Raw genomic sequence first — 60,948 nt, 5'->3', positions numbered from 1 at the left:
TACTGACGTGATCTTTTTTTTTTTTTTTTTTGGTAAGTTAGTCCTTGCATCAAACACATTTAGAATGAACACTGCTGTTTATCTAACAAAAACAATCTGTCCCTGTCACATCTCTACACCTTCATACCAAGCTGGAGGGGATCAATCCAAGGTCGATGCCGAGTTTTCAGCGCAGGCTTAGCGGGATGAAGACTGTGGCGTGGTTTTGTTTCCCCTCTGCAGTAAACTTGTTTTTGTTTCTCCCTCTTTAGGAGGTGAGCTTGGAGTAGCTGGGGGGAGAGAAGCGTCTGCGGAGATACTTGAGGATGTAGAGCGGCAGACAGCTCACCAGCGTGATGACGGTCACCTTCCACAGGAACGACACTGTGGTGATGAAGTAGACATCTGGACACAAGACCAAGAGCGGAGGGTCAGAGAGAGAGAGGGGGACAGAAACCAATTCTGAGCTACATTATACAGTCCCAGTGGCTCAAATAAGTCTGCATTTAATAAAGTGGTAATAAGATATGAATTTATGCCTTTGTGCATTCAGTCAAAAGACAAAAAAATGCTTTGCTAATTGACCATGAGGTTGCAGGGTTTCTCTGGCTTATCCAGGATTGGAGTTATAAAATCTAAACTAAACTAAAATGTGAAGTTTTGATTTATTTTATATTTGAATTGACTGGCGCTTCGCACAGAATACTACGGCACTGTGCTCACAAACAGAGGGAGCAGACTGTGGAGCAGCATTACTGCTGATCTGAACGAGCAACGACTGAAAATAAGCGAACACAGATCATAGCGCAACGCTGAGACGCAGAAGTGATCATCGGGAAGCTCATGGTGGAGAGAGCAGAGGTGCAGCATTGATAAATACTTCCCCATTCCTACTGTCTCAGAAGTCTGAGCAGATAGTCGGGCGGTGGTGGCCCTGCAGGCTGGAGAAACCGGCTTGAAAGGAGAGCTTTGCTGGTTTGAATCCCACTGTCGCTGCTCTTTGAACAAGGAGCCGAACCACCAACTTCTAAAGAAGGAAATCCACTTCACACTCTCTCTTAATCTGAAGAAAAACACTGCGGCTCATGGGATGTCAGATTGCACTTTACGCAATAAAAAACTTTCAAGTTGTTGAGATTTTGTAAAAAGTTCATAAAATGTGAACATGTTCAGGATTTGGGAATCTTTTTTCCTTGGACTAAAACTGAGGAGAAATATATGAGTTGCGTTATAATAAACAGCTGATGTTCCATTCATTGTTCAGTTCCGAGTGTTGGCTGCACTTTTGCCTGGGAGTGGTTTTAGCGCCACCCACCAACACGCCCCCTCCATTTCATTGCAGGGAGGAGAGGATTAGAGAACATGATTCTGTGACCTACTTTATTATTCTCGGGGATTCCTTTAGTCATTCACATTGGGCCTGGTGGTTAAGTCATTCAGTTTTCCCTGGAGAGGGGAAGTCACAACACTTTTATTTGGGCTTTACAAAGACTTTACTTGCTCCTATGAGTCAAACTTCAGCTGCTGACTGTGTCCATAGATGGGCCAAACTGCAACCACGACAATCTCAATGTTTTTAGGACACAAACAGCCCCCAACTCAACCGAGAGGCACACCTCAGTTTGGACACTGCTAGTAAAATCTAAAAAGTTCTTTCTGACTTTAAATGTTACTGGCGTGCTTTGACTTCTGGAGGCAAGGAAAACAAATCTTGGAAAATGTCCAATTAAGTGTGTAAACTGCAAGTGCAACAGAAGAATAGCCTTTAAAAATCTATTCCTGTCTGACTTCAAGAAGGAGAAAATACGTCCAGAAAGCGTGCCCTTGACCACAGGCCAGTCATGGCCCTTGGCGGTGGAGGTTGTCGGCTGAAAATGGAACTCCACACCCAACATAAAGCTGAAAATAAAGACTTGAACAGCTCTCGGTCAGAGATTCGTATATGTCACGCATCTTAATATGGCATGACTATAAACAGTTGACTTTTTTTGTCAACTGAAGTAAATAAGACGTCCAACAGCCTGGCAACAAGTGGAGTGTAATACAGTGAGATAAACTGTAACAACAGACTCTTACTCTGCTATAAAACTTGTTTTTGTCTAAAAACTCCAACGTGGCTGAATGTGTTCCTATCTGCGTCTGTTTTTCTACCAGACACGCTTCGCCTGTGATAAACACATAAACCTCAGTAGTCTGCAGGAAACTAACTGGACTTGGCATTTCCTCTTTGGAATTTTATCCACACCAGGATGGTTTGTCAATACGCTCACCTTTACACTTCCTATCTAACATACCACAGCGAATTGTCCACCGGAGACACGATGTGAACGAGCGGGACGAGCTTGCTGGTGAATGCTGACGCACTATTTCAAGGTCGACCAAAGCACAACAGGCGCCGGTCGTTCTGCAGTGAACCGCACTCGTCCGCTCGTCTCCATGAAAAGACAAAGCCGCAGTCGCTCACCGATGAACTCGTGCAGGAACACGAGCGAGGCGACGTAGCACGCCAGGCTCAGGAGCTCGCCGACGATCATGAGCCAGTGCCACGTCTGGATGGTCAGGGCCACCATCAGCAGCTCGGTCAGGATGAGGGAGGTGAAGGAAATGGCTACAATATGGACGAACTCTGACTCGAAGAGCAGCATGGCCCCGTACATGATGATGCTCCCTGTGGAGGAAAGCAGAGGCCACAACGTTTCAAGTCGAGTTCAAGATCCGCCATCGCAGTAAACCTCGATAGGAGAGACACCCGGCGGCTCTTGAGCGGAGCCAGTTGAGTTGAAAGTGGATCGGCAGGTGAAAGGTTTCAACTACTGCATGTTGCGTGATACCCTGTACGTAGTTTTTAGTCATTTTACAGAGTTTTGAGCTTCATGTTTCTGACTTCTGGCCTGTTGTTGGCACATATAAATGTGATGTTGAAATAATGAAGTGAAATATGACCTGTTGTCGACATAAACCAGGACTCCATCTGACTCAACAAATATGTTGACATGCAGAGCATGAATGAAAAAAAAAACCCACATCATTTACTGCAGTTATTGTAAAGTCAAATAAAAACAGCAAGTTGCTGAGCGTCTCCGGTAAGTAAATTCACTCACAATTGTCAATTGCGTAAAAGGAAAAAACTAATAAAAAAACACTGATTATCAAGTTTATCATCAATATCTGTTGTTGTACAGTGAGAACAAACTTGGAAGGCTATCAAAACTTTGTAATGAACATTTTTCACAAAAGAAATCATCTCAGCCCTGACACATACAATAAATCTGCCAGCTGGTGAGAAAGGTGATATGTATTGCTTCATTTCTAAGGCTTCTTACTGTTAGAAGACCTTCTTCATTGAACCAAACCTCTCTCCTTTTCTTACTCTTATTATATTCATATGCCACTAACCATCTCTGCTGTAGTCCATGGACTCTCTTCTGCCCTGCTGGATCTTTAGAAGTCAGCAGGGTGCCGACCGATATCGACCTGTTTGTTTGTGTTATCTGTTCAATCGCTTTCTTATTTACTTTCCTCCAACTGCTCTGGGCAGAAAGCGAACACCTCAGATCTGTTGGAGGTTTGTTAAAAATGAATTGTCGCCTCTGCTTTTTAGGAATCGAATTGTCAAGAAGTGTCATATTTCATTGACTCGAACGTGCAGTGACATGGCTATGTTATAATAAAACCTATAAATAAATACAGCCAAAAAGAAATGACTGACATGCTCCTCATCCTTGTATGCTCGGATGTATTATACCTCTACAAACTGTTAAGTACAGTATCAATGGGCATAACTAGAAGAACATGAATGCGAACACAGGGGGTGGATGATTCCGTCTGTTCTCCTCTTACCTTGATAGATACTTATCAAAACCCAAATTAAAAATGTCTTGAAAGATAGTGGGCGACCCTGTAAAGAGAAAACAATAGAATCAGAATCCTGGCTTCCTACATAATGTTGCTGGACAGTGACGGAGTCAGGTTACATATTCCAAACCTTCAGGAGATCTTTATATAACTCTGGGTACAACATGGCAACCTCCGACTTGACATCTTTGTCCAAGACCAGGGAGAAGACTGGGAACATGGTGTAGATAGTGGAGTAACTGAAACAAGACAAAACAAACAAGAGTGTGATGGATATTGCCCAGATTAAAATGGCAAAATGCGTCACGTTGTAAGATTCGGAGTTATTTTTCAATTTTTCCCCTTTTCACATTTAACCAGTGCTGCAACACGCAGAGGAAATGCCAGGGGAGCGAGGCAGCCAAATGCTCGCTAGATAAGTCATCGACATTCACATCTTGATTCTCACCCAATAATCAGGAATCCTTGGTAGAGTGGGACCGAGGCAAAATAGAAAACAGAGGAGAAAACCGCCTGGGTGGGAAAGAGAACCAGAGAAAACAGTTTTTTATATTAATACCAAAACGAAAGCTTCAAACATCACTTTTTTTAACTGAAGCAGCAAGAAATAAAATTGAATGGTTCATGTTTTATTATAATCACAACGGCATCTCGGCACATAAATCCAACAGTGACCACACTGACGGAGCAAGCCCACACTGAAAACGCAATAATGTTTGTTCGAGCATTTCACTGCTACTGCTGCAGAGAATCATACTACAATGACTAATTGGAGGATGAGTGTGAGGACGATGCCAACAGTGAGATGTCAACTTGTGAGCCAGTCGTCCAGGCTGCCGTCCCAACGCAGACAGGTCAGGGCTGCAGCTGTGGTTGGTGTTAATGTGACACATGTGGAGGAGGGCCTCCCTAAAAGCCCCAAAGTCCATGTTGCAGTGAGTCATGAGCTGTCCCTGTGCAGCGGAGGCTGAGGTTGGACTGGGACATGGGAATTGGACAAGGGAACGCTGTGGGGTGGGAGGGCCGTGGTGGAAGGGCACCACTGGCTGCCTCCTCTGAGTCATCGCGCACCCCGCCCTTCCATGACCACCCGTGAAACCCGACCTGCCATATCCCTCTTTTTCTCCTCAAATGTAGATTTTAGTGTCGCAAGTGAACAAAATAGCTATGTCTGTGCATAAACTTGAGGGTTTTTCTTCTTCTTTTACTTTGTTGTCAGTTATTTTAAAACTTTATGCTTCGGTTTGGCTCGTGTTATCAAAATGTCAGCAGTGTCTGGACAATTCTTTCAGTTTATACACTCTTTAAACCCCCTTGTATTAGCTCACGAGTGAATCCAAGCATTAATGTAATCTCATTTTAACTTTATTACCAAGGTGAGGATGTGTAGTGAAGAGATTAACGCGGCTTTTTATTGGGAGGGAGGAATGCTTTAATGCATCCAAATCAATACAGAGCCAGGATACTTTCAAATTAAAGCACTGGGTGGTTTTTCAGGTTTTGGGGGAAAAAAACAAACAACAACAAAAAAAACTTTAGTGGTTTTTGTTGACATCATCCAATCAGGAGGAGACTCAGGCCCCCTCTTAGAGAGCCTTCGCCAATTCGTTGGGAACCAAATGTTGTCCGTGTAAACTACAGGGTTTTTATGAAAAACATTATGAATACAGACTTGTCAATGCAACTAAAGCCAAACTGTGCGGTTGACGAAGTAAAAGGAAAAACAAATCAAATATGTGATGCATTAACCTATTCCATACAGAGATTCCACAGATGTCAAGGCTAAAATTATTGGTCCAGCATGTTCCAGTCGGAGGTTTTGGAAAATTAACTCGAAATTGAGCCAAATCAATTAAAAAACACTCAGTTATAATTCCAGCCTGAGTCATGCGCTCAGACATAAATGACACGGTGTTCTGGTTGGTTTTTACCTGCATGGTGCTGATGCACAGACTCCTGTGGATGACAAACTGGCTGAGGGCTGCAGACCTTTTGTAGCTGTTCCGACCGTGGACCATGAGGAGACGGCCTAAATGTTTGAACTGAGTCACGGAGAAGTCAGCCGCCAAAGAAGCTTGTTTTCCTTCCTGACAAACACAGAGGACAGAGGACAGTGAGGACACGCCACCAAACCTCTCATCCCATGAAGGGCAGACGCAGAGAAACTGAGAACGCACATAAAAAGCTTTGAATCAAAATAATCACATTGATTTTCAATGACTACTAATGTATAAAGAAGCTGAAGCATAAACTGCAATTACAATATGACATTTTATATATAATCCAGTGTTTTTGGCAATGTTGTATTTCCTTGACTCTGTAAGGAAGTTAAGAACTCACTCGGTGCACTTAAATAACCTCTCAATCTACTAGTTTCTGTATTTCTAAGTACTGTTTGGATTTGGTGATACATTAAGAATAAAAATGGCCCAATGTTGGGAATACAGTTAGAAAGAAAATTAAATACACAGGCAAGATGAACAGATATGAGCATATCAAGTGCCTCTCACCAAACTATTGGGAAAAGATGAGCTTCATTAAAAGGATGACTTGGTGCTACTGTAATTGCATTGTGCAATCATCCAGATTAGTAAAAATTGAATTCAGATAAAGTGTACAAAAATGTGTAAGCATGCCAAAATAAGAAGCTTTCTGAGGTAACAATTAAAAGAGTCGGTTTGATGAGAAGTACAAGAGCATCCTGCCATCTTTGTTTCCTCTGCTCAGACAATAGATGCTCAAAAAGAGGAATCATCTGTGTGCACGTCCCTCCACAACCCTCCGAATGTTGAGAGAGATCTTGGCAGGAAACACCGAGTGAAAATCTGTGAGGCAATGAGATGGACAGAGACTTACTTTTCCTTCCACTCCCACGCCACAGTCCGCTTCCTGGATCATGCTGACATCGTTTCCTCCGTCCCCTAAGAGACGACAAAAGCCACGGAGGTGTCAGGATTCACATGAGTAACTCACCAATACATACTATTTGCCGAGCATTGTGTGCATGTACATTTCATGTACTGTCGGGATCAAAAGAAAGTGAGAGGCAGTTCACATAAGTTCACAGGGGCCTGTTTCTGTCCCTCTGACTGGATTTCCTCTGATTAAGAGCCCACATTGTCCCGTTTACATGAACTCTGGTGAGCGTGATCAGATTTATATGCACAAAGAATATCATCTCAATTGGTCAGTGGATCAATCCCATAATGCTTTGCACTGTGGTGTTGACAGTTTCTGACATCCAGATTCATTCAGAAGCCCAGCACTAATAAAGATGATACCTGCATTACTCAACCATCACCAAAGGATCATTTGTACAAACAAGTATAAGGTGTAATTTCAAATGATGCTTAATTAGTCAAGACTATCCCAAAAATGGAGGTGTCAGAGATGATGTGTCTTTATAGCCTCGGATTGAGATTATTTGCTGCGTGAGATTGTTGCACTATACTGCAAAGTAAATCAGAGCCAGTTGGATGTTTTGTTATTCATATTGCATGACTCAACAGTGCCGTTTCAGTCAGATACGCCTAAACCTTTGCACAGTACTGCAACTGCATTTTTATTTTCAAAAAGGATGAAGTTTATTTTAAATAACAGCCAACCATATTGCTCCCTACTGTTAAAGTAACCCTGCCTTTTAAATGGTTTGATGATTTAATGATGGTAAGTCAACGACAAACACAGAATACACAAACACCACAAAGACAGGTGATCTATATAGTGGAAGTGAATGACTTCTGCTTTACACTTCCCCTCATGACAGAAACACTGTTGTCCTTTGGAAAGGCATCTCTCACTTCCATTTAGTGGTCTTTACTTTAAAACTATGATCAATCATACATCCATATTCAGTTAAATGCACGAGTTTGCACAGAAAACCAGAGCAGGTGACAGTATGTTAAATTTTAAACAAATGTCCAGTTTTTTGGAAACAATACATTTTATGTAGTGCAGTCACATTGAAGTATACACTGTGCAGGATCTAAAGGTAAATACAAACTAAAAAATACTATCAAAATGTTGCTTTTAAAAAAAAAAACCCAAATTGCATCAATTATACATTTGTAGCACACATAACACACTTAAATAAGTCACAGTTCAATCAGCTTGAGTGAAGCTAAACATAGTAATTAATGACTCATGCGCGCAGGATGTGTGCAGGAAGTCAAAGAGTTAAAATGTCCTAAAATATCCTTTAAAGGCATTCCAATTGTTTGTTTGTGTAAGTGCTAACTAAAGGGTTAAAGCATGATAAGTAGCCTAATGCCTGCCTTTGGCATTTATAGAAACTCTCTATGGAGAATAAAAAGGGGCATGGTGACGGAGAATGGATGGAGAACATTGCCTGTTGTTGGACGAATACTGAGACGGCTGGACACGAGGCTACTGAAGAGGAGAAGATCAAAATGAGGGTGGTTTGTGGCAGAGATGAATAAATACAGACCGATAAGAATGTGGGGAAAGTGAAATGCTGTTTAAAAAGTCCGGACGCAATACATTCTTGACAATTAAAAAAAAAAAAGACATTGGATGGTTTCCATTTTCCACTCACCGACAGCACAGGTGAGTTTGCCTGTGCGTTCCTGCAACAGCCGGACTATCTGAGCCTTCTGCGTGGGGGTGCATCGACAGCAAACCACAGCGGGACACTGACATGCAAGCTCCATGAACTCATACTCGTAGTATTTCAGGCAAACCTGCAAGAAACCCCCCAGAGAACGGACAGGAGAGGAGCTCAGGCCACCACATTTAACCGATCTCAGCTCAATCTTCAACATCTGAGCGCAAGTTACAGTTATTTGCTCCTAGTGTGGTTTTTAAGAGACTCTAACCACAGACACCACTTCCAGATATCGCTCAGTAGAAGCGATATTATCGTGCTTCACAATGAAAATACGTCACAGTTTTATAAGAAAAGATAAGTCGATCGGATGAGGGTTAGACACGCACAAAGCGGAGTTACCTCAAGCGAGTCGCCCGATATCACCAAAGCGCAGTCGTGCTTTCTCCTGAAAGCGTTGAGCTCCAGGTGGGCTTCACCTCGTGTTGTCACCTGCGGAAATGCCGACCACTTTTAAAATGCATGCGTGTGCGAACACAAACCCACAAATATCAACAGAGAACAATAATCATCAATGACAGTCATTTTATTTGGCTTGAATTCCTAAACAGAGCACTCACTAAACCGGTTTATTCAAAGCTTTTTTTTTTTAAGTGTGTTTTGTAATGCACATACTTCATAAATTATACATTAAATTGTGTCTAAATTGTATATATTTCTATAAGAAGTTGTAAAAACCAGTCAGCACTACAGTGCTGTAATGTCATGTGTTATTTGCAACAAAGGTTGCTGAACATGTGTGTACACTCAGTGTGTACATTGAATTATGGGTACTGCGGTTAAATATGATATCGGCTTTTCATATTTGATGTGTATAAATGAGAATCAGAAGTGTCATGCTTTGTCATTATTAAAACAACTACTAACAATCCAACACAAGCAGTTTTGCAAAACCTGTGTGATTATCATGAAATTGTTGTTGATAGTTTGAAAGAAAGTGGAAGAAATTAGGTTACAAGTTGGAGTTAATGTGGGATGGCAGTTCTAACCACTGCCTTCTGCTTTGTCTTTCTAGAGATGGAACTGCAAAAACTCCCTTGTGAGGAAGATCAACTCCCTTTAAAACATGGGTCATATTTTAACTTAATTAGAGAGAAAAGATAAAAAGTAAACTTTCTCAGCATGTGAAATTGAAACTTGCCTACACAGTATGCAACACTGTACCATCGCAGATTATTTGACTGCACATTGAATTAAACTGTTGTTATTTGATATCGATTAAATCAGGAAAAATAATCTCACTGGGAAAATGAAACAAATTGTGATTGTTTCCCACAATTTCCTTGAAGAAATTAAATAACATTTATATAAGAAATTATATTTATGATGGAAATTTTCATCTTAAGCTTATTGTTGCTTATTGTGCTATTGTACAATATAAATGGAAAAGAGGGAAGCAGGAAAATATACTGCGTAAAGAGTTTCCTCACAATTGCGTGGGGTTCAAATATAGACTAAGAAATCCTCCAAAAATGCTGCCCTGACAAGGCACTGTGTGAATCTGTCAACAGGAGCTGTGCTCTGGTACAAATATCCTTCTACCACTGAAGATTCATACGTCAATCCAGATCAGGCCATTGGTGGCCACCAGGAAACTAATCCAGATGTATGTGTTGCAGGCCCAGTCAGCACTCCCCCCCGTCCGCCGGGACGGAGGTTTTCAAGCCGTGCCAACCATTGTTATTCTCTTCCAGTAACCGCAGTTGTACGCAAGTTTTAACCTTCCTACATGGCATGCTCTCCTTCTGCTCTGGCACGGCTCCAGAGGGGAAGGCAGAGGGGGACTATCAAAGTGGGGAGGGAGGCGAAAACCTGCAAAACAAATTAGGAAGTGAACCCTCTGCGTGTTCCCTCTGGGAGTGGTTCAACTGGTTTCTCCTCTCGGTTTTGAGCGAAGGCCTGTTTGTTCTCTTGACAGTGGTTTCGGATGCTTGGGCTGGTGGGAGGTGATTTATTCAGCTGCGGACGCTGGTCTGGTTTTGCGTGCGTAGCTCTGCGGGGCGGCATGACCACCAGCTAATGGGCTCTGGTTGCGGAGCATGGATGGCCCGTGAGGCTGACAGGGTCAGGAGAGTGTCGCTAACTGGGATTAGCTATGTTATCAAATGAATTTTTATCCACTTCAAAAAGAAGATGAGACTCGGCATTTCACTTACGGGTCTAAAGATGTGGATGTCCTGGTTGCGGGTGATCAGATGGGCGTTTTTAGCTGTGCATGTTGCAGTTTCAAGTTTGTCTCCTGTCAGCATCCAAACCTGACCATAAACCAAAAAAACAAACATGGGCATACATTTTTGAGGTAAACTTATTTATGGGCATATTTATCAATTCATGCATTCACATTCAATAGGATTTATTTAATTTGCACTGTCGGATTTCACTGCATGTTTTACAACTAAATCAATTTTCTATTAAAGATAATCTATAGCACATGTATTTATCAATAAAGATGAACTTGCACTATTTAATATCAAAGACACATCAGTGACTTGATCAAACAACTTAATTACAAAAAGTATGTTCTGTTAGAAACAACTTCATAAAGAGTTATGGTACTGCTTTATGCTCAAATTAATAATACGTATGAAAAGTTCTGCGATGTTTAAAAAAAAATTTAAGTTAAAGAGAATCTACAAAGAGGAAAGTGAATTATGTTATATATATTAGCCACATGGACATGAAAAACATGTGTTTTGTTTATATATTTTGGTGTTTTCGTCGTTTCTCTAAAATTTCTCTAAAATTTCTCTGAAGTCAACATTATGCTGATCTCCCCTTCTCAGACCTTAATGCCTGCGTTGCGTAGGATCTCCAGGGTGGGCCTGACATCAGTTTGGAGCTGGTCCTCCACCCCAGTCAGACACAACAGCTCCATCTCCATCTCCAGACTCTCAATCACTGTCGCCACCTTCAGAGAGCGGTCATGGACACTGAGCTTGGCCTGGACGTAACGTGCCTGGGAAATTGCAAAAAGATGGGAATATTGTGAGTGGGAGAGTTTAGAATTGCTATGAAGAAAGAAAGATTAGAGGGCCAAACGAAGGGAGCGAGCCGGGAAAAGAAGATAATATCACTGTGGTCACATAAATGAGGAAAATTGTGCAGCGGTGAGATATCATGCTATCTGCGTGCGCATTTGTCAAGGAATCCAAATTTTAATAAGATAACCTTGCTGGTTTCCTAGCAAGCTTCGTCCTACAATGCTTTAAAATACAAAACTGACGAAATCAATGGGTCAACACCCATCTTTACTGCTCGGGCTTCAGGGCAGTTTGCGAGTGAGATAAAGCAAAAACAATCTGAGTGTGAGTCATACAGGAACACAAACTCTGTGTGTGACTCAGTTGATGACTCACTGCTGCCCACCAGCTCTGCTCACTCAATTATACACTTCAGTAATGGGCCCGGGGCGAACAACTGCAGGGGAGACGGCCCTGCCCAGCTCAAACAATGAGTGGGGCCTGGTCTGTGTGGTCTGTGTTTGTGTGTCTGTGTGGGAGGGCGGGGCTGGAAGGGCTGGAAGGGCTGGGGGGGGGGGGGGGGGGGGGGGTCAGAGGTTACTCCAATTACTTTCTTTGACATTTTGAAATACAGAACATGTCATCCCAAACTATCAATCCACAGTTGTACGTTTTGTTGCATGTGACCCAATTCTGAGATCTATTGAGCCGTTTCATGTTCACCAGCTTACAACTTTACTGAAAAGAGGCGAAAAACAACGAATGTTTGATGCTGCATGTGAACTTATGTATACACTTCAACAACTTAACTGTATATCTGAGGTTATATCTGAAACTCAGCGCATAGCTTAGCTTTGATATCCATGTGGGTGAAACTCCAGAGCTGTTGCCTACCTCAAAATCTTGATATTGTTCCTCTGTGAGAGACTTCTTGGAGACCACAAGTACCCTCAGACCTTCTCTTGCCATGTTTCCACACTACAAAAACAGCGGTTTCAAGCAGGTTGGCAAATCTCTTCATATTTGAGTTACTGGGATTAAATCAGTGTCAATACGTGCCTCCTCCTCCAGCCAATCATTGTACTGGACGATGCCTGCCATCACCACATCAGCACCCTTCATGTAGAACGTGATCTCTCCCGTCGATTCATCCTACAAAACAGTTACACTTACAGTTTATCAAAGGTAAAAGCACAAAAAGTAAATGTCATTACACAATGAAAACACACAACTCTGCATATATCCAGTACATAGATACATAAGTGAAGAGATGCATGCAGTGTGATTACACGTTGCCTAGAAATACTTGACTTATTTGGATTTTCACAAGCGGTTTATAAAAACATACTTTCAAATCACAAAGTCCATTATACGAATCCCAGGCTTCCTGAGTTATATTCTGGCCAATATAAATAGAGTTAGTCACCAGATTTAGTCAGAGGTTATGAGGTGTGTTTTTTTTCTCAGACAATCTGCTTGAACTGTAATCTGTTTTTCTTGTCTAAACCAAGCAGGAATAAAACATCCTAGCAACCAATCCTGACTCTGAGGAATCAGGGGAATCGAGTAACACAATACAAGCTACAGCAAAGAGAAAGGACAAAGAAAAATTGTTATTTGGACACTTACTCGCACTATAATGCCCATCCTCTTGCTCTCATAGGTGAAGGGAAATATCTGAAGGATGGTGAAGTTCAGTATTTGTCCAGTAGGGGTCCGCAGCTGCATGGAGGACTGGTCTCTCCCCACCAGTGTGAGGCCCACGCTCTCAGTCCACTGCACCAGCGACACCTATCAACAACAGAGTGTAAAAGGGTCTCATGTGTGGCCAATCAAACACAACTTCAGCACTGAATAAGTGCCAAAGAAACTTGATCATCTGAGAGATTATGTTGTTTTTATAAAATCATAAAGTATGCCTATAATTCAGGAATTTACAGGAGAAAAAAAAAATGAAAGTAAAACCATTAAGTCAATTATGTTGGTCCATTACTAAAGCTGAAGACAGTGAAGGCCACTCTGAGGCAGAGAGAGCAGTACGCTGAGAGCACAGTGACTGTTTTAATCAATAGTTCCAGCATTTTCAGCACTTAAGACTATTGATTGATAAACTGGGAGGACGTCCATTTTTCAAGTGAAAATAATGTTCTGCTCAATTGTTTCTTAAGGACACAACTTCCATCAATACAATAGCAAAATGTGGAAAAGAAGGGGAATAACATTGCCCAATAACTTTCAGACAAGCAGCCAAAACAGAGCCTTGATTCATCCTTGATCTTCAGACAGGACAAACAGCAGAGGAGGGCAGAAAAATACAGACTTGTCCATGTTCCAACACTTGATTTAGAAGCACAAATTTTGTGGTTACAAAATTACTTATTTTGGAAATGTGTGCGCATTTAGTCCGACAAAGCCCGTAAACCATAAGGTTTGTCATCCAGGTTGGGAAATATGAAGATTGCGCTTAGTCACAGTCTCGAAAGTTTCACTGAAGAAGAATTCTTGGACCTGGTCTGCACCGCAGCGGCGGCAGCAGCACCTTATAATAGCAGCATCTGGCTTGGCTGCTCATTTTAAACTGAGCTGGACAAAGCTGTAGGCAGCGAGTTTGACTCACAAACACCTCATGGCTGATGAGTACTCTTATCAGTTTGATTCACATCTTCAACTGGTCAGACACAACATTATAACCACTTGTCCCATTTACTAAGGCCCACGAGACAAACTGTGTATTTAACATGGCTCTACAAATCAGCAGGAATCTCTGCAGCAGTTTGAACTACAGTAGCTTATCTGTAGCTTTTTAACTTGTTTGCAGTGGACTTTGGTCTTAATCTTTGATTTGTTTACTCTGTGAACTCAATTTTATGTGTGTAAGAAATCATACTGTTTTGCTTTTAGTGTCTTCGCCAATCGCCTTAGTTCACTGTCAGAAAAATGCCACATGAATTAAACTACTAGTACTATCGTCATTTCCTTTATTGACACTGCAATTAACCTTTCTGATAGTTTGTTTTAGATTGTTTTACTAATGCACTTGCATTGTCACTGAAATGTGCGATTCAAATGGAGTTGCCTTGTTGATTGGATCAGCCCACACAGCCCAGCCTTCAATCTCTACAAGCATCATTGACCTTTGTCCAGTTAATTCCTTTTCCTTTATTGGACAACTCTGACAGCTGATGACCCCCGCAGACTAAGAACGCCCCACATAAGCTGCAGATTTGGAGATGCTCGTGTCCCGTCGTCGAGCCGTCACAGCTCGGCTTGTGTCTTTTCGCTTGCCCATCAAATCTAACATATTCCCCTCCATAACAGCTGTTCCATCCAATGTTGCAAGTGCTACATGATAACACCTTACCTGCCATTGGCCATGATGTTCTTGCTGATCTTAGTACAAGGTGAAGTAAATCAAATGAAAGCCACTGATATGAGATCTTTGTAACAGCACAGTGTGCCAGAAAATAATCGTATTTCCTTTGCATGTAGATAGATTTCAAAACTGTCAGTTTTGTCCAGACGCATTGGTAAAAACCATATATTCAACAGACACTCAAACTGTGCTCACAGCCAAAACCAAAACTATATTAAGACTTCCTGGAAGCTGCTACAACCTCAATCTGTTGAGGTGAAACAAAACTGATAAAGCAATTCAAGTTCTGCAACTCCAAGAGTGGAGTTTTTTTTTTTTTTTAACCTTATGGGGTTTAAAACAATAAAATGAGTCAATTTCCTATCACCAACACAAGCCGAGTTCTCTAATCATAACAACCGGTCTTGGCTTCTATTAAAATTTGCCATCAAGGGGGAAATTCAGAAGAGACCAAGTGCAATGGGCTTGGGAACATATTAAGGAAATCCGTATTTACACTGCAGGAAATGGATCAAGTCAAATTCTGGCTGCCCTCTTCCTGATGTTCAAATAATTCATACGGATCAAGGACACACGAAAGAAAGACAATCGAGATAACCTCATTATCATCATCAGAGCACAAGTCTGCTCTTATGTCTGAGCAGATGAAATGAACTGCATGTCAATTCAAAATAATCATATTATACGGATTCACCTGAGTGTGTGTGTGTGTGTGTGTGCGTGTGCGTGTGCGTGTGCGTGTGTGTGTGTGACTTTTTAATTTAGTAAAACATTAAAACCTTTTTATTACCACATGAATGGTCTGTCTGATGCAAATGGTGACCACACAAATCTAAATGTTCAATAATTGAATCAAGATAAGTACAAATGTGAGTCGGATGAACCTTTTACATTAACATAAAAGCAAACTTTTAATGTCATATACATTTAGCAGAGTGAAGGTTAACCCTTTAATGAGCACACGTTCAAACAGGAATTTCATATTTCAGACTTGGTTCCTCTTTTTGTTAATTTTCTGACATTTGTACTCTTTTTGTAGATAAAAATCTATTGGAAAGTGTAACACCAACCAATATACATACTTGATCATTTATTACTTAGAAAAACAAAAACTCTAAATATAGATGTTTTTTTTATCATTTCTGAAATATTATCAATACACTGTTGAGTACTATTATCAAACAATACTATTTGTAGAAATAGTAGAATTATGACTCACTGAATGCACTGGGTGTATGTTTGGTAATGGTACGATCTACAGTCGTCTGTCCTAATTTTATCGGCACAATTTGTACATTCAATTCTTTTTTTTATACATCAAATCAGGTGCAGTGACCAAGAGGAAAAGTGACGGTGTGGGCCAAAGCAGAACAGTGTTTCTATTTCTGTTATTAGTGTGAAGTAAGAATGTTGTACATTGTTGTGGATTTATAAATTCCCAGAAACGCAAGCAACTATTGCGTTCATCTTTCAACGTGATCATATTTCAACTATATGGACCTTGTTACACCGGATCCAAGTCCATTTCAGAATTCACAACTTGCTTTGTAAACTTTTAATGGTATGATAGTGTTTCAATTCAAAACCCAACCAGGACTGCTGAGATCAGCCTGCTTATAAACAGCTCGACATCCAGGGTAAAAAATAAAAAATAAATGTGAAACGAAAGATATTCATTAAAATATTTCGGGTGGCAAAGGAAAAAGCTATTACGAGGAACTGGGGGGGGGAATAGATACACCCACAAATGCCCAATGGTTGATGATTATTGGAGACGCCTATACAATGTACAAACTGCGACTACAAGAAGGGCAGATGGACGGTAAATGGAAAAAAAATTACTGTATACAAGACTTCAGATGGCAGAAGGACTAATGAGTAAATCTAATTGCAATCCAGATACTCCAGCAATGTTCAAGTCTTTGTTGTGTGTATATTTAAAAAAAGCCAAATATAAAGCTCAGAGGGGAAAAAAATTATTCTAAAAAAAATAAATAAGAAATAGGTTTGGAATAGTTTCTCATATCAAATAGATTCTCCAACGATAGCTCAATTTAAAAATATGCTAAGAACCCATTTTAAAAAAAGTGGACCGTGGTCACAGCTGAATTATATGTACTGGTTTTATACATTTTACAACACACCAAATTTCACTCTGAGTTCTACTTTTGGTTTTGTAAGTGAGTATTGTGTATCTTTGTGTTACTGTAACCATTTATGGTGCAAATACGCATTAATGTGACTGTATTTTGTTTGAGTTTAAAGAACAATTGTGGTGATGGTACAGTTCATATGGGTTCTAGTGTGAATTTTGAAGAGCATGGTTTTGGTGTCGGACTGAATCTTAAGTCCTTTGTGTGAGAATATGAATGAAAATAGGGGGAAGTGTTACTGTACCTCGTCTGGGCTGGACGCCTGATAAACTCTGCAAGTGTCTTCATAGTGCTGCTCAGCCTCGGCCTGGTCTGTCACACCGTTGGCCTCGTACACGGGTGTCACGTTGTGCACAAGGGCGATGGCCTTCACAGCCTCGTGAACTCTACTGCTGATGGTTTTCCGGACCTTTGTGGCCGCTGGAGCGCGGGAGGCCGGGAGGTCATGGGTGGGCTGAAGACAATTACAAGAAGACACGGTGGTGAAGGTATGCTGCAATGGAAAGAACCGTTATAACCGTCTTTTATAATAGCAGACTGCCACTGATGTCAAGGTTTTTCTAACAGAGGACAGCTGTTTTAGCATAAAGAACTAATAATCTGTCGAGGGAAGAAAGCAAAAAGCAATGAGATTGGCTAAAAAACTGTCAGGTCAAAAAAACCTTTTTTTTATATAATTCTGTCTATCATCAATAAAGAAAATAGAGATTACGATATAAAGGTCTAAATTGTATGTTTTAGTCAAGAAAGTAGCGGCATTACTAGTTTCAGTAAATGCTGTGACAGTGGCTTTTAAATATAACCAGATGTGTCAAGTAAATATGAACAATTTGCTTTTGCATTGAGGCTCCAGCTATTTTTAGAAGGCTGTGTGTTCCGGGGGTTAATGGTAGCGTCATTAAAGGAGTCCGGTCAATGCTTCGCTTGTGGGCTAATCCCGTTTCCTGCTTCACTAACCTCTGGTGTCAAGGGGGACAAAAAGTGTCATCTGAGGTCAGGAAGCATTCAACCAAACAATAATCACAAACTCATATGTTGGTTAAAACAATGCTTTGTTCTGTTTATCTGACCCTTTCCCAAGCAGTGAGAATTTCACTCCTTTTTTTTTTTTTTTTTTCTCCCCTCAAGAAGTGACTTATTTGACCCGACAAACAAATACCTTTGCTTTAACTTGATGCACGTTTTTACCTGCGTGTAGGCACTGAAAACATGGCTCTGGACTTCATCCATAGAGTCCATCCCATATGCCACAGTTCCAAGATGGAGCCGCCTGAACACCATTTCGTTCTGGGTGAGGGTTCCTGGGAATATTTATGTCAGCCTTTAAAAACACAAATCCTTTTTCTCCAAATAACTCCAGCATCCACACAATACTCTTTTCCCAGTAGAATCGGCGGAATCGTTTCTGAAATTATTTTACAAGTTTTAGGTAAATGAATCCTAACCAACAGACATTTCTGGCTTTTTCATTGACAGTGTTAACGAGCTCCCAGAAAAGACGTTTCAATTTCACATATGGCGAGTGGGAAAATAAAACCGGGAGCATTTGACACCACACACGACTTCTGTATCCTCACACTTACTTTAAAAGCATTTTCTAGTGAGTGTATCAAAAAGTCTTGAGGGGGTCTCGCTCATACATTAGCCTGACCCGCAGACCTCACGGGTCTTATCGCACTCTGGATGGGGAAATGGCTGATCATTTTATTGGCCATGAGGGCAGTAAATCTGACGTGCAACACCTCATGCCCGAGGAAGTGCACTGGTGGAGGTGCTTGGCTCTAAAGACATGTATGGATGAGAGGCTTTTTTTTTATGATTTAAGGACCCTTTAAGTAGCAGGTCTCTGGGAGCAGAAACCCCACCACAGAGCAATGCCCCCCAGGGAAGGAAACAACTAAAGTCCGTCTTAAAGGATACTTCCTTGGCAAATCTCAAGCACCATAACCTCTCATTAAAGTTCCGGACTTGCAGTGTGGAGTTGTTGGTCGCTCGACAAAGGGTTATGCAGCCTAACCTGTTTTGTCGGTTAGCAGGTAGGAGATGCGTCCAAGCTGTTCGGGTATGGTGCTCGCCCTCACCACCGTACCGGGGATTTTGGAGTCTTTCTTAATCATCCAACTGAAAACCATCTTTCCCATATCCAGATTGACACGCAAGCTGCAGGAAAGAAAATTCAATCAAATCTCTTTGGTCTGTGCACATAAATGCAATACAAGAAAATGAATGACATTAGAGAGAATCTTACCTGATGGGGACGATGTGTGAAAAGAGCAGCAGAAAGCGAAAGATCTGAAGGTACCAACGGCCGGCGAAGTGTTGGAGCGCCACCATGACCAGTGACACCACCACCAGGGCCCCAAACAGGATCTTAGTCAGACAGTTCACCTCCAGGTCGAACAAACCCACCTATATATGAACCACATGAGCCAAAAGCATGGAAAGAGTTTCATTTCCAAAACAGGTTTTAGTGATTGAACATATAAACCTTTTCTTAATGCATTAAAAACAAAAACATCTCAATTCTACTAAATGACCAAATGTGAGACACAATCACAGATGTCAAAGTCATTTTAGTTCAGTTTAGTAACATGACATTTAGTGACAGCAATTCCTTTTATGAATAAAATTTGAGTTAATTGTCTTGATTTGTTGTTGTTGTTGTTGTTGTTACACTCGACTCAGTCACTGGTTGCTGAGTGCTCAACTACAGTTTAAATGTCTGTCTGATGCGCATGTTCTCCAGGCTCTCATCCACACTACTGTACCTTGTGCCTCGGGTTTGAGGTGTTCATGACACTGCGCAGCTCCTTGCCTGTATAAATCACAACCCCCACCACTGTGCCTGAAGAGAGGGGTTAGGGTGAACAAAGACCAAAAACAATGGCCTCAGGTCAATATAATGAAGGCCCAACATAAAACATAGTATGCCAGGAAGATGTTTCCCAGACTCATAATCTTGACATGGATGATGTTTCCAAATGAAGAATGTCATTAGGAATATAGGATACAGATTTCCAAATTGCTTAATAGAGAACACATGTTGGTGTGGGTTAAAGTGGATTCAACCTCCTGCAGAAGAAGCACACTCTCTTCTCTGGTGTGTATGGTTAGCTGCCCCAGAGCTGTTTGTAAATGAGCTTTTTATAAATGCTTCTTTAAGCTTATGTTTGGTTAGATAAGTCATCAGACAGTTACAAAGGAGGCAACGCTTCAGTGCAGGGAAGCCTGATCCTGGTTACTTCCTGCACAGTCACCGGTTAATGGGAGGAGCAACAATCACATATTTACCAGAGGCAATAACAGTGCTGGCCCACAGAGTGTTCTCAATGCTGAGGCTTTCATTAACCGGCGGGTCGCCGTCTTCCTGTAACGGTGGACACAACATGTAGACAGAAAGTGGTCACAACAGTCCTGGTGGGTTTCTGGGTACAGCTGAATGTGTAAATCTCACAAATGGCTAATGTCACAGTTGCAAAGCATTCTGGGACTCTTCAACTGACAGAAATGGTATTCGAGGCGACGGTAAACCTACATATGCATCCGATCACTTCGTTCAGTGTGCACGTGAATGGGATAATCTGATATCTTCAAGGACCAAAATCCAAACCAAAAAAGTGATAATGCAAACTAAGTGACTGATTTTAACATTAAATAAATATTATAATTGCCATCATAAGTTCATTGGGACCCCAACTCTGTTGGTTTTTCACATATATACTGTATATGATGCATTTTGATGGGCATTTACATGGAAGATCATTATTGTAACATTTGATTATGTCATAAAAAAAAGTTTTTTGTAGACTAACCTTGGAGTCAAATATAAGAAGTTTATTATCAAGATACATTGTATTTATCATGGCCCTTGTTCGTGTGTCCCCAACCTCATAACCTGAATATAAGTATCCTCATTTCCTTTAGAGATGATTGGACAGACCTGGGACACCAGGGTGTGACACGTGACAGCATTGCCAATGATCACACCCACTTTTTGTTGGTTTGGGTCTTTGAGCACACAGACAACGACACTCTAACCATATTAAATGTACAAAAATGTCTATCTGAAAGGTTGTTTGAATCCTGAAGAAAAGGTGATATGAGCACTTACCCTGGTGAATGTTCCAATAAAGTTATGGATATCAATGTTTGGTTCCTCGGCATACACATAGGATCGGATCTGGAGAAGGTCCTGGGACATAACGACAGCATAAATCAGAATCACACCGACATCCTAAAAGAATACTTTTTAATTCCCTCGGTTTTTTTCTTTGATTGATGACACAAAATAGGGAAAGAAATTGCCTTTTTTGTGTCAAAGAGTTGGAAAATTCTCTTGGGGTCTTGTCGAGTTTATTGACAAACTGTGAAGTGACAGATCTGTATGTCTTGTACGACAGTTAAATACATTTAGCCCCACATGACTCTAAAGCAAGACGCTTGTGTGGAAGTCGTTGTAATTTATTGCTGGTTTAGATCATCGGAGTGCCTTTACTGTCGGTGATGTATGATTCTTCATAAAGATCCCAGAAAATTATGAAAATAAGTCACCCCAAAAATTTTTTTCAATTTTCCAAATGAATGACCAAAGTCTGCACATTTTTAGCATGATGGCAAGTAACCAAAAAGTCAAATTATTAATCAGTAAATCTATGGTTTCATTTTTGTGTGCATTAACAGTTAAATATATCAAAAACATAACATTTTAGAACAACACCGCCGATAAGAATATTTCTCGTTATCAAATTATTGGATTGATGGATTACTGCATAATAATCTATCAAATTTAGGACACACATTGCTTACTCTGTACAAACATGTAATAAATGATGGCGACTGAATGCAAACATTCTATTTTGCAATGGAATAGATGAAATATTAATTTAGTTCATTGAACAGACCCGGACACATAACAGCAGTGAAAACACACACTTCTTTCTAAGTGTTCTCGGTGTGTATTCAGTGGCTCACAGTGGCAGTGGGCAGTCTCTGCGTACAGGCCACTGGGAGGCGTAATTTCCAGTCTGTCTCTCCATCCAATTGGTCAGTGCGCAGGAAACAGGAGCCTGGGAAGGAGAGAGACAGATGAAAGCACATCCACCCCTAGGGGGCAACAATACATAGGCTTTAAATCAAAGACAGGACTTCTTATCTTATATACTTGATGACGGTGTTATCTGTGCTAATGTGCTGAAGAAGGAACGTCACTTTTGAAATCACAAGTGGAAATGAATGCAATGGTGCGGCTGCGAGACTGTTTTAGTCTGGTTTCAGAGAGGAACAGAGACTTCTTGAAATGACACTGAGTGGCGTTTTACAGCAAAGCTGAGGGGATCCACAAGAGCCCATCCCCCACCAGCCTGCATGCGTCATCCTGCCCAAAACTCCCAATCCTGGCCTAGGCCCTTCATAATTGACCTAATGGCCTCCACATGGAAGAGAGATAACCAAGCACTATTTCCAGTAAAACAAAGTTGTTGTTTTTACTTCCCCCCCCCAACAGGAAGACGAAACAACAATAAGCATCCAGCTTTTCCTATAGTCACATTTGGCTGGATGTGCAGCGACTTTGTGAGTTGTTGTTTTTAAAATGAACAAAGCAAGGCAATTCACCAAGTGTGTGCATGTAATCACAGTCCTAATCCCTATTTGATTATTCAGATGAGGCATCCTCCTCTGATATCTTTGCATTTTAAGTTTTGATTTTCCTTTTCATTATCTTCTCATTTGAAAGACAAAATTTGTGACTGACAAAGACGGCGGGAGCACATGATCCAGGTCCAGTAGCTGCAACCATACCACACTTGTGTTTGATAATTTACTAGTGGACCGAGCTACAATTTATACATGGTAGAGCTTCCTGTCCAGGCTCAGGGACTAATCCCTGTACCTCACCGCCTTTTTAAACAAGTCATTTCCCCAAGCCAGGCAGCCAGCCTGTTGTGGATGTGTGGATGAATGACCAGCAGATGTTTACCATTTCTTTCGGAGGTCCTTAGAAAGATCATGTCAGCAGGAACACGCTGGTTCTAAAAAGAAAGGCAGAAAGAAAAACATGACTTCAACTTCACTTCCTGATCCTGCTGCTTTCGTCCTCCTTCCTTTGCTCTTTCACTGTAGATAAGCAGGTTTTTAGCTTTTTATGTGCCACTTAGTCAAAATATTCATCATCCTGTTGCAGCCCGCTCAGTCTGACTTGACACACTCCTCAATTATTTATTCACATGTCCCTCAAAAACTTGACTGGCCATGAATTACCAATTGTTAAGTAGTTCTGTGTTTTAAAGAAATGTTCCCAACAGCTCATAAAATGTAGTGTTGGTTTAAAAATCCCAACTCCTGGTTTCCCCTCCTCTGATGAGTTCACGTCTCTGAAATGCAACTCGCATAACTCTTAATCACTCGGTCATATCAGGAAAATGTGTAGGATAACATGTGTGACCTTTCCATCAGCTGCACTGAAATGAGTGATTCAGAAAGACGCCCTCAGCTGGAAACTGAAGACAGAAGTCACTTCTCATATTTCATGAACAAAGACCTCAGAGAATCGAGTCGGGCCACGAGGGAAAACACAGTAGACGCCACCAGACAACTCAAACTTAATGATATTAAACTGCACACTATAAACAGAATATCAAGATTTTAGCTGAAACTCCCACTTCGATTGAATTTGTGTTTAGGATCCAATTAAAGGCATTTTGAGTTCACATCTGTTGTGCATGTATTGAGTCTGACAGGCTGAAGCCCAGCATTGATCACAAGATTACAAAATCTTTACTAACTCCTTTCACCTCAGTCACCAGTGGAGCACAGGAGATTAACAACCCCCTCATTATTTGCCGTCATGTAAATGGTACCTCAATAGTCCTAAAAAAGAAAAACTATTCACAGATGTGGATGAAACAATCCTCCACAAACCTTTTCCACAATTATGAGATCGCCGACCTGAATGCCGCTGCTTTTAACCTTCACTGTGCCTGAAAGATAAAACATTTTGTAGTTAACAAAGCGTTTAGTGAGTCGGTACATGAAGTGACGAGTTACATGGAGCTTAAAGTTCCCGGTGATGTACAAACCACTGCAACTGAGAGAAGGAATACAATTTAAGTTAAGGTTTGTACATAAACATGGGACAAGTAAATGCATTTTGAAGAGCGCAGGAATATCTTTTAAAAGAACCAACAAAATTAAAACTCACAGTTACCATAGACTTAACACGTTTAAAGTAGTTCACCGATTTCCGGCTGACTAAAAACTGTGTGCATTTCAAATCAATACATCGCTATAACCGAGAACAAAACCAGTACATTTTGAAGCGACCATGCTCATCATGTGTAATGAATGCCTTTTAAATCTGTATTTAACCCCGTTGTATGTATGTAGCATTGATAGGATGGTCCAATATTTGTTTGCACCAAATCTCTTCAGACACTTCAGTGGCTGAAAGAGAACGTGTTTGTTTGTCATTTAAAGTTGCCAGTTCAACTGCTCAATAAATAAAATAAAACACATCACATAGAGTTTTGATGTCTTGAATTTACGGAATGAGTTATATCTTTAAAACTTAGGCTGTGCCTTTTAGAATTAGTTTAGTGACTTTGTCCATGAACTGCATATAGTGTCATACTGTGTGAATTAAAGTCAAATTTGAAAGTTTAACAGACTTTAGACTTTTTCATGAAGTATTTGCTAGCTCTGAACAGATTAACAAAGATGTTTGTATCTTCAAAACGTCAGTCTCAGACGAATGAAAGACGAATTCAATATATTTTAAAGTCAGTCACGTGCTTCGCAGGTTTGTAGATAAACAGATGGATTACATATAAGTTTCAAACTAATTAAAACACATTAAACTCAAATTTTTACCTAAAATACTTTTCTGATTCTAAACTATTGAAGGGTCTTTTGTGAAAACCAAACATCAATTTATTCCTCTGGCTGAACTGCTGCCTGCATGGTTGAATAGTCACTGCAGTGAATTTGGGAAAGTAATGCTCCATGCAGATTTGAAAGAATGCTGGGGGAGTTGAGCCTTTTCTCTCATTCCACTCGGAATGAACCAGCAAAATTGTTTGGAAGAGATCACTGACCCCTGAACTCTGCGGTGACCTTTGGGCTTTGCATATGTAAGACATTAAAGCACATTAATATTGCTGTGCATTAGGGCTTTGTGGGCCCTCACATCAGTGCACTGCTGCACTAATGCAAAAACATTATACACATTAAAATAGAAAGCCTGCAATCTGAAGCAACTTCCTGCTTTGATTAAAAAAATCATGAAAGAATTTAAAATGTTGATTCTTCTGAAACAAACAACTTCAACCACTTTCTACTGGAATCAAAATAAGAAGAAAAAACAGCTGACACTATAAAGCTGCTATGAACCAGTAAATATGCACGGGGGTGGCTATCATGGAGGCAACCAGTCATTGTGTTTATGGGAAAAACAAGCTGCCACATCAAAGGGGCAAAGTGATGGAAACCACAAGAGGTCCCCTGCTTTTTATTGCTGGTAGCACTTTATACCGCAGCCTCTTACGTACACTTTTACATTTCTGCTTTGAATTACCCACCATTTCCCCGAGCCCCAATAAGGTTTAACAGGGCCAGCCTCCGACAGTTCATGGATGCAGCCAAATACGCAACACATATCACCATCGACGGAGATCTGTTTGAGCTCCTAGCCGTTACCTCGCATCGACAGCTTGCTGTAAATCTGAGAGTTCACTTCTTTGTCTCGAAGGTAGCATCTTATTTCTTCGACGGCTTCTCTCATGATGGTGATAATCAAAACAAGGCCCTGGAGGGGAAAACATCGCAGTTAAACAGTGACTCTAAAGAAAGCAGGAAGCAACAAGCAATCTTTAAGTGTGCGTGTGACCGAAGAGACACTGAACGCCGGGAAATTAAATCTGGTTGAATGTAATGATTAACAGTGAAATGCCACATACCAAAGGGACCCAGTAGGTGTAGAGGGCACCTAAGCGTAATTCATCGACAAATTGAGAACAGGCCAGCAGCAAAAAGTACAAGTTGAAGAAGTACTTGAACTGATTGAACAGCACCTGAGAACACAAAACAAAGACATCGAGTGTGAACTTTTTGCTGTGTGGCATTTTATCGCACAATCTGCTACTGCTGGGAGACAGGAGCAGAGCCCCACTGGAACATACTCCTGACATTAATGTACTCCATGGAGCTTTGTAGATTTCCTTTGATTTCCAATGAAGATGAGAGTTAAAGAAAAGAACAGGAAAGGAAAGAATGACATAAAATGGGATATTTCAGCCATAACCATATAAATATCCACAATAAAATAGCCTTTAATTGACTTTGCTCCAAGAAAGGATACAAAAACAGAATAGAACAACATTAAAAACAAGAAACCAGAGTAGAAGATAACAAAATACAAAATAGGTGAATATAAGAAAAAGGGACTCGTGATTGACAATAATGGAATAGAATAATATAGATTAGAATAAAAGTGTATCAAATAGAATAGTGATTTATTGTCATGCTCTAAGACACGAGGCAGAAAAGAACAGAAAACAATAAGTGGAAAAGCAAAAAGAATATAATGACCACAAAAGAGATTAGTGCAGAATAGAAACAGAGAATAGAACAGAATTCTGCTTTACAGACTACATCCACCCACAGCAGTAACCACCAGTGATTCCTTGAAAAGAATCCACAAAGTAACAGAGAAACACTCTGTAAGTAGTTTAATACTGGTAAACAGAACCGTGAAGTTTGTAGGTTGAGGTTTGTATATGAAGCAATTTGAAGATTTCAAGTTGGGTTTGAACAATTTTTACATTTGTTTAGATATCCTTCAAGGACCAACGCCAACCCAAAACAATAATCCAGCACCCAATTATTATTTGACCAGTATGCAAATACTTCTCGAGTCAACTATTTTGAATATTGTCCCCATTTCAACTACAACAACAAATCTGACACAAAGACGGTATAATTTGTTAGGCCGACACATCTTTTCTTGAATCAACAGATATGGGTGAACACGCAAACAACATCCAGTAGCCTCATCCCTAAAATTAGCACACATACAACAGCTTTGGTCAATTTCATTACCACCAGTGTGTGAGATTACAACCAGGGTGGGAAGACCTGCGTCCACACATCACCCTTTAATGCCCTCACTGAAACTACTGCTGGGTGGGAAAGGAAGAGCAAGGAACTCCTCATGGAAACAAACGTTCCCAATATGTTCCGGACAGAAAGATTTTCTTCAAATAAAGCAATGTAAATAAAAAGCATCTCCATTTGCAATGCAAAAAGTCTTTGCTCTTGTCTTTTGCTCTCCAAACAAATTTCAGACTCCATAAACAAAAACAAAAAAAAGCCTTAAGAAAACGGCATGCCTTCAAAACAAATACATATGTAAATGCGGCAATCAAAAACACACAGATGAGAAATCCCGTCTGTCACATTTATAACCTTCTAATAATGTGAATGCAGTGTTAATGATGTGATGCAAAGAGGTGAAGAGCCGTCACTTTGTACAAATGTGGCACAGAATTGACAACTTTGGTACAGATGTGTTTGCTGCATGACTGAGGAGAGGGTCTCCAGACTGCAGCTTCGATGAAGTGTTGCAGGCCTGCAGTGATCAGCATCAGTCAAAAGTGGTTCGAGAAACTACACCAGTGACCCGTGGGCAGCCAAGTCTCAATGAGGAGAGTGTAGGGCGGCCTGTGTGTGTCCGATCCAACGGACGAGTGACCGCTGTTCAATCTGCAGCAGAGCCTCTGATAGAAGAGTGTACAAAGCAGTCATGCTGCATCGAGGACATACAACAGTGACTCCAGGGGGGATTTTTTTTTTCCCCCTGAAGACTCTCTTTACATGACAGCGATCAACTGGAAACGGCATAATTAGTCCTATTCACAGCAGAAAAGTTTCAGATTCAGAATTGAATGGTTGTAGGTGGTGCGGTTTTTGTAATGCAACCACACACAGAAAACATACAAGCTCTTTCTTAGAAAGTTGAGACCAAGAGCAAGCCTACTGAGCATGTTGCAATTGTCAGGAAATCCGTCTCCGAATGGTGAGAAGGAGAAACATTCTTCTTGAAGATTTGTTGTTGACTGTGACCATAGTGTGCATGTACAGAACTCTGCATTTCAGAAAAGTTATACTTATCTTTGTGACATGTGCGCATCTCATTTTTTTTATTTTTTAGATGTTTAAAAGCCAAACACATTCGAAATAATCATAATATAATGGCTGATTGGACGTTAATAGAACGTTGTTTGGGGTCAGAGCGAATTGAGACTATAAAATACTGCGTTTTGATAAAACTTCAGATACAAAACACATGTAAAGCTGAAAGGATGAGTCCATAAAATAATACTAATTAACAATTATTTTGATTTAATGTTTTATCTTTTTATTGAGACACTACTGTTCCCGAACTAAATTTTATCTTAGTTAAAGTGAGCTTGTTTAGCAAAACCCAGCAATCTATAGATCTCTTTGGACTCTGATGAATTCACATGAGAACGAACTGGCATGCCAGTCTTAAGAGAAAATGCTTTGTGTCACCTATTGGTGTGATCCACAGGTAGTCACTAATATAAACATGAATATGTCAGCTAGAGTTCAATGTTGCATTCATATTCACAGCTTTCTTAGAATTTAGCCTCCATATTCGCATTATATGGCTCCGAAGTGACCCATGTAGTAACAATAGTATTGTCATAGATACACGTTGAGCTGCCATAATACCCTCCTACCTACACTGTCTCAAGCACCAACTGTTTCAGCAGTTTCAGTGTTCTAAAAGGGGTGGTGTATGTGAAGGGTTAATGACCTAATTTAAGACCTTAACCAAACGTTACTCCTGAAAACATTGCCAGACTCGTGTGTTATTATTCTCCGGACAATGTGTGTAGCATGTGAACAAGAGAGTCAAGGCCAGACGGTGAAGAAGTGGGTGTTTGTTGTTGAACAGAGAAAAGGTGAAGTGGTGACCTTTGACTGACACTCACCCCGGGCAGGAAGGTGAAGAAGTTGTACTTCTGGTTGTTAATGACATTCCTGGGGTACCTCTGCTCCCTCTTTTCTGGGTGGCCGAGCCACACGGTACGGGGACGGAAGTCCCCCATGCCACAGCATCTTGACCATGGGCAGCACCTGAAAGAAAGATTAAGAGGTTAAGAGTCTTGGGGGGGGGGGGGGGGGGGGGGATACACGGTTTATCTATTTGGTTGTCAAGCAAAAGAAAGAAAATACTTTTTTTTTTCTCAACAGAAAAAAGTCTAAAACCTCGAAAAACACTCCGTGTTGTGGTACTTTTAATGATTTTCCAGCCACGTATCTTTGTTAATGTGTTGCTTATTACTGCCACAAATCAACAGAAGAAGGATGTGAGCTGACAGTCCATGACTGAAGAGTGAGAAGAGATCATGCCCCGCAAAACAAACATTAACTTTATCTGAAACCAGAAGACGCCTCCCTTTGAGCTATCACATCAGGAGGGTGGTTTTACATTTGGACTCTTCACAAAGATATAAAACAACAACCGGGAAAATAGTGTGACTTTTACAGCCTGTTTAGCATGTGACAACAACAGTTGGCTCACGTAAAAATAATACAAAAAACAGGACAACTTTTCTACAATAAAAGACTGTCACGCAATAACTCAAACTACCAACCAAAAAATAATCAACCACATGGCTAAACTCCAACCAGGGCTCCCTCCCTCCCCAGGGCTGATAAGTAATCTGCTTTGGAAGCAGGGTTATTTTGTTTAACTTGTTCTATGGCAGCTCAAATTCTTGATCATGTTTAGTTAGATAAACAAACAAATGAATGTTACATTATTACTAAAAGACCTCACACTAAACATGAAGGACATATTTTTTGTTGAATAATTGACGATTAGACTGACAAAGAAAGAAATCTAAGCAAGTATTTGATGACTCCAGCTTCCAATATGCAGATTATAAAGTTTTCTGCCATCCCTAAACATATTTTACAGAAAAAGCAACACAATTTTGGGTGCATGTCAGTCTCTAGGAAGGACCCGGTGACATTTTTCATTTGCTCTGACATTTTAATGACCGAACAAAGTAAAATATTGAGTAGAGGTGTTGACAATGTAAAGATCCACTTTTTTAAAGGCACACATACACTGGAAGTATGTGGATGTTCCATTGTTTTTTTTTTACAGGGGCTGGCACCATAAAAAGTCAACTTGAACAATAGATTTGGCTAGTTTTTACGTTTCCTGCTGCAACCAGGATTTCAAACCTGATAAATGACATTTAAGAGCAAGACTTTGCGCTACCGGCAAAAGTATTGATCAAGACAATTAATTCACAAAAAGGAAATAGAGGCCCACTGAAACCTTAGCATTCTTTTTCAAATCTCAAGATTTGAATTAAAACAAGAGAAGATTTAGTCATTTCCAATAGGTTTTTTTGTGTTTATACACAGAAATGTTGTATTATAGCTTATTTTGTGAGTATTATGGTTTACCCACCCATCGTAACTCTGCTGTTGACACTACCAAAGTGCTACTGATAAGAAACAAGCAAACAGACCTACATTTGTGAAGATAGTATTGTGAAAATAACTTGCAAACTGACACCACAATGACAAAGGAAATGACACTAGACTCTGGAAGATCAAACACTGCTCTCTCGCTCGCCACATACACAGCAAGGAAGTAGAGAAGAAGAAGAAGAGCTTCAAATGTATTGGGTTCAATATATTAGCTGGACTACTAACACCTGACACAGAGTGACGAAGGCCCAGTATGGGCTGTACGTCCTCAGTAGGCCGAAACAAGCTCACTTCCTTCATCCCCTGCTGATTCATTTCTGTTGGTGTCTCTGATATAGAGTCTATGGACCTTCTGCTTCTGAAATTTCAGTTTTCCTTGGTAAAGGAAACTTGTGTTAACCACATTTGACTATGCTATCAACAGTAGATATTCTGGAAGTAGACTAAATAAAAGGCCTTTACAAAATGAGTAACGTCTCTTTGCATAGTTTAGTTCCTCTGGTAATGACGAAGTAACTTTAGTGGACCTCGAAGTTGCCCATCCTTGTTTTATCATCTACATTACTTCCTTATTAATACTGATCTTGTTTGCTTTAATGCCTGCAGCGAAATACTTACATGGTCTTCTTAGGAAAAGGTGGTTCTGCCTCACTATGTAATGAAGTCAGACAGGTGTGATGAGTGTGTAATCCTTTGCTGATTAGAGCAGCATTTCCGTGTTATCACAGCATATTTACAGCTCAGAGTCTTTATTACGAGGTGTGACATCATGTGAGTGGGCACTAACTGCATGTCAGCACTGTCTCCATCACCACGTATAAAGGCCGATCTCATTGTTCACCTGTCAAAAAAGGAACCTCGCATAGCCTCACAGGGTCGGCTTGTGAAATTCGAACACTGGGCTATTGGATTTTCTGGAGTGTTCAGCTCTTTTCATTCAGAGAGCTCAAGTCATCCGAGCAAATATTGACAAGGGCGTCTATTGCACTTGTTCCAGCGGCGCCCCGGAACGAGCATAACGCAGTCAGCTAGCTCTTAGCCGCTCCTAAGCTACACTGAACATCATGTTTATAAACATTTATTCCTCCTTTACTCGTTATTTATCCGTCTGAGCCGGTAATTTTCTCCACAAAAACACCCCACCCGCTACGCTTCTTCTTCTTCTTCTTTTTTTTAAACAATGTCGTCCCGCGTCTGTAAACAATTCACCGTCTACAGTGACAGAACATAAAGGACGAACACAACAAACAGGTTAACAGCACGCCGGTGGCCATTAGCGCCTTACCCGTTCCTGTGTTTACTGTCGTGTCTCTTCGGCCTCCTCACGGGCTGCAGGGGGATATTGTCGATCATTCCGGCTGCCCCCCGGTTCCGATCTGAAGGCGCAGTCACAGCCTGGCTCTGTAGCGGGTCTGGGGCGGGGGCTTCCTCCGAGCTGTCACTCACCGAGCACGGTTCAACACAGCGCCGGGACCGACTCACCGCTCCACACCTAGCATCATCATCGTCATCGTCATCATCACCATCATCATCATCATCATTATCATCGTCCTCAATAATAATAATAATAACAATAATAATAATAATAATAAATAGTGATGCCGTGTCTATGCATGTAATTAATAGAGCATGCAATTGGTCAAGAGTTAAACAAAGGGAAAGAATTTTAAAAAGCCGATACTTCTTCCAACTGCTTTTTCAACACATTTCGTGAGAACATACATATCAAAAAGCATATTATTAGTTTTTATGAACTTTTTTGTTGAGTAAGATAATTATTACATGATTAATTTACCCGAGGAAACAATTAGAGTGAATATAGCACCATCTCTACTGCATGACTGCTTTTTCTTTATTTATATATACTGTGGTGCATGCAGTATTTTATGCATTTTCATTCTCCTCGTATCATTCCATGTGCATGCATGGACTAAATATACGATTTATTTATTTTTTAACAATGAGTGTTAAGACAATTCTGATGATCATCAATACATCCATCATCTATACTGATTTATCCTGTTCAGGGTCCTGGGGCACCGTAGCCACTCTCAGCCTACACAGGAGAACATGCCAACTCCACACAGGAAGGCCCTGGTCTGTATTTTAACCTTGGCAATTTCGCTGTGGGACTAGTGGGCTATCAACTTTGCCACAGTGAGGTCCCAGGCTACTTACAGGTGATAATAAATACCAGAAACATGAAAAGTTATACTGTCAAAAAGGCTATTGCCTTATAACAGGTGCAACCATTCATTAAAATATAGGCAGGAAATAGGTTAACGTAAGCTACTGTAGCAAATAGTTTTACATTTAAATAATGAGTCGTGCCTTCATTGAATAAATTTGCTTACCACAACTTGCTACGAGACGCGTATTCGCAGATGCCCAGCAGTCTTTGTTATGTTCTGGAGTGCTTATCATTATGGAAATTAGTAATAACGTTCCTATTGTTTTTCTCTGTGTGTGTGTGTGTGTTCTAAATGTAAGCATAAATCTATTAAAAGTGAGTAGTTGGCCTGTTTAAGAATGGGTCTTGTGGCACAAGTGCTTATAAATTCTTGCTGATTCGTGTGCACGTTTGCCTACTTGATGTCATACAAGGACAATCATGCAAAGCAAAGGATTATGCCAAAATTGCACTGGAGGCAGCCATTGTACAGATGACCTCAGATGGTTTGTGGACACACAATTTGACAGCATGCTTCAGTTGAGGATGCAAATATTTTTTCGTTGACAATGCAAACTGGAAAGGGATTAATGGCTTACGGTGGGCGATGGGAAGCAAAAAGAAGATTTCACTAGAAGCATCTGAAGGTGAATACATGTAAATGAGGGATTTTAATGTGCATTCACACTGGCCTGTGTTGGTGATAAACTCAGCATAAAGGGTGCCTTTAAGTAGCATTAGCAGCATTGTCAAGTAAATGTAGCAGTGTTCCTCATTCGACTGATGATTTCAAACAACTCTCACTATCAGAAGTAATCACAGGAGGAATATTGAAAAAGCCACTCTGATTTTATTTTTCAAAAATCAGCAAACATTTAAGGGAAGAAAACATTTGGAGGAAAAAAACCCATTTACATTGTAAACAGATCAAATTGACTCAACTGAGCTGTTGAAACAACTTGAAAGCAGTTTTGACATGTGTTCGCTAAAGAAAGGCACAACTTGGCAAATGCATATTGACAAGGAATGTACAGCAGGGGCCTACGGAGTACTCTGACCAGTCTGAGTTGTGTAAAGTGTCCAGTGATACATTCATGACTGTTCAACTCAGCAGGTGGAGAATGAAAGAAATCGTACTCAGGAAAAAAAAAAAAAAAAGAAAAGAAAAGAATGTATTGGAAAATGTACAGACCATTGCATTGAGAGTAGGGGGCACATGAGGATCAACTTAAATCTAAAACGAGGTAGAACTCACCCCCTAAACCCAAGCATTTTGTGTACTATAAATAAATTAATGATGCTACAAGTTGATAAGACAACATAGGAAAAACAGAAAGAGCTTGACAGTATCTGAATGGGTGTTTTTGGCAGGAAAGAAAAATTGAGACTTGATTTGCCCGCTCCTCATTTAACCATTATAATGCAGACAGTGAAATGTATATGCAACTAAAACCTGAAATAAAGTGCAGGCACAAGAACATTGAGCATAGCCTTCAGAGCTCAGCCAGCTAACTCTGCAGATCAACAAGGTAAATGCATGAGTGGAAAAGGAGATTATACCAATTTCTACATTTCAGAGCTTTGAAACAATGTATCGGTACTGTGAAATATACATTTAATTCAGTTTAGGCACTTAGCAAAAGCCATGACACAACTAATGTCTCCAACTAATGCAACAAAGATGTCACAATTTACATTATCCAATGATCTGCTGATGAATGAACTGTTGCACCTCACCTTAAGTAGGCAACGGAATAATCTGTTGGTCTGATCAACAGGGCCATCAAAGTGAGACCACCTTATGATATTTACCACTAAAAAGAAAAAAACAAAAAAACAAGACATACAATGTCATAAAACATATGGCACACAACAGGAGAAAGTAGTCATCATAGACACGTAGTTTGACAACGCTACTAAAGCAGTGTCCTGACTGGCCAGACGTGTGTCTGTAAGAGTCATGCCCTGAAACATTTCCTATCAAAGTCAAAAGTCCTTCAGAAGTATCAAGGAGACAGTCTGAATTAAAGCAGTTTCAAGTAAGTTATACATTCAACCTTCTGGATAGACAGCAAAACAAAAATGTCACAGGAAAAATTTACCCGCATATATATATATTCATATAAAATAAAATACAACTACAGTAGTAATATCAAATTCAACTAAAAATAACACTTGAGAATGGAGATCAGGAGGGTAGGGAAAGCTGCAAAAAAACTCACTTGGGGAAGAAAATAAAAATCAAACGATGTGAAACTTCTAAAAGGTTTTTTTTTTTTTCCTTCTGAAAATTGATTGTACCTCATTCAAAAAAAGGAGACATTCACAAACTGAATAGAGGCGACTACCTGATGGCTTACAAAACAAAACAAAACAAAAGAAACCTCAGTTGACTGCAATTTTTCCCTCCTCCATGAAATGTGGGAATTGCGATTTCGGCACACTGTCAGAGCTACTCTTCTCAATTTCAGCCAATGTGGCAGGCAGGCCGGAGTGGGATCCATCCATCTTCATGAGGCCTCCAGTGGATCCAATCAGAGGGCCACCAGCAGGGCTCCCTGGGAGGGGGATACCGCCACCCTGGATGACAGAAATCTCATTGGTCTTCATTGTGAGGCCACCACTGAAGGCGGCAGCAGCGTATTGGTTCCACAGCGATGGGTCAAAGTTCACTGACGGAGTGGCCAACTCTTTGGGTGCCTGCATCATTTCTGGCATCAGCTTGGCCTCTGTGCTCATAGCCATCAGTGCCATGGGGTTATCGAGGGACAGACGCTGGCCACGGCGAGAGGAGTTGTTCCACATGTGAGTGCCAATATGCACCTTGAAAAACAAGCAAGACATCAGAATTTTAGTAACAGCTCAATTTGTCTTTTCATGCACACTCTTGAGTAAAGTAGCTTTTTTTTGGGGGGGGGGGGGGGGGTTACAGGAGACCTACCTTTAGATTCCCCTTCGTAGTGAAAGCCCTGCCGCAGATGTTGCAAGCAAAAGGCTTCTCACCTGTGTGTGTACGCTCGTGGATCTGCAACGCGCTGGCGGATGAGAAGTTCTTTCCACAGACATTACATATGTGGTGCTTGCTGGATCGCCGCGGCACGGTGGAGAGGGCGGAGGCCATGGCTGTTCCCTGAGGCATGTGGGAGCTGAACAAACTGTGAGGTCCCAAAGGGTTCTCCGCAGGGATCTTCATCTCCAGATTGGCGAGACTAGATGGTATTCTCATGAAAGGCATGCTGCTGGGAGCTGTTAATACACAGAAGTGACAATTTACACCTATGCACACACTGTGAAAGAGTCTCGGATAGTTGTCTTAGCTATTTTACTTACTGTAGTCTCCGTTAGTAAAGGGAAGGCCCGGTTCTTCTTTAATCACTTTGGGAGCGAGGCTGCTGGAAGCTGTGAGGTCAAGTGCTCCGCTCGACTCAGTGCCATCTTGAATGCCATCAAATTCCTGTTTCAGAGCACTGTGGGTGAAGTCATCAACAGCCAACTCGGGGGACTTACTACCGACGTTATTGACAGGAGAGGAGTTAAAGGACATGGCCGAGTCAGAAATGGCAGGACTGCGACCATTCTGACATTCCTGCTCTTTTGGAGTAGATTCAGATTCTTTGGGTGCACCCTCGCTCTCTGAAGTGGTACTGCTCTGTCGATTCAGTGCAAGAGCAGAGGTGAGACTCTTCAAAACCTCAAGGCTGGAAAAGATGCCTGGTGCTGCATTCTTCTGGGCTTGTTCTTCAGCAGAGGCCGACATGAGTGAATCTGAGGTATCGGTTGGCTTCTGAGGGTTCATCTCGGGCTTGTGATCTTCGTTGTTCGTTTCTAAATCACTGGCATCAACAGGCTTCTCTGCTGGAGATTGCGCCATCACTTCGGTTGCTTCAAACTGATTTTCTGGCATTGGGGTATTGGGGATCTGGCCACCCATGTGCATGCGAATGTGCTGCTGCAGAACTACAGCATTTGTGTACTTCTTCTGGCAGATGGGACACGAGTGTTGCATTTTAAGAGGAGTGTTAGCTCTGTGCACACCATAATGAGCCTTCAGGTTTCCCTTTGTGGAGAAGGCCCGGCCACAGATTTTGCATTTATAGGGCCTTTCGCCTGTGTGTGTGCGGTAATGCATTTTCAGTGAGCTCTGGCAGCTAAGCACCCTGTGGCAGATTACACACTCGTTCGGGTCGTTGGTCCTCTTTTCCAGGCCGTCAACCATCTGCTGAAGTTTGGCCGTTCCTGAGCTCTGTTCTCCAGTGAAGGCACTTCCATTCATATGATGAAGCGCCCCGAGAAGCTCTTTCGCATCTTTCTGATTTGGATCCATTCCCGTTTCTTGACTAAACATGGAGGAAACAGATGGAGAGCCATCGCTTGTAGATGGAGAGGGTCCCTGTGAAAATGGATCACCACTAAAACCATCAAAAGAGGTTTTGAATGCTGGTATGGATGACTGGCTGAAACTAGCAGCTGCATGACCCAACATTGGCTTTACTTCGGTCATACCTGACTCATCGATGGGGACAGACATACCAAAAGGAATGCCACTGCTGGTGGGAATATTGTCAAGGTGCTCCGGCACAGGATGCGGATTCATGCTGATGTTTGGATATTTATCTTTGTGCCTTTGGAAATGCACTTTGAGGTTCCCTTTCGTCGTGAAGCGGTTTCCACAGATGTTGCACTTGAAGGGCCTCTCCCCAGTGTGAGAACGCAAGTGGATCTGTAGGGCGCTGTCATTGCCAAAGGTTTTTCCACAGTATTTACACTTGTGCTTGTACAAGGAGTCCCCATTCTTCGACTCTGGTGGGAGGTTCAGCATCTTGGCTTTTACCTTTTTGGAGGACTCAATCCCTGCTTGGATGCCACTGAATGTGCCCGGAAAACCCAAAACGCCAGATGATTGGGGCAATAGGGTGGGTAAACGGCTTGCCAAATCAGGAACACCTTTCAAAATGTCTGTTTTTGAAGTCATGGAGCTCACGGCTGTGGGGAGGGAGGTAGAGAGGCCAGTGGGCAGAGGTAGTTTACCTTGCTTCAATGTCTCCATGGAGAGGTTCTGAGTTCCAGTTCTTTTTCCTATCAGGGCTGCTGCAGCAGACAGCTGCTGAGAGAGATGTGCACCAAGAGCTTTCAGAGGGTCCATTGCTACCCCTACTGATGCCTGGAGACCCTGCGGGGTCATCATGGCTACTTGGATTCTGATCTGCTCTGTGAGCTGGATTTGCTGTAGCTGCTGTTGCTGGAGGCACACAAGCTGCTCCAGGATCACCGGGATGGCCTGCAAAGCTTCCTGTGACGAAGCCAGCGATGTGTTCGAAGGACGCTGGGAGACAGCCACTTTAGTGTCGGCCATGGTTTCAACTACAAGACCAGAATCCTGCATTTTAGGGGAGGTTTCAAAAGCCATCTCGGGACTAGCAGGTGCCTCTCCCTGATCCTGGTTTTCCAAGTCCTCTGCATTCATGCTGGAGTCTTCTTCCGTCCTATCCAGCTGGTCTGCATTGGCATGTAACAGGGAATGATTGCTGGAATGACTGTCCTGGTCGTTCACATGGCCTTCGGGAGAATCTTGTGAATATTCCGTAGGCACTTCATTGCCGTCTCCGTCTTTCACGATGACGACTTGCTGACTTTTAGTGCAATTTTTTTCGTGCTCTTCAAACTCTGCTTCGTCGAAGAACTCGGCACAACACTTGTTGCAGACTCTGGTTTCATCCATCCTGAATCTTTTCACTTCATTTTCAGCCTCTTCAGTTTGATTATCTGGATGAACATCTTCAACAAAAGAAAACACAATTCATTAGCATCACTGTGATGCCATATGACTTTACTGTTGTTAACACAAAATCTGATAACCTAAGATTACATATACATTCCAACAAAAAGATATTACAGGGAGTTGCAAGTTGTTTTTTTTAGTTGTTTTTTTTAAAGTGTGTAAGCAATAGCTTGTCGGGTGCAATGTGTTATTCAAATTAAATCCTTTATATTTTGTTCTCCAACACTTTGTCTGCACTGAGCTATAAAAATGCTGAATCTGACTATTGTTCACAAAGCCAGCAGAGGGCAATCATCTACCTTTTACATTACCCAGAACAATGTCCTGAGAGACAAAGGGCCATACATTGAGCATTGAATTACTGTGTTGTGTAATGAGAAACCAACAAAATGCGTCTAAAAAAAAAACACACACACACAAAATGAAAAGAAATGTGAGCGGTTCTATTGACACCTCTGACAATACAACTAACACCAGCTGAAAAGTATGTGAAACATAAGTCTTGATCTTGCAATAAACTAAACGTATTTAACACCAATGTAACAGTGAAAGTGCTTGGCTATAAATAAATAAGGAAAGATTTACTTTTGTAGAAAGTGTAGAAATTAGTAATCTTAATGCCGATTACCTCCCGGGATTAATCACACCCTGTGAAAGCATCGTGCAGGCTGGAAATGTGCATTTTAATTTACTTGCAAACCAAGAGGCACTTTCACAACTGGGTGTATTGTTAAATGCTAATGCCCCCCCCCCCCCCAAAAAAAAAAGTGGGAGGAGGGGGCAGACCACCTGTTTGCATTTGCCCAAGGAAAACTACTGGACTTGTTAATTGCTCACCAGGAAGCTCAGAAGCGGCGTCAGTGAGAAAAGGGGGAAAAAAAGTTGCCAACTGTACCGCGGTGATGCAGAAAGCATGGTCCTACCACACACGTTTACGCATGGAACAGCAAAACTCCGGCGCGCAACATGTGATTTGAACAAGGCAAAGTCTCTCTAAATGTGCGTAAAACCACAACTGTGTAAATACAAGAGAGAGCATCACCCCGGTCTACCACTTGACGGCGCATGACCTGTATCTGATCACCTTTACATGGCACGAGGTCAGACCAAACATTGTATTAACGTGCGCGTAATTCACACAAAATCCCAACATTTTACGCGCAGCGCGTCGTACATGGCTGAAACAAACCGGACTGCAGCGTGGCACAATACAGGCTCCGAAAACAGGACTTTGCTAATTACAAGGTGAGGTCTCCGGCAGCGCTGGAACTTGCATATGGCAAACACCAAAACGCACCCCCACCCAGTCTCCACAAAAAGGCCAGTGCTCCATCCCCCACCTCTCCACATATGTACGAAAGGAAACAGTCATGCATTAAACTGGGGGATTTATTGCCTTTAGGTCAGCTTACTCCAGAGTCACATTTCATACAGTTTTTTGGAGGGCACCTTCGTTCGAAAGCTGATGTTTCTTGCAAATACTGACATAAAAAAACCATTACATTCTTTAAAAAAGGCAAAGTTTTATTCATGATCGCAACAAACAATCAGAATTACAACTTGATAAGCAACAGTAACAATGGCGATCAGTGTTCGATACAACCTTTCCAACAAATTGAATCCTATTTAAAGAGCTATACGCCAGGTTTTGATAGGTCTAAAGAAACCGGAGATATCCCAACCACAATGCCCAATCACCCTGCCACACATCATCCGAAATACGTCTAGAATGTACGAAAAAGCAGACACAGGTAACCGAGAAGCATCAAAAATAAAGTTCCCAAATCAACTCCACCCATAGAAAAAGTTACAATTGTGCGTAAAAGTAGTGAATCAACCCGTTAAACGCTACTTTATTACACTAAACTCTCAAATAAAAGCGTACAGTACAACTTTTTATGGAGCACCTGATTTCTAAATGTATCGCTTCCCCGGAATCCGAAAGGTTTCCCCCCCCCCCATATTACTCCTGGTCAGTTCGGAGGGACCGGCCACTGGTCAAAGTGCGAGAGAAACGATGTAAAAAGTCAAACAAGCCGCTTAAAGTTCGCGATAAAAAGTCGATCATCTGCAGTTCAAAGTAAATCCGAACTTCGCTGGTGCCAAAAAAAAAACCCAAAAAAAAAAAAAACACGCGTGCCTAATGCGTAAAAACTCACCATTTTCTATGGATCCGGGCTCGTCAGAGTTGATGTGCTGCGGTTTGGCTTGCTTGCGCCTCGACATGGTGCAACCATCAGGAGCAGAGAGGTACAGACAATATACCTCCCCTTCTCCAACAAATTCTTCAGCTTGGAAAATTAGCCCCTCAAGTAGAAATGCGCATGTCAACGTAATTATTATTATCAATAATGCATTGCGATTTATCACGGTGCCCTGACAGCTGATTGGCTCTAGTCCAAAGGCTCACACATTATTCAAATACGCTCTCTATTGATGAGCGGAGCGCTGTGCCAGGAGGGGGCGGGAGGACGCACGCCAGTGGCCGGACTGCGCGATGGAGGCAGGGTCAATAACACCCAAACTTTAGAGCTCTCTTTCCTTGTTCGTTTGTCTCCTACAGCCTGATTGAGCGGAAGATTGAGACAAATAGCCATGCCTCAATCGACACACTGAATCGAGTCTGTATTTAAACCTTGAATGGGCATCTGATTGTACTGTGTGGAGTTTATTTTATTGACAAAGGGCTTACCAGCCACAACAAAATCTTATTTTACAGCTTAAACCCACATCATCATAGTTACAAGGCTTCTGCAACAAATGGTTGTTCTGGAAGTGTTATGAAGTATCAAAGCACATCTAGCACCTTTTACACCGTTGATGACAACTTTATTGAGAAATAATCAAGCATTTTCCAATTTATTATGTATGTTTAAAGGAGGCATTTCTGATGTCCTCTATAAATATGACTGAATACAAATAAAAGAAGATAAAATCTGCAATTTTCTGACTTCTAAAAACATTGTTTTTTAACTCTACATACTTTCTTTTGTGGTCTTCTTCAAGAAGTAAACAAATCCACTAACTAAAAATATGCTGTAAAAGTTGCAATGTCCCATCATAAATAAAGTTAATAAAGTTATGTGCAGTTTAATACAGATGTCACTCCACCACCTTGATGGGCGACTTCCTCAACAACTGTTAAAGATAATGGATTTGTATGGATGTATTGTTCATTGAAGGCACCGAATTAATCACAGAAGAACAGCAGTATTGTGTGTGAAAATATGAACTAACATGAGGCTATTTGTGAAATAAACAAGGAAGCTGTGTAAATAACATTTTCTTGTTGAAACTTTTCAGATTTGTTTCATTGAAGAAGAATATGCACATGTTTTCAAGCATACACCAGGGTCACATGAAACAGCTGGCATAGAAAACAGTATCTGAATCCCATAGAATTATATCACATTTTCACATTTTTAAGTATGATATTGCTATTGTGACCAGAAATTATGTTTTTTTTTTATGTTATCTTTATTTGTGATCACATACTTTATGAAGACACTGGTTTCAGAACAGAAACAGTAGCCCACATATACTGTCATATAGAAATAAATGACTTGACACGAGTCATTTTATCAAATCAACATGAAAGCTGCAGCAACTGATTTGTTGTTTTGGTTAACAAGATTATTTAAAGCTGAATAAAATGCATTCAGCAAATATAGAATCACTACTACTGCAGTATATCTGGATTATGTGAAGGAGCCAAAACGGCCAAAATGGCTTTTCTTTCAGCTTTGATAGTAGGATTTTAAAATGTACTTTATCCACTTTTCCAATACACATCTTTTTTTTTTAAGTTAGTTTGCCACCATGGGTTATTAGAACTCACTATTGTGGTTCTTCAGGATAGAAAAAAAATACTCAATGACTTTTTTGTGGTGTATTGTTTATTTAAGCAATTGAATTCATCACAAAACAGCAGCACGGACACACTAATGTATCTGGATAAATGACAATAACACAGATTGTTTTATCAAATGAAAACAGATGCAGGCATTTTAATCTACTACAGAAAACATAACTCAATAAGACTATTCAATATAATGAATGCAAGAACACATACCATCAATATATAGTCCTGATATTGTGAGTTGTAGTTGTCGCTTCCAGAAATGTTCAATTAAATATATTTGCTCTAAAAGTTATATTAATCATCGCGGCAGCTATTAGAATGTGCAAATTAATAAAGACTTCACCACAACATCGCTATGGAGGATTTTGTTTTTGACTATTTTTGAAGATTTTATGTATTGTTAATAAATAGCAGAAATACACTGCTTAAACTGATAAAAATGACAGCATTGGGAAGACACAGAATTAACTCTGTTAGTGCTTCTTCACATTAGCATTCATGTTGTGAGCACAGTTGTTGAGTCTGGCACATTCCTGGAAGTTCACTGCACCTCAGTGAGATTAAATTGCAAAAGGGAAAAGAAAACCTTAATTAATGCAGATTAGAGTGACCAAACACTGTACACAACCAAAACACCACACACATATTTCTTGTTTGCTGGAACAACATGGTCTGACTGTGGATAATGCAGTGCAAAATATAAACTCTGTGTCTCTTCTTTACTTTTGTCATTGACAGACTAATTCAAGTAGACGTGCATGTATTTTTGGAACATTGCATACCAAACACATACCAAGCCATGCACAAATGTTGCAGACACAGACTCTGTGGGATCAGAGGTGACTGAATTGTGGGAAAAGTATTTTTTGGACATTGGTTTACACGCACAAAGCATAAAAGAGAGAACAAACATACACTCTGGTGCTGCAAAAACACATTAAGGTAAAACTTCTCTTGATGTCTGGGAATTAAAAAGAAAGGTCACATTCAAAGGAATACTCGAGCAGAAAAAGGTTAAACTGAAGCAGAAAAGACACAGATAAGATCAATCACAGAGGAATGCATTGTTTATTAAGCAGGTCAAGCAAAATATGTTAAAATAGCTTTGTTGATGCATCACAGTCAGGGGCGGCCAGCAGACTTTCTGGAGGGGCCACTTAAAAGAAATATTTTCTCTGGTAATCATGGTTTAAATTTACACTCCTGAAGATTGAGATGTCCTCTCGACATAATAAGTGCACAACCTTGCTTTTGACATTCAGTAAACAAGCATTATCTCAGTCAAGGTTTGCATATAGGCACCAGCTTGATCAATTACACAAATGCACCTTTGAAATAAAAGTTGTATTCCATGTGTCTCAAAGTAATTTGTGAATAAACTTTTTTAATGTTGCAGTCATCTCTCGTAGATTGGGGTGACAAATGTGACTCTTGCGTAAAAGATTGGTTCAGCAGTTTGTCAACTAACACGTTCCCAAGAGAGTTAGTATGGCTGTAACAGTCATGGTGGCTAAAAACAGCTGAAATGACAATAGTTGAAAAAGGTCAAACAGATCAATAGCTCAGAGGAAGAAACCAATATTTCCACTAAAATTATTTTTTTTTTAAATCAAAAATGACTATCGCAGACAAAAAGGGTAAAACATCTCAAACAGCTTAAAGCTCTTTTGAAAATTTAACGTGGTTAGTGACTCGAGGCAAATTTTTGTGGGATCAACTCAGTAAAAATTTCACTTTCGGTCCTGAAGGTTGAAGACCTCAGTGAGGGTTGATTTGCTTTTCATGAATCTCCTGCAGGTCAGCCAGGAACCACCAGATTGTACAACACAGGTCTGATTAAAGTCTCTCACAAGATGAGGACATTAAAAAGTAAAATTCAGAAAGAAGTACTGTTATTGTTTGTAATTTTTATTTTTTGGGGGGGGGGGCGGGGTGGGGGGAGTGATCTTGCTTATTGAGACACCACTTTGAAGAGCGTGCTTCTCAGCACTCCTGCATGACAGTGACTCACTGCAGCAAAGTTTAAGTAACCCTGCCACATTTTTAATATTTGGCCCCTCCGCCTTGTTTCTCCAGGCAAAAATACCACAGCTTGCGTTATATAGGGGTGAGCACAGATAAGTGTGGGACAAAAGACACGCCAATATATTCAGATAAACAAATGCCTTTTAAGGGACAGGTTGAAGGTGAAAAAGAGGGGAGTGCTGTCTAGACGCTTTATTGCCCCAATAAGAAACTATATGTGAATGCACAGTTTCTTCTACATTCAATCCAAACAACTCAAACTGTGCACGATTGTAAAACAGCAGTTGTGGGAACTGGATGGAGATCAGCTATAGGACCAACTCTTTGGGGTAATTTGAACCATGTATAAGAATAAAACAATAACTGAAAAAAAAAAAGAAGCTTTCTTGACGCATTCAGGAGGCATCATTTGGTGAAACAAGAAAAATCCATGTCCAGCCTTGTTTAATAGAAAGCCATTCATAGTGGAGACATATAGATCCTTGACTTTTTTCTTCTTTTTCTTATTGTACAGTATAATATGTTGACTGCTGACATCCATTGGGACCATTTTGTGCTCATCAATAACAGTCATTACATTTTGTTTTGAGAGAGGGGGGGGGGGGGGGGGGTAGAAAAAAAGCAAGTGTATAAATGACCGTAAGCAGAGAAAGCTGACACAATAGCATGTCCATGACTGGGTCACTTTTCTGACAATAGTGAATCTGCAGCCGTGATGGAAGGCCTCACAAATGGCCTGCAGGGCAGTTGGAAAACAACCTCTGGTCAGTAACAATTGAGTGCTTATTTTCTATATCCTGGGCCTTATGTTGAGTTCCTGTAGAGTTTCAATGAGCTGTGAGGTGAAGAGTAGCTCCTCTGTAGTGTCATCTGCCCAGTTTTACCACGACCTTGCAGTGGACAAACAATATCCAACCGACACTTGCTGAGGGATTAGTAGATTGATCATGTGGTTTTTAAGGCTCAAACAATGCACAGTCGTAAAATGGGAAAAATGTTGTCAACCAGTGGTGGATCCAGAGAATTTTTAAAGATGGGTGTAACAAGAGTTAAACTTGCATTTCGCGTCTCTCTAAAATTCAGACAGTCTTCACATGACATTGTCAAAAGAAAACGTAATTTGTGGGGGGGGTTTTTTCCCACGTTTTTTGCGTACACTACATTCTGAGAAAAAAAGCAACTTTTCTGAAATCTGTCACATTGCACGGGTATGTTCATAGTTTCATGCAAGCGTACAATTACTACACCATCACATGGGTCTGTGGACACACATTTTCTACATGTATTAAATACTGAGCGGCACTAAAAAAGACAAAGAGCTCTGAAATCATCTGAGTGTTTAGCAGATTCTTTGCTGTTATTGTGGTGAGAGGCGGTTCCTCAGCTGGCCTCCAAGGACTTTTGTTTGTTGACTTTATGAAAAGATATTTATTGTGTTGTGTTTTGTTGCGCCTCAAACCTTGACTTTGTCACTGATAATCGCCAATATTATGTTTGTTTTTCCACAAATTCAGATGTATTCGGCATAACACTCTGAAATTCTTCCAACTTGATCGTGTCATAATTTATTTTGATTGTCAATTATCAGTCTGTGGTCACTGCTGCTGTCATAGGCCCCGTTTACACTGATTCAAGTGATAATGCATCATTTGTGCGCTTTGGTTTCGGAAACATTTCGTGTTTACACAGCAACGATTCGAAAATTATATTCATTCACACACAAATAGCAGAAATGCAGGCAACGATGTTGTTAGCATGCCAGGTCAGGAGTTGGTGCTCTTGGATGTTTTTGTAATATAACCACATACACATGCGCACTGAGAACAATAAGCTGCAAACAATAACAATGGAGAGTGACTTTCAACTATAAAACCACCAAGTCCCAGGAGAATATGGACTGGAAGTCATGACACTCTGGAGGTCGCTATTGTTGTTATTGTCCATCTATTGTTGTTGAGGGCAGATGACCTATTTACTATGGCTGTGGTGTGCATGTGCTGTTGCAGCATTTTCAAAAAGTTGTGTTTTCCCCCTTTTACACAGAGACAGGGCATTTTTCAAAAGTTCCACCTTGGAAAATAGTCAGCTAAAGTTGAGTTTTTACTGGCCATATCGTTGCAACAAGACAATAAGTTATAATTCCCAAATAAGTAAAATATTGGAGTACGTCCATATTCTGCAGATTTTTTTCCCTCCACATAGATGCTACTTTGAGTTAGTAAATGACTGAATGATTAGATAATTTTTTTATCATGTTATTATTGTTGGTTTCTCTCAGAAAGACACTGATCTGCATAAAAAGTGACATTAGGAAGAATTAGCATTTAAAGGCAATGTCACAATTTCACGGTTCCAGAAAAATGAAAACCAATCATTGTGTATGTATCTATATGTGGCTTCTGAACTGAAATGAGTTTGACGCCTGTTACATGAAGAATATTGTTTTCGTTCTTGCACTGTTCCTCCCATTCAGTGTAGAGCGACATTGTGCACTCACGCTTACTGTGCTACACAATTTTCTCAAATCAATGTCCCTCATTGTAGCAGCTAATAAACTTGTAAAATGGTGCTTGAATTAATCTGGTGTGATCATTTCATGCTGAATTAATGCTATTTTAAAAAGAGAAAGAGTAATCATAAAGTAGCTTTGAATATGAGCAAAATGTGAGAAATATTTTAATGGGCTATTGTGAAATTGATCAAATCTGTGAAAAATCTGACCCTTCAGGTTTTGTATTGGCCCTTTTCTTTGGTAAAGCGTTTATTACTCCCAGTCAGAGCACCTGGTGAATTCTTTTAGCTTTAAAATCAATGTTGCCATATTTGAGGATTCATTCGGGTATCTGGTTCAAACGATGGTAAGTCCATTTTAAAATATTCACTGTAGGTCAAGTGAATCCAAATTGAAGTAATTTTTATGTCTTATATCTTAAGCTACAAAAGCCCTGTAGTTTATAGCATGTGACAGTATGATTTGGTAAAACTTTGAATCGATTAAGTCGAGATTTGATCCAATTTAGCTGCATTTCAATGTTATAAAATGTGAAATCTGTGTGTTGATTCCATACCATGTTTATTTCCTTGTTAAATCTATCCTGCATGCTTTGAATGATTGTTTCTGTATCTGTTGCAAACTCTGCAGTGCGCTGTGAGACGTTTCCTCAGATGTGACACTTTACGACGACCTTGCAGTGGACGAACACCAATAGCCCAACACTTGCTGAGGAATTGTGAATTGAACATGTGTTTTTTAGGACTCAGTAAAAGATGAAAGGCACAGCCCCCCCATACCACCCCCCCCCCCCCCCACCCCCACCCCCAGATGGCAAGGATGAGCTATTTCACGTGCTGTTGTCAAAGTAAGTTTAGTTTTTAGTTAAAAAAAAAAAATACTGCTTGGGTCTGTCTTGTTGTTTTGAACAGGAACTTGTTCAGACACTCATATGATCTCCACACAGAAAGTATTGTCTTCATTGTACAGTAAACATTTGCTATTTCTATATGTATGTTTTTGTACGTTTATAGGTTAGAGTAACACACTACCGGCCTGATGTACTTAGATGTACTAAATGATGTAGTAAAGCGTACGAAAACAGACACAAGTGTGATAAAGAGCATGCACCCATTGTGGAAGTTGATCCACTGATGCGACGCACTGAAGACTGAGTCAGGCTGACATAAAAACATATCATACCTTTTGCCAACTCTACTGCTTTATGTTTGATCGTGTCTGTTTTTAACGTGCTGGAAACAGAGGCGCAATTCAGCTAAGACTTTAGAACTTCCCATGTCCCATGACTATTATTAGTGAACTTTATGAAAATATCTTTTCTGTGTAGATTATTATTTTTTTTTTTATTGTTTGACAAATACGATGCCGCTTATGGTGTTATTCTCAGTAAATCACCTGCAAAATGAACTGAAACTGAAAGTGCAATCTATGAGTGAGCTTCTTTTAATGCAGGATTTTAGTAAATCAGGCCATAGATTTCAATTTGCTTGTATTGTCTAGTACATGCCTAAATTGAAATAAATATCTACCCCCCCCCCCCAAAAAAATTTTTTATTACTTGGGGACATTCTTACTGTGAGGTGAGAGTGCTCAGCACGACAACACTGTTCAGCCTAATTGTTTGTGTTTCACCATTTATATGTGCATGTTATGTTGAATCCCAGTTTCGCTCCTTATATATTTCATATATATTTATATACTTTTTTTATTTTTTTATTTTCATAATTCGAGGAACACCACTGCGATTTCAATGACACTAAAAAGCTGTATGTGTGTGACTCCAAATAGTCTTTCAACAGTTCGCCAATTTTGCAGAATTTGTGTTTAGTGTATTTCCAAGATCCTGTTTTATTATTTCATCCCATGTTGGCCTTCTTCAGGTGCCCCTTGAAACATTCCCTGCCTTGTAGTCATAAATAACACCATTAAACCTACACAAAGGACAGAGGGGGGAAAGGATTTTTTTTTTCTTCCATGCAAGACTTGATTCCCAAGAAAAGGGTACAAAATGCCGAGGACATGCACTCGTGAATAAAAACAGTTCAGGTGACCTTTCGTGCTTTTCAGACTACACTACACTGCTCCTGTGTTTCTTTTCCACTCATATTAGTCATATCACAACATAAGCTTGGGCTTATGGGTAATCAGTGTTATTTTTCTACGAGCACACTCTTAAGACTGACTATTCAGTCATTTTCCCCTGCCACCCTTGGTTTTCAATCATCTAAACATGGCATTATCTAGAAAATACAAGTATAGTGGCTCTCTGCAATTACTATAGTGTCAGACTGTTTTCATTATTGATCAGCAAACACCCTTCCAATGTCCTCCTTTTCATGAACATGTGTATTTAGTTCTTTTGTTGGGTAGCATCAGCCTAGAACAGAGACCGAGGGCATTGAGGTGAAAGGTATTGGATGTTTGTCTGCTGTGCCAATATTGTTTTTCCCACTGAATGTTTCTCTTTTCAAAAGGATTGCACATATACAGGCTGCCTCACACATGAACCGGTCAACTGGACACATAAGTGCAGCCAGGGAACTCTGTAAAAATCTACTTCAAGGTGCTTTCGCCACTATTTAAATCCAAATCGATTCTTCTGAAAAGGGATACAAACTTATAGTATTCAATCAATCTATTCAAACTATATTGTTGTTGCATTTTATTTTGGTCAATCATTGTATTATTTTTTTAAATTTTTGGGAAAGGGTAGAGAATGAAAAAGCAGGGACATTACAGATATAGAACAGTGGTCATCTCTCTGGTGTGGTTTTTTCTCTTTGGAAACCATGTCTCCTTAAAACCAAGGTGCATTTGAGGATAAGTATCCCTTCCCGACGCGATCAACTCTCTCAATCACACTCATTCACACCACAAGTAACAAAACTGGAGGGCGGACAAATGTCAGAAAAGTGTCCAATGTCAGAAAGTATCAACAAGCATAATTGGAAGGAGAGAAAAAAAAGATGAATAGTGAATATGAAATAAATAATTAAATAAATGAATAAATAACAGAGCCATTGTTTTTCAGCTTCAATGTGTAAGGTATCTATATGAAGTAGAAAAGGCTGCCTGGAACCCCGCAGGGAGAATCTTATTTCTTCGAGTCTCACGCTTTGTACAATTTCTCGAATCCATCTCTTGTGTGTTGGTGGGGAGGATGAGCCTTCTCGTGAGCAAAATGGTGAAAGAATATATCGCACTTTTCATGCAAGGTACTGTTAAAAGTGCTTAACAGAGGTTTCAAGAGAAGAATAAAAAATTTTAAAAGGTAGAGATAGGTCAAATTTGGTGAAGTAGAACTATAATAATACCTTTAACATATAAGCAAGATGAACATTAAAGTGATACAGGCAAGGCACAATGGTTGTTAAACGTCTGATTAAACTGAATGCTAGAACATGATAAATGAATGAGGTATATGAAAGATTTCCAGAGACAACAGACAAAACTACTACAAAACAAAAATCAGAGAGGTTAATAATTCGGGATTCACTTAATTTGTCCTAATATCAACTGTTGCTTGAATTAAATTGGATTCAGATGTTATTTATATGAAATATGACAAATATAATAGATACTAAAAACATGAACACACACAATTCTGTATCCTTCGGTTTACAGATTAAAGTAATTTTCTTTTTTATGGGTTAAAAATAATGTAAATGAAAAAATAATAACAAAAAACAGGTTCATTAGTATCTCACTTCAAATTGTCAATGCAAAGAAACAAAGTAGAAAATAAATGGAGTTAAAAAGGAGTTTAAAATAGAAAATACCATGTTGGATGGTAAGAAGATAAAATATGTGATTCAGAAAAGCTTTTATGAAATTATAAAATGTGAAAATGTATAAAGTGCTCTGAGTTATGTTACTTCGAACATCCAGATTATCTAAGAGTTTTTACCCACAGACTATCAGACTCCTGAACTCTGCATGCACCACCCAGTAACATGCTTCCCATACCTGACTGCATACTACGCATTTTTGTTGTATTTTAGACTTAAGTGTATGTATTTGTGTAATATATATTAAAAAATATTGGTTGACATTTACAGTCATGTCTGCGACACATACACACACATCTGTTACTTGTGTGAAACAAAGGTTCATAACGTGCTCTTTTTTGACACTATGTATAAAGCAATAGACTTCTTGAAACTCAGGAACGGTTGTGATTGGTGCAGAAAACCTAAAGTTTCAAAAGTTTACGTTTATACTAAGTTTAATACATTTCATTTAACAAGCTATTTTCAAGAACAGTGATACAAAATGCGTCCCCATATGTCAACCAGGTAGAACTTTACACTGCTGTGTTAATCATTGTTGACCCGCTGTTTTAATTTCACAGTGTATATGTGGATCCATCGCCTCACTTGCGTGACCAACACAGCACAGAATAGTGGTCATGCGAGTTTGACAAGGGACTAGTTTGAAGCTTCTTTCTCTCTCATTGCCTTGAATGTGAGGTTAAGTCTGGTCAGTTGTGGTATGCGACCTACAGTGTGACGTCTAAACCTTAACATTTCCAGCCCACATACACAAGTAGGAATCAACTTTTCAGTAATGCAAGGCTGTCTTCAAATGGATACAAAAGGTAGAACTGAGGGAGAGATTCTGTTTATTTATTTATTTTTATAGAAAGGCAAATGGCTGTGACACCTGAGTGAAATAGGATATATTAAGGACTGTGTCTTGTAAACCAGATCTGTTTCTGTAGAGATAGTGAGATGAGTGCCACAGAAACCAAGAGGCTGGGGGTGGGGGCAGGAGGAAATTATGTGCCACAGCATTCCACAAACAACTTCTGCAGGTCATAAATGCTTCCGATTTTAGTTTGAGGTCACAATTCTTTCCAAATCTCTGTCATTTCTTTGTTGTGTTTGTGTGCAATGACAACCAAACGCCACTTTGTGTTTTATTTTATCAATGAGGCTTCGATTTTCAGGATGCTTGTGGTCAAATATCCTGCTCAACCCTGAGAGTGTGATCTGTGTGTGTATCTGGTTCAGCAGGGGGGGGGGGGGGGGGGGGGGGGGGGGGGCAGTGGGTGAGGGGGGGGGATGAGATCGGTGGCCCACACATGGCTGTAATTTAATGGAGAATTGCCCAGTGGTTCCTGTGCAGAGGTAAACACAGCAATAGTCAGGCTTTTGTTATGGCATGACTATGACAACTGCCTCCATCAATAAACAATGGTGCTTTGGAAGGGGGAGAAAACAACGACTCACTGTATGAAGAGAAACCCACTGCAGCCACTCTCACTATCAGACACATGAAAGAAACATATGATTAGTCAAAGCAGTAACGGGTCCACGCTGCCAAAGTCACACTTTACAGAGAAAGTGAAGTGCAACAGCAGATTTAACACTCCCCCCCCCCGTGGAAACTGTGAGAATCACCTACTCTCCAGGATTTGATTTGCTATTAATTCCAAACCTGACACAATTACCTAAAGGAAATGCAGTTTGTGGGGGATGAGGGGGTCAAACTTGAAGAATTTGAGACACAATAAACAAAGAGATAGGGGAGAGCTTGCCAGTCACCATCAAGCTGTGAGTCAACAGGGGGCCAATCCTTCGAATCTCGCTATGCAATCTGGGTCAGGGCCATAAACATTTACAGGGTGGGAAGTGCTGAGCAGAGGGGCTGCAGGACATCACTGCTCTCTCACTTCTAATTAGCTTATGAGAGGGGAAAATGGCTCTGCACGCATCATACTGCCAGCTCCTGTGTGATTTCCGTGTCTTCAATTCATCTGCGATGGGCGGGGCCGATTCAAAAGAACTGAACATAACATGATTAAGGTGCTTAGTGTTGATGTAAACCCCGCTATCTTTTATATTAATCTTCTGGAGTTCCTCCAAACTGAGAGATTACACTGAAGAAGGTAATCAGACTGATGTCCAGCTTTGAATGCACAATGAATATCATCTCACTGAATCAGTGGATCAATCCTACGATGCTTCATACTGTGATGTTAGTCTTTTCCGACATACACACCCGATCTCATGTTGTGCTTTACCCAGAAATAGTATTCAACTTAGATTGGTTTGCTGTATATTTCAATCAAATAGTGCCAATCGAATCAATTAGAAATGTTAACGTCATAACTCGTCATAACTCGTCATAACTATTTAACTGCAGCTACTGCGCCTGATGAAGTATGAAAGAGTAAAGAAGAAATATTACCCAAGTGGAACACAGAGAGCAGAAAAGCTTACTTAAATGCAGTCGGCAATTTTTTGTACTTTACTTCCCATCTTTGCGGCGAAATAACTATATTATTTATGTGGTACTTGTCAGAAGTGTAACGTTACAAAGTGCTTTATAGAGTAATTAAAATCTAAACTAAAGACAATTCTGCACGGTGGTGCAGTGGTTAGCACTCTCACCTCACAGTTAGAAAATCCCTGACCCGAGTATGGGGTTCGGGGGATTTCTATGAAGAGTTTGGATGTTCTTATCTGTGTATGGGTTTTCAATTTTCCTCCCACTGTAAGACTAATCTGGTTAATGAAAATTCAACCAGCAACACTGATATTATAATTTGAGCCTCAATGTTTTGATTTTGTGTATTTTGAAATTCTGTAATAAGTTACATTCACTTTTGTCCCAACTAATAGTAAAAACAAAAGTTAATGCATTTTATAAAATGACATCCTTGGTTGTAATATCACATCATGGGCTATGCAGCCTGAGAAACATCTGATGGATGAAATAAGCCTTCTTTGATATTTTGCAGTTTCTTTCTGTGACTGAGATGGTTTGTGGGGCAGGGGAACACATGCTTGACTCATTCCTATTCACACTGATGGATTAACTTTTTTGTGGCGAGCAGCCAGATGGCAAAGTGAGTAAAAAGATGGTGCTGATGAAACATTGATGATTGTAACACACCCGTGTTAACATGATCTCATGCTGACGCTCACACACGCGCAGAGTTTCTGGACTTGTGATGGAGAAAAGAAAAGTCCTTTCAAGAACATCTAATTGGTCTCATTCAGGCATGAGTTGACACCTCATTACATTTTCTCATGACCTTTCACTTTTTCTTCTTACATGTGAATATCTGAAATTTCTCCTCATATTCTTCCTCGTTAAGGTTAAAACTTTATTTGCTAAAGTAGATTGTGGAAGCAATACCTTTCTGTTTACGAAAGTCTTTTCTTTACAAACATGTCTGTATTTCTTCTTAACTAAACAATGTGAGTGCTCATTTTAATTTGCTCTAAAACAAAAAAAAGTTGAAGCCTTTCCATGTTTACAAGCTGTGTACATTGTCAGATCTTTAGAAATTTCAGTGTCTTTGATTTGCTCATAACAAAAGACACAATAGATTTATGGGGCTTAATAGAAGAAGGACAATGTTCTAAGTTGCAATATTAAAAGGTAAAATTAGCAACTGGCTTGACAAGCATCTTCTAAAAGCTCGCAAAAGTGCACTTTGGGGTTGAAAGAAGGGGGGGGGGGGGGGACTTCCCAGAATACAAAAGAAATGTGCAGCATAAAGCACTTGACAGTGAATGCGGTCGTTTTCTTGCCGTGCTCGAAGACTATAAGACACCTGGTGGGTTTTCAGGGGTCTTCAATGTAGGTTTACAGCGGCCATTGACAAAGACAGCCGTGGACCTCAGAGGTATTGACTGCCTTCTGTGACTGCTGAAAGAAACTCCTAATCCCCTCGGCCTCTGCCTACTGTATTCACTCACTGGCTCTTCAAATCAACTCGCACTGTCTGAAAGATGAGTCAAATATGATGGAGCTATCAGCAAATTTTCCTCTTCAACAAACGAAATCTGACCTGTTTTAGCCTGGAACACTAACTGACATGAAGATTCCGACTATTCAAGAGTTTAAAAAAAGATTAACACGGCACTTGTTGCTGTTTCCTCTTCTTGTTATTACAGTTCAAAGAGCTCACAGTAGCAGGAGTGCTGCACAGGGAGGTGGATAAGAGTGTATAATGGCTACTCTGGTGAACAATGGTCAGATGGGCCTTTGGGGAGGCCCAGTAGCAACCCCCTCCACACCCACATCTGCTGCCCTCACATTCAGACTTATGGGATGTTCTGCCGATTATTTTCTCTCCTGCTTCCCCCCTTTGGAAAGTGACAGGCTGAGAGAATAAGAGTGAAATTAGGAATTCTGCCAACATCTGTCTGAAAAAAACAACAAACAGTGGGATGTATGTGACGAGGCTTGGTATCACAGTTTAGATAGGAAGTAAGGAAGCAGAAAGGATTCAAGTCAAATGGGTTGAAAAGTGTGTGACAAAAGTTCTTCTGTCCTTTGTGGGGTTTATAATGGCAAACAATTTCAGAGGAAGAGCCAGAGGCATCCAGCTGAAAGAGGTCTGTAAATAATAAACGTGCATAGCAACCAGGAAGGCATGCAGCATGCAGGATGGGGGAATATGTACGATCTGCAGGCTGGAAGGTGTCACAGTATTGTTGTGGGGGGGGGGGTCTGATATAAGGACATATAGGTTGTGGACGAAGAGCTGTTTCTTCTTCTACGAGCCAAAAGGTTTGTAAGAATGAGAATGAAAGGCTGGTTCACTCTCTGAGAGGCACAGTGTAAATCACAAGCCACACAAAGAATAAAAAGCCTATAGTGCTTTTGTCTTCTAATTCCTCAGAAGAATTGGATTGAAGCCACCTGCATGTCTGCAGACTGAATGAAGCAGAGGTGGACCTCTGCTGCTTTTTCTTTTTTCTTTTTTCCCTTCTTTTTGCTTTCCTGCATCACGGAGAGAGGCTGTAACCTTTTTTTTTTTTTTTTTGAAGTAAACAGGAAGGATGGTGCTCAATGCATTCACACACAACACTATAAAAGCTCCTTTTTACTGTTTCCCCTCCAAAACTGACACCCACAACAGCGTCTGTGGATCACATTCAACCAGGATGCATGTCATTATCACCGTCAAACATGCCACCCAGAAGCAAAAAGATTTCTTTATCTGTTGCAAAAAGTACAGAATATATTTACCAATATATCCAAAATTTACATTTTATATATTATAGTTTCCCTCCACCAATGGAGGGGTGCAATGATTAGGTGAAGATATGTTAACATTTTGTAATATATATATATATATATATATATATATATATATATATATATATATATATATATATATATATATATATATATAAAATAATCAATCATTTTATGTGATTTTTTTCATCAGTTTTAATCAACATTTAATTGCATTCTGTGTTAATCCTGAATGTGTTGATATTCTCCATCTCTAAATATTTAAGTGGGTGCCGTATGAAGGGTTAAAACAGCACAAAGTGTCCAAACTTGTGTGACTTGTTTGAATCCTGTCCTGATCAATAACTACTTTCTCTCAAGTGTGCATCTCTCTCTGCTTTGTCCTCACAGTAAACAAAAAAATTAACCCTCCGCCCTCCTTACATGTGGTGACCTTTACATTTTACATCCAAGAAAGGAAAAGGGTAAGAAAGACTTCAGAATTCAGGGTATCCAAACCCCCGCATCCATATTGATTAAACAAATTTGCCACAAATCATTTTACAAATGCTCGGCGGGGGGCTATGGAGGTTGGTGGAAATACCCCCATTCATGCTCTGTCCTCCCCCGCAGGGCTGAAGCCTCGACTCTTGGCTCGTTTAAGCGTGCTGACAGCCTCTGATCCTCCGGCCATCTGCAGGGTGGGCTGGCCAGTGCCGAGGGGGCTTTGTGTTCTAAAACTTCAGGAGGTTTAACAGTGAAACTAGGAAAAAAAAGAAGAAGAAGGTGGCAGACCCCCACCCACCTACCACCCTCATAACTGTGGTTCTTGCTCATTTGCAAGACACACAAATCAAACTGTGAAGTCAAAAAGACACACAGAGAAAAACTACAACGAAAGGGGAGGAACATCTTCAGGATGAGGATTTTTTTTTTTTTTTTTTTGCGGATATTGAAGTGAATCTTCTCAGAAATGTGATAATTTCTGCTGCTTGCAGCCCGTTGTGCTGTCTCAGTGACTCATACATTTTTGGGAAACCATTAGCTCCACCCCTCACACCAGGCTTCTCTTTGTGAATGAAAAAGGGTGGAGTGTGTGTATGCACGTGTGGGGATCTGTATTTTTGAATACAGGTGGGTGTGTGCAGGATCTGTGTGTGAGATAGAGAGAGAGAGAGAGAGAGAGAGAACATGTGGTCAGCCATTTTTCTGCACAAGGGAAGAAAACAGGCAGATGAAATTGATGAATAATGGCACAAAAAGCACACACTCAAGTCACTTTTTCACAGTTTGGGGGTAAAGTTAGATCTTACTCTGGTTTACAGTGTTAGACTGGTTATCATTTGCTTGATTTGATGCCTTTTAAATACGACAGAAACATTTTTTTTTTTATGTTTGGATGAATCTGTGGGTTATTGAATTGTTTTTCCCCACAAACATAAATGACTCAAATATACATTTATTTTACACTCAGGAGGCCAAGAGCAATCAATTAAACATAACAGATTAAAGCGTTTAGCTGTGAACATAATATCAAATGCTTGAACATGGCCTCTATCCTCATGCTCATCCAGGTCCTGTGACGTGAAAATAAAGTGCAGCGATCACTACCGTGGCTGCTCTGCGTAAAGGAGGCCATTCCTCCCCTTTTTATAACCTCAAACACATGGTCAGCTCCTATTATTTTAACTGCTTCCAGTTACTTCAGATCTCACTCGACCTCTGAGTGCAATCAAGAGACGGAGCGGCCACATTAAAACAACCAGGCCGGTGACAGCTTAGGTTACCCCCGCGTGTAAAGGATCACTCTAAAAGATACGAATGTTCATAAATAAATGATTGGTGTCTCCGTTTTTTGTGCATGGGAACCATCTCAGATGAAAGAAAGATGCGAAGCGGCCTTTAAAATCTTTGAATGTTTGCATGCGTTCACATGATAACGTTTCGTGAATCACCGGCGTGTTGGACACACCTGCCTGCAGATTATTTTGCTGCTGTTCGTACAGAAGTCAGAAGCCATATGATAAGTGGGCTCACAGGGAGCAGCTGAGCTGGTTTCTGAGGACAACAAACAGGTAATGCTTACAACAGCTGTGGGACCATTCATGTGTGTGTAGGAGAAGAAAGTCCTGCTGAGTGGAGGGTTTTTTTTTTTTCTTTCTCCCCCACCTGTATGACAGTACACATTGATCAGCTTTGTTTGTCATCACGTTTAAAGACATTACCGATAAAAAAAAATGTAAATAAACAATTCACACAATCGCGCATACAAGCAACACGCGAGCAAATCCTATCAAACATTTACAAGGATCTTGAATCCACCTCTTTGTTGCCCTGCTTATAGACGGCCACTAAATGTTTCCCCAGAAACCCAATCCAACAAAACAGACCATCGCTCATAAAGACGCCACATGAGTGATGTGAGCGGAGCGAGTTATAGCGACCCTGGGACACACAACTCTTCCCTTCCCCAAACACACAAATTCCACTGATTTTTACTCATCTGTGATCTCCAGCAACTGTCACTTCGACGTTTATACAATCTGTTCTTGCGCCCGGTTTTGCATTACCTGTAAAATGGCCGTCTCTTTTCAGCATCAACCGCATTCAACAACGAGCTGCTCACCTTATTCTGCTGTGTGATTGCCGCTATTGACACGCAGCTGCCTTTGAGTTCGCAAGGACATAAAATCAATATATTTTTTCTTGTTTGCTGCTGCTGTTAGCGTTGGTCAGGGATTCAGGACTGAGTCAATAGCGGGCTGTTGATAATGGAGACACAGCTAGATGCTTTTTTTGCATGTGTGTTGGACTGCTAACAAATCAAACCATTGTGCAAAGAGATTTTTGCAGTTATATCATTGTTAAACCTCTGATTGATAGTTTGCATGCTGTTGTCTTTAAAGTCAAAATAAGGCAGCAAAAGATTGGAGTATATTCAATGAAGTAGGGTTCAACCTGAAAAAAGTAAGGAGGAGTTGATGCAGTTTATTAGGAATCAATATAGCTATAAAAGTAAATTCTTCATATTTTGAGGGCCAGTGAACGGGCAGCACAAACGCACTCCCCTCTGGGTATCCAGTTCTTCTTTCACCCACCTCGTCGGAAGTTACAGAGGCTCTCCCCTCCACACAATGAGATAAATATACTACTCCACTCTTGCCTGCAGATTTTTCTCATAAAAAAAGCCTTTGATAGTTTAGCCATCTGGCCAGAGCTGAAAAAAGTCCTCATAAAAGAGGCCCAAATAAGGTCAGGGGTCACTCCCTCCTTAGGTCAGGGGCCCTGGAAGGTTGTTATAGTGGACTTTACTAAAGTTGTCAGCTCAGATCCCCTTGACAAATTAAAGCACATTCTTCTCTTTTTAACAAGTATACCATTACAGTCAGGCTTCCCAAAAGGAAATGTTGCTCAGGAGGGCCGGGGGAGGTGGGCTGCGCAGATATGAAACACGAGCTCACCTCTGTGGAGAAGGCTGAGAGATATATTCATTTGTTTTTCATCAATTTTTGATTATTACAATGCTTTTATGTGAGAGGCCCTGACCTCTTCATTCTTTCAGTGGAAAACCATTAACCGTACATGGATGGGTAAAAGGCCTTTACTCAACACGCAGTACATTAAAGGTGCAGTGACAGCCTGTCATTAACCCTGACCCGCCTGTGTCTCCGTCCAAATGTCCAGAGGATGAAAGGCCGGAGCTGGACTTATCTCACAGACGCATTTAGCCGTCTGCCGTCTGTGTGTCATCGCGCACAATCCACCCGATAACACGATGCAGGCACGATGAAGCTTGCTATGACATGCACACACCTCAAAGATCTCGAGCAAATGTGTCCATATTCAGTTGTATATCTAGGGTTGAGTCCAGTTTTAATATTCAAAATTGTAACAATTTAATTTATTTTTATTTATTAGTTTATTTGATAGGGACAGTGCATATTAATGAACATCTGTAAAACAGTGTAAATATGCCAGATTGAAAAAAAAAGCTAATTTATAAGGATTTTATAAGGACATTGTGTGTGCCACAGATGATAGCAATGATATCAATGTCATTGTCTTTCCAGAGCTGCAAAGATGAATGAAAAGTTGTACTCAATTGAAACTACTACTGAAATTGTACTCAATTATAAATAAACACCCACAATTTCTCAAAATTCACTCAAAGCATTAGGTCTGTTTTTTAACATGGGACGTTTCATTGCCTTGTCAATCGCACACATTTGATCAGAGCATGAGTATAAATATGAGGAGCATACATAACGATGAGGTTTATTTCACTAAATGCACAAGCAAACTGTTGCCAGGACCACGCTCGTAACTGATTCCCATCATGAAATTAGTAATGCAGTTAAAATGACTGAAGTGTCAACTTACCACATTTTTTAAAAACAAAGTCAGATAGATAGAAAAAAATTGCATATCCGTACATATAACAGACAGAAGAAACAAAGGAGGTACTTTGTGACGTGTAACTTTTCAGAAGCAGTAACTAGAGGAGTTTTACCAGTAAATATCCTTTAAAAAAATTCACAAGTCATTGTTCATCACAACTTGTATACATGTTTTAGCAGTTTTACTTCCAATTGTGATCTAGTACTGAGTGATATCTTCTTTGTTAAAAAAAAGAAGAAAAAAAGAGAAGACTTCCTGGTGTATAAAGGTGAAATTAATTTGTTTCTTGTTGCACAAATCGCAGTCTTGTGTCAAAGAAAGACATCTACCTGCAGAATCAGTTCTTCATCCATTTAAAGGAGACAAGGTCTCAATAAACAAATGATAAATATTTTTGATATATTGCTCAGCAAGTTATTTGATTGATTGCTGCATATTTTGAAGATTCCAGTTTCACCGCCTGGCCGATTCCTCCTCAGTGTTTGAACCTAAAGTGACATCAGAGATGAGCAGTGAGAAAAGCAACCAAGGTTGTCTACATTTGTCTCTTCAACCTGTGATTGTCACACACCTTTGAACGTGTTTGTTTTCACCCCACACACATTCAGAAACCCATCTGAAAAAAAAAAAAAAAAAAAGTTGAACAAATGTTGAGCATATGACAACCCCTATGTGAGTGTGAGAAGAAGAGGAGGAGGAGGAGGAGGAGGACTAGGAGGGGTCTGGACAAAGGCGGGTGTTTTCCACCA

General features: G+C 40.5%; 2 protein-coding genes across 3 annotated transcripts; both read right to left on the bottom strand.

Annotated features, from left to right (window-relative positions):
* Nucleotides 1–242: 242 nt before the first annotated feature.
* On the bottom strand, nucleotides 243–31,904 carry atp9a (ATPase phospholipid transporting 9A). Of its 2 annotated transcripts, none has more exons than XM_080496811.1 (28): nucleotides 31,760–31,904; nucleotides 28,956–29,100; nucleotides 25,896–26,009; nucleotides 25,636–25,744; nucleotides 23,863–23,921; nucleotides 22,922–22,973; nucleotides 21,916–22,010; nucleotides 21,056–21,136; nucleotides 20,236–20,311; nucleotides 19,713–19,789; nucleotides 19,193–19,353; nucleotides 18,962–19,104; nucleotides 18,133–18,245; nucleotides 17,189–17,398; nucleotides 13,048–13,209; nucleotides 12,478–12,570; nucleotides 12,313–12,396; nucleotides 11,244–11,414; nucleotides 10,615–10,713; nucleotides 8,801–8,890; nucleotides 8,390–8,534; nucleotides 6,691–6,755; nucleotides 5,766–5,921; nucleotides 4,283–4,347; nucleotides 3,965–4,073; nucleotides 3,820–3,877; nucleotides 2,444–2,647; nucleotides 243–384 (listed from the first exon to the last, which is right to left on the bottom strand). In XM_080496811.1, exons 1-28 carry the CDS (start codon nucleotides 31,825–31,827, stop codon nucleotides 248–250), a joined length of 3,141 nt encoding a protein of 1,046 aa, XP_080352937.1. In that variant the 5' UTR covers nucleotides 31,828–31,904; the 3' UTR covers nucleotides 243–247. The 2 variants fall into 2 exon arrangements, with proteins under 2 accessions (XP_080352937.1, XP_080352938.1); XM_080496812.1 differs by having other exon boundaries at nucleotides 8,390–8,420.
* Nucleotides 31,905–35,029: 3,125 nt separating this feature from the next.
* On the bottom strand, nucleotides 35,030–40,649 carry sall4 (spalt-like transcription factor 4; the record flags this gene model as incomplete). The annotated part of the gene is made up of 4 exons (XM_080497151.1): nucleotides 35,030–35,467; nucleotides 35,586–35,890; nucleotides 35,975–38,419; nucleotides 40,583–40,649. 4 exons carry the CDS (start codon nucleotides 40,647–40,649, stop codon nucleotides 35,030–35,032), a joined length of 3,255 nt encoding a protein of 1,084 aa, XP_080353277.1.
* Nucleotides 40,650–60,948: the final 20,299 nt, after the last annotated feature.

Source organism: Blennius ocellaris (genome assembly GCF_963422515.1).
Source record: "Blennius ocellaris genome assembly, chromosome: 5".
Lineage (NCBI taxonomy): Eukaryota > Metazoa > Chordata > Actinopteri > Blenniiformes > Blenniidae > Blennius > Blennius ocellaris.
The sequence above is the reverse complement of the archived record's forward strand: the minus strand, read 5'-3'. Positions and strand labels throughout refer to the sequence as shown.

Excerpts from the sequence above, each read along its gene's own strand:
- atp9a (XM_080496811.1), bottom strand. The coding sequence starts at position 31,827 with ATGATCGACAATATCCCCCTGCAGCCCGTGAGGAGGCCGAAGAGACAC. Across the intron at positions 21,137-21,915 it reads AGAGACTGCCCACTGCCACT|GACCTTCTCCAGATCCGATC; the intron begins GTGAGCCACTGA and ends GTTATGTCCCAG. Across the intron at positions 19,790-20,235 it reads CAGCACTGTTATTGCCTCTG|GCACAGTGGTGGGGGTTGTG; the intron begins GTAAATATGTGA and ends CCCTCTCTTCAG.